A 72,089-nucleotide genomic window follows, 5' to 3' on the forward strand; every position below is an offset into this window, starting at 1 on the left:
TTCAGGTTATTTTTGTAGTTCTTTGTTCCTTTCTACTTCTTTTGATCTCTTTTCCTGTTATTTGATGACTTTCTTTAGTGTTATGCTTGGTTCCTTTCTCTCTATTTTTTGTGAATCTTTTATAAGTTTTTAGTTTGTGATTATCATGAGGTTTATATATAACATCCTATGTATATAGCTCTATGCATTAAATTGATGGTTGCTCAAGTTTGAACACTTATGTTTTGCTATATGTGATATATCTTTTTACTTCGTGTATTCCTTGACAAATATTTATAGATATATTGATTTTACTACTATTTTAACCTTCATACTAGCTTTATAAGTAATTGACTCACCACCTGTACTGTATGTTTGATTTTATCAGTGATTTTTTTTTTAATTTCAGAGAGTGTGAGTGGGGAAGAGGAGCAGAGGGAGAGAGACAGAATCTCAAGCAGGCCCCACACCTAGTGTGGATCTACACACAGGGCTCCATCTCCTAAGTGCAAGATCAAGATCTGAGCCAAAATCAAGAATCAGACACTTAATTGACTGAGCAACCCAGGTGCCCTGATTTTTTTTTTTATATTTATAATTTTATTCCTTCTAGTTATGGACTTTTCTCTTCCACTTCAAGAAGTCCTTTTATCATTTCTTGTCAGGTCATTTTAGTGGTGATAAAGTCCTTTAATTTTTGTTTGCCCAGGAAATTCTTCCTCTCTTTATCTCTCCTTCAATTCTTAATGATATCTTGGTTATTCCTGGATATGTTTTTTTTTTCTTTTTATCAATTTGATTTTATCATTTACTTCTTTTTTGTTGTTGTTGTTTTTGTTTGTTTGCTTGCTTGCTTTTCTAATATCACTCCTTACTGGCCTGTAAATTTTCTCCTGAAAAATCAGCTGTTAGCTTTTTGGGATTTCCCTTGCATGTAACTGTTTGCTTTTCTTTCGCTGCTTTTAAGATTATCTTTAATTTTTGCCATTTTAATGATTATATGTCCTGTTGGGGTCCTCCTTGGGCTCATCTGGTTTGGGGTTTGCTATGCTTCCTGAACCTGGATGTCTCTTTCCTTCCCCAGGTTAGAGATGTTTCCAACTATTGTTTCTTCAGTAGAGGTTCTCTTCTCTCCCTTCTCCTCCTAGGATCCCTGTGATGCAAATTTGTGTGTTTAGTGTTGTCCCAGAGGTCCCTTAACCTATTGTCATTTTTTAATCCTTTTGTTGTTGTTGTTCAGCTTGGGTGCTTTCCACGACTCTCTTCTAGACTGGGATCTTGTCTTCTGCCTCCTATAATCTGGTGTTGCTTACCTCTACTATATTTTTCATTTCAGATAGTGTACTCCTCTGCTATGACTCATTCTTTTTTCTATTTTCTATCTTTGTTGAAGTTCTGAGTTCATCCACTCTTCCCTCAGGCCTGCTGAGCATGTTTATGACCATTACTTTGAACTTTTTATCAGGTTTTTAACTCCATTTTGTTTAACTCTTTTTCTGAGGGCTTGTCGTATTCTGTGATTTGCAGCATATTTCTATGTCTCCACATCCTGCCTTTCTGTGTTTATTTCTGCGTATTACATCAGCTATATCTCTTGGTCTTAAAAGTATGTATGCCTTATGTAGAAGGTATCCTTTGGTGCCAAACAGTACAACACCCCCACCCCTTGTCACAAGAACCACACACTCCAAGGCATGTCCCTTGTCTGGACGGCCTGTGCATTGTTATTATGGCTGGACTCATCTGCTGTGGGTGACCTTGTTGGTGAGGCCAGCCCCTAGCCCAAATGGCTGTGGCACACAGTTGTGGCTATTTCAGGTGCATTACTGGGTGGAGTGGACCCTCAGCCTGAATTTCAGCAATGAATGTCTGGGATTACTGTGAATGTACTGTGGTCAGGGGTAGGTTCCCCCCTCCTCGAGGCAGGAATCGCTCTGGATGGACACCAGTCCCAATTGATGCTGCCTGGTGAATGTGGCAAGATGGTAGTCACTCTTTGGGGATGCCAGTCCCTACTCAGTCTGCCTGCCAGGTGTGGCAGTGTGTGAGGCAGTTTAGAGGGCTACCCACCAACATGAGCTTATTGGATGGGGCAGATCCACTGGGGAATGCCAGGGCAGGGCAACTAGTGCTAGCAAGGTAGATGGAAAGCATCATAACTGGCCCATGCAAGCATTCAGACAGCTAGGGCAGAAGAGGGGCAAACAAAAAAAATGGTGCACAGAAGCACTTCCATTTCCAGAGGGATCTCCAGCAGATTACTGCCTTTCTAGCAGCTCTCCTAAAATTGGTCAATAAATCTCCTTCTTGTATAACCCAGGTTCTTTTCAAACTGCTTCTTCTCTGCTGTACTTTGGACAGAGTAATATAGCAAGCTGGCCCTTTAAGAGACGAGGCTCATTTTTCCTTAACCCTTTGGTTCTACTGGAGTTCAGCCCCACTGATTTTTAAAGCTCCCAGGGGTGAGCCCCTGGTTTTCAAAGCCATGCGTTATGAGGGATCATGATCTAGTGCAGGGCTGGGTTGTTCGATGTGGGGCTTGATTTCCTCTCTCCCCCATGCCTATGATATCTGTCCCACTTGAGGGTCACAGTGCTGAGGGTCTGGTTCCTAACTGTACTCCTGTTGCTCCTACCCTTCTTGAGGTGGCCTCTTTTTTTATGTCCTTAGGTGTGAAATATTTGCTCTGCTAGTTTTTAGGTCATTTTCAGAGCAAATTGCGGTGCATGTAGTTGTTGCTTTAGTGTGTCTGTGGGAGGAGGTGAGCTGAGGGTCCTCCCACTCTGCCATCCTCCCTGAGAGTCCTGAAATGGAAATTTTAGATGCTGAAAACATAGCTGCTGCATACACAGAGCCAGTCCAATGGTACGAGCTACATATAAATTAATGAATTTCTATAAGTCCTAGAAAGGGACTTTTATATTCTAATAATTAAAGACGTAGGTGAAGCTAATATACAAACTTTTTAATAATAATCAGTTGCTTATCAAAGCCTCTTTTCTGTTAGGTATTCAATTCTGAGAATTAGACATACTGGTATCACTTGTGTTTCGATGAATTACATAGAACCCTTTCTCAAATTGTAAAGGAGGTTTGAGAATGGGCTCTGAGTTTCTCAATAGACAATGAGAAAAGAATGAGTATTCATTTCCCTATATATACTTCCAAGCAAAACACACTGGATGCCAACCTTATTTTAGGCGTTGTGCTTACACTGGTGCTATAAAAAAATTAAGACAAGAAATTCTTCCCTGGACATGGTAATTAAAGACAGAAATTTAGCTCCTTTTAAAAGCAAATGTTAAGGGCACCTGGGTGACTCCCTTGGTTGAGCATCCAACTGTTGGTTTTGGCTCAGGTCATGATTCCAGGGTCGTGGGATTGAGCCCCGTGTCAGGCTCTGCACTGAGCATGGAGCCTGCTTGAGATTCTCTCTTTCTCTCTGCCCCTCTCCCCTGCACTCACTCTCTCTCTCTCCCTGTCTCTCTCCCTGAAATAAATAAAATGAAAAATAAATTAAGTGCTTAAACTTTTTCTAGCATATAAACCTTTGCCAGAAAAGTAACTGTGGATTGGTAGAGTCAGACACACTATCGTCTTTACTTACCAGATTTGTTCCAGTGACAATTAATGGTTTTCCGATTACTGGGGACAGAGAACATTTTTTCTAAAATGTGTGTTATTTTTAGGGTGTTGATACTTAAGCACAATTGTCAATATAACAAATTAGAGAAAGGGGGAGGGGGACGGTCAACAAGAGGAAAATAGCATTGTTTGTATACCCATTACATTCCATGAATTATGTTTACTTCATGTATTTTTCTTAACAGGTCTTCTGAGATAGCAGTTATTACCCTATTCCTGATAAGAAACTCATAACATTTAGAGATTGACAAATTTAATGAAAGTCATTCAGCTACTATATGGACAAAGATTTGAACCTATGTGGGCCTCTTCCACAGTCCACCCTCTTGCCTCTACACCATGTTCTCTTCTCCAAGTAATAGAAAAAATGTAAAGAATCATTCAACAAGCCCACTGGTTTTGTTACTAATAGGATAGTAAGCAGCTTGAATTTTTTTCTTTTGAAATGATAAATTGATTACTTATGGTTTCCTTGAAATGCGATTGTTAAACAACATGGCTTCAAAGTTACTGAGGCAATAAATGAAGACCACCCAAATGAAAACAGAGGCTAATCCTCATGGGAAAGGATAGACTTGAAATGGTAGAGTAAACCTGAGTAGATGCCTTATAAAAGGCATTTTGTGTTTTTTTAGTGAGAGAACAGAACCTAGGCACAGCAACCAAGGCTGCATAGAGACTCCATACACCTCCTGTTCTTCCCATTTCCTGAGGATCCATGAATAACAACCCATAAAAAAAAAAAAAAAAAAAAAAAAAAAAAAAAAAAAAAAGAAAACAGAGGCTATTTATTCAGAGCCTGTTAGAGCAATGTAATCATCCACTATCACTTGCATTTGGCAGAGATTCCAAGGCAGACAGCATTGGAAGAAGAGTTTTAAAGGAAAAAAGATGGAAGTCTCCAGGTACACTCCAGTTGAAGGGTCACTGACATGAGGTAGCTGGAGGCAAGCTAACCAGAGTGGGACACCCCTTGTGTTTGGTTTGGGGAGCATATTTGGCTTTGTCTCCTTGGTTCTGAGTTGGAATGAGGAGTAATCTATAGAGAGGGTGGCATGCATTGACCAAGCTATGACTGTTCTACAGAGGGGGTGTTTTGACTTTTTGGGCCAATAGCTGCAGAAGCTGTAGGTCAGAGATCTGTTGTCATATGTGGTCTGGCTATTGATTTGTATATCTAGCCTCAATATTAATGACATGAAAGTATTTCTTAGAATTCAAGGTATTTAATGCTATGATTAGACTGTATAAATCTGAAAGTATGCACAACAGAATTCATGGCTTCCTATATTTTCCCTACCTGTTTACACTCACCTACTTATGGCAAACTGTCTAAACTCTCCTCTCTTAGCAAAGTTCCCACCTCTAGTTCTCTTACGTCATCACTCATGTACTGAGCACACTGACTCATTTGCAGAGAAAAAGTAAAAGGCACATTTAGCAAAGGATACCCATGGGGCACCTGGGTAGCTCAGTTCGTTGAGTGTCTGAGCTCTTGATTTCAGCTTAGGCCAAGATCTCATGATCGTGAGATCCAGCCCTGTGTCAGGTTCCATGCATGGAACCTGCTTTAGACTCCTTCTCTCCCTCTGTCCCTTTCCTGCTCATGCACATACAGTCTCTCAAAAATAAATAAACTCTTTAAAAAGCCAGAAAAAAAAAAGGATATCCATCGTTTCCCAATACTTGCTTTACTCATCTTCCTGCAAATGCACCTGTGTTCCATCTCCCTTCCTGTTACTCCTAATGAATTGTCTACACTCACATGTAATGCCAGTCTTGCTACTCACATACTGGATTTCATGCCCTTCACCCACTCAAGGGTATCTCTCCAGCATGTCTCCCTTTCCTCAGATTAAACATTTTTCCATTTCCTCTGTATTATTTCCAGGAGCATATTTAACATGTCATAAATTATACCATCTTAAAACAGTCTTCTTTAGACCTTATATAATCCTTCAATAGCCCTGTTTTTTTTTAATTTTTTTAATGTTTGTTTATTTTTGAGAGAAAGAAAGAGTATGAGCAGGGGAGGGGCAGAGAGAGAGGGAGACACAGAATCTGAAGCAGGACTAGGCTCTGAGCTGTAGGTGCAGAGCCCGACACAGGGCTCGAACCTACGAGCCGTGGGATCATGACTTGAGCCAAAGTCAGATGCCCAACCGACTGAGCTACCCAGGTGCCCCTCAATAGCCGCATTTCTAAGGAACATATAGCAAAATGCCACAAAGAAAAAAATTCCATTCCCTCTATCTCACCATTATTATTTTCACGAATCCAAATCTGTTTGATTTTTACTACTATGTGCTCTTTTTCTGAAATTACGTGGTTAAAAGGCCACTTGTGTTTTTGACCTATAGATCAATAGGATGGTATGGAAATTTTCAAGTTTTTTGTAGAATGTAAGCAGGAAAAGGTATACAACAAAATACACTAAAATATAGATTATGAAGATTTCCTCTTTCCATTTATTAATTCTAGTTTTTATTCAAATATATACTTGGGGCCTAGAAGTATGTATCATTACAAAATATTCAACAAGGTATACCTTTTTGACATTCTAGTAGATTTTGGAGTTCAGTTTTTAAATACGCTTTCTCTAAAATATGAGGAATATTTCCAATAGGGTTTCTAGGTGGGAAGCAGTGAAGCATGACAAAACACCCAAAAAATGTCGAGAAGGTAGCAATTTATTAGATTCCTCAGGGCTTGACATCTTATTATGATTCATTTGCCATGTAAATGGGCTTTAAAAAGATTAAGCTTTATGTGATAATCATTCACTCAAACATTGTAAGAAATTTTTCTTTGAAATCCCTAATCATACTTGCCCAAAGAGATTTACTACTTTTTTGTCTTATATTTGAAATAACTTAAAACTTTATTCAATTAAAAGAGGATTATTAGGATAATTGACAAACAGAATTCTGTACAGAAAGATTAAAAAGGTCACTTCTTGACTCAGGATGTAGTATTCCTAGGATGTAGTATTCCAGGATAACTCAGGATTTGATATTCCAGTTGAATGGACAGGACAAGGAGTTGAGAAAAATGTGTTGAGGCATTCATCAATACATATTTTTAAATTAATCTTATTATTTATAGCTATTTTATATTTATAGAAAAATTGATTTGAAAATGCAAAGATTTTCATATACACCTCTCTTGACCCTCTACAGTTTACTATATTATTTACATTTTGTATTAGTGTGGTACATTTATTAAAATCAATGAATATATCTACATTATTATTAAAGTCCATCGTTTACATTAGTTCCATTAGTTCTATAGACTTGTGCTGTTCTATAGACTTGAACAAGTATATAATGTGTCCGTCATTATCCTATCGTACAAAATAGTTTTGGTGTCTCAAAAAATCTCGTTTTCTACCTATTCATGGCCCCTCCTTCCCTGGCAACCACTGAACCTTTTACTGAATTTTTTTAGAATGCCATATTATTGGAATCATACAGTGTGCAGTCTTTTCAGATTGGCTCCTTTGGTTTATGAATATATTTTTAAAGTTTCTCCATGTCTTTTTGTTGCTCGATACCTCATTCATTTTTATTGCTATGTAATATTCCATTCTCTGGATGTACAATAGTTAATCCATTTACCTACTGAAGGACACCTTGGTTGCTTCCAAATTTTGCTATTGGTGAGAAGAAAAAACCCATGAACATTTATGTGCAAGTTTTTGGGCAGACATCCGTTTTTAACCTCATTTGGGTAAACACCAAGGAGTGTCCTAGATGGATGGTACATTGAGTATATTTAGTTTAGAAACTAAGAAAGCCTACCAAACTGTATTCCAAAATGGCTGTACCATTTTCCATTTCCACGAGCAGTGAGTAAGAATTCCTCTTGCTCTACATCCTTGTTAGCATTTGGTATTGTTGGTGTTTTGAATTTTAACCACTCTACTATACGTGTAATAGTATCTGATTGTTGTTTTAATTTGTAATTCCTTCATGACACACGACGTTGCGCAACTTTTCATATGTTTATTTGCCATCTGTAGATCTTTTTCCCCCTGAAGAACACATTTTAATGAACCCTATTTACCAATCACTGCATTATATGGCAGGAATATTTGTTAATCTTTCACACAGGAAAATATATACTGAATTTACTATATCGTTGTTGCTCAAAAAAGTCAATTCACTTTCTAAGGAAAGTGGCAGGTTAGCCAAAGGCAGAAGCCATCTCATTCAGAGGGAAATTCACCATGGAGCCCCTATTCTTAAATTACACAGAAAACATAGAAGCATAAAGATGTATATTTGTATTCTGCATAGCTTTTGTATCTGAGTGTGTGTGTGTGTGTGTGTGTGTGTGTATATATGTGTGTGTGTGTGTGTGTAATATAGGTACATATACATATATATACACATATTTAATATATATAATTTCCATATCTTAACCGTCTTTATTTCTACTTCTATTTACTCTTTTTATTTGTAATTGAAATCTAGTTGATATGTAGTATTATATTTGTTTCAGGTGTTCCAGGTAGTTATTTGCCTTTTATATACATTATGAAATGCTCACCCCAATAAGTATAGTTACAATCTGTCACCAAAGTTATTACAGTATTGTTGACAATTTTCTCTATGCTGTACTTTGCATCACTTTGACTTATTTATATTGTAACTGACAGTTTGTACCTCTTAAACCCATCCCTTCTATCACCTATGTCCCCCAAGCCCTCCCTGCTGGCAACCACCAGTTTGTTCTTTGTATGTATCAGCCTGTCTCTGTTTCGTATTGTTTGAGGGCTGGTTGGTTGATTTGTTTCTTTTGTTTTTTAGATTCCACACATAAGCAAAATTATTTGGTATTTTTTTTAATCTGGCTTATTTCACATAGCATGATACCCCCTGGGTCCATCTATGTTGTCCACAATGGCAAATTTCATTCTTTTTTTATAGGAGACTAATATTCCATTGCGTATATATTCCTTATCTTTTCTATCCATTCATCTGCTGATAGACATTTTGATTGCCTTCATATCTTGGATATTGTAAACAATGCTGTAGTAAACATAGGAGTGTGAATATTCTTCTAAATTAGCTGTGTATGTTTCCTTTGGGCAAATGCCCACAAGCAGAATTACTGGGTCATGTGGAATTTCTATTTTTAATTTTTTGAGACCCTCCATACTGTATGCCATAGTGGCTGCACCAATTTACATACCCACCATAACACAAATGGGTTCCTTCCATTTTTACCACATCCTCACCAATGCTTGTTTTTATTTCTTCTCTTTTTGACACAAGCCATTCGGACAGGTGTCAAGTGACATCTCACTGGGGTTTTGATTTGCATTTCCCTAATGATTACTGATGTTGACTATCTTTTCAGGTGTTTGTGGCCATTTCTATGTTTCCTTTGAAAAAAAAATATTCAGGTACTCTGTCCATTTTTTACTGGATTATTTGGGGATTTTTTTTGCTGTAGAGTTGTAGCAGTTCTTTATATACCTTCTTCCATTCAGTAGACTGCCTTTTCATTTTGTTGATAGTTTACTTCGTGCAAAAGCTTTTCAGTTTGAGGTAGTCCCAATTATTAATTTTTGCTTTGTTTCTTTTGCCTGTAAGGCAAGATCCAGAGAAGTACTGTGAAAAAGATGTAGAAGTTTACTACTTATGTTTTCTTTTAGGTATTTTATGTGTTCACATGTAACATTTAGGACATGTGATCCATTTTGAGTATGATTTGATCATATTATCAAACATTTGATCCATTTTGAATATGATTAAGAAAACGGTCCAGTTTTCTGGATACCATTTATTGAAGAGAATGTCTTTTCCTGATTTTCTACCTTTGTCCCCTGTGCCGTGGATAGAATGACCAGAGATGTAAGATTATTTTGGTGCTATTTTCCAATGATCTATGTGTATTTTTGTTCCAGTACCATCCTATTTTGATACCTAGAGAGCCTACTATTATAGTTCCAAGTCTGGGATTGTGACACCTCCAGCTTTAGGAACAAAGCTTGCTTTGTTTAGGAACAAACCAGATTGCTTTGGGTAGCCTGGACAGCTTAACATTATTAATTCTTCCATTCCTTGAGCATGACTATCTTTCCATTTATTTGTGTCATCTTCAATCCCTTTCATCAGCATTTTATAGATTTCAGGGTACAGTTCTTTGGTCAAATTTATTCTTAGGTATTTTATTCCTTTTGACACAACTATAAATGGGATTGTTTTCTGTATACTGATTTGCATAGCTTTTCTGAATTAGTTCATTTGTCCTAATAGTTTTTTGGCAGGTCTGTTTATTTTCTATATATATTATCATCTGCAGATAGTGACAATTTCACTTGTTCCTTACCACTGTGAAAACATTTTTTTTCTTGTCTGATTGCTGTGTCTAGGACTTCCAGTCCTTAAATGAATAAAAGTGGTGAAAGTGGACATCTTTGTTTTGTTCCTGATCTTGGAGGAGAAATCTTTAGCATTTCACCATTGAGTATGATGTCCCCTGTGTGTTTGTCATATATGGTCTTTATTATGTTAAGGGATGTTCCCTCTAAAGCCACTCTATGGAAAGTTTTTATCATGAACAGTGAATTTTGTCAAATGCTTTTTTTTCTATTGACAAGTTCATATTATGTTTATTATGCATTTTGTTAACGTGGTGTACACATTGATTTGCAAATAATGAACCATTCTTGCAACCTTGGAATAAATCCCATGTGATTGTGGTAAACGATCCTTTTAATGTATTGTTAAACTTGACTTGCTGATATTGTGTTGAGGATTTTTGCATCTTAATCGTCAAGGAGATTAGCCTGTAATATTTTTGTGGTAGAGTTGTCTAGTTTTGGTATCAGGGTCATGCTAGCCTTACAGGATGAAACGGTAAGCATTACTTTGAGCCTGAGAAGTATAGGTATTAACTATTCATTAAATATTTGGTAAATCACCTGTGAAGCCATTTGATTCTAGACATTTGTTTGTTGGAAATGTTTTCATTGCCAGGTCAATTTTATTACTAGCAATCAAATTTTTAAGATTTTCTATTTCTTCCTGATTCTCTTTTGGAGCATTTTAGTTTTCTATAAATTGATACATTTCTTCTCACGTGTCTAAATTGCATTTTTTTCCCATAGTACTCTTGTAATCCTTTTGATTAACTTCTCTTTCATTCCTAAGTTTATTTTGTTTTCCTATCCAAGTTTTAATTTAAATTCCACTTAGTTAACATTTGGTGTAATATTAGTTTCAGGTATAGAATTTAGTGATTTATCACTTATATATAACACCTGGTTCTCATCACAAGTACCCTCCTTACTAACCATCACCTGTTTCACCCATTCTCTCTGCCCACCTCCCTTCTGGTAACCATTAGTTTGTTCCCTAGAGTTAAGAATCTGTTTACTGGTCTTCCTTTCTCTTCTTTTACCAACCCTATGTACACTTGTTCTATTTTTAAATTCCACATATGCATGGAATCATGGGGTATTTATCTTTCTTTGACTTATTTCACTTAGCGTAATAACTCTGTAGCTCCATCCACATCATTTTTATCTCATTTTTTTTGTTAATTTTTGGATGATTATTCGTTTGGGGATGAATCCTGAGAGTGCTGGAAGGCACCCCCCTAGAGATAGTGTTAGTATCAGGATGAGTGAGGTGATTAGGGGTGTTTTACTCCATGTTCGTGATAGGGATAATGTTGTTGTAGCAGAGCTGTGTATGAGTAGTATGAAGGTGGCTAATGTTGCTGTTATATAACCTATATGGACGATTGAGGAGTATGCTAGGATTTTTCACAGTTGTGTTGGGTTGAGTCCCCTTCATCCCCCTAATTGACTGACATGATAGCTATTGTTAGGAGTAGATTGGGATTGCTGGTGGGCAAAATTTGGTAGAGGACAGATGATGGTGCAATTTTTTGTCATGTTAATACAATTAGGCCTGAGGATAGGGAGATTCCTTGTTCAACTTCAGGAATTCAGAAGTGAAATGGGGCCAAGCCCAGTTTTATTGCTAAAGCAGCGGTTATTATAATCGATGCTATGGGGTTGAGACTTTTTTGATATCCTTCATTGTCCTGAATATAGGTTAACGATAATTCCTATCACTGGGAGTATGGATGTGGTTGCTTGTGTTGGGAAGTATTTTGTGGATACTTCTATGGCTCATTAATTTTTTTATAAGAACGGGGATAATGGCTAGTATATTTATTTCAAAGCCAATTCAGATTATTAGTGAGAGCTTGTTACTACAATTATGGTTGAGTTTCTGTGGAACTCTGTGTCTGTTTTTGTGCCAGTACCATACTGTCTTGATGACTACAGCTTTGTAACGTAACTTGATGTCTGGACTTGTGATGCCTCCAGCTTTGCTTTTCTTCTCCAAGATTGCTTTGGTTATTTGTGGTCTTTTGTGATTCCATACAAATTTTAGGATTGTATGGTCTCTGTACAAAATGCTGGTGGTTTTTGACAGGAATTGCACTAACTGTGTAGACTGCTTTGGGTATTTTAAACATTTTAACAGTATTTGTTCTTCCAATTTGTGACCACGGAATATTTTCCATTTCTTTGTGTTGTCTTCAATTTCTTTTATCAGCGTTTTAAAAAGTATAGACATTTACTTCTTTGGTTAGGTTTATTCCTGGGTATCTTAAGATTTTTGGTGCAACTGTAAATGGGATCAATTCCTTTATTTTTCTGTCTGCTGCTCCATTATTTGTGTATAGAAATGCAAAAGAGTTCTGTAGGTTGATGTGGCATTCTGTGATTTTACTGAATTCATGTATCAGTTGTATAAATTTTTCTGGTGGTGTCTTTTGGTTTTCCATATAGGGTATCACGTCATTTACAAATACTCAAAGTTTCACTTCTTCCTTGCCAGTTTAGATTCCTTTTATTACTTTGTATTGTCTGATGGCTATGGCTAGGACTTCCAATACAAAGTTAAATAAAAACAGTGAAAATGGACATCCCTGTCTTGTTCCTGACCATACAGGAGAACCTCTCAGGGTTGCCCCATTTATGATGATATTTGCTGTGGGTTTTTTGTATATGGCTTTTATGATGTTGAGGATTTTTTTTTTATCAAGAAAGGATGCTGTATTTTGTCTAATACTTTTTCTGCATCTATTGACAGGATCATATGGTTTCTATCCTTTCTTTTATTCATGTGGTGTATCACAATGATTGATTTGGTAATAATGAAACGCCCTTGGATTTATTCCAGCCCAGGAATAAATCTCACTGGATCATGGTGAATGATTCTTTTAATGTACTGTTGCATTCGGTTTGGTACTATCTTTTTGAGGATATCTGCATCTGTTTTCATGAGGGATATTGACCTGTAATTCTCCTTTTCAGTGGAGTTTTTGTCTAGTTTTCATATCATGATAATTCAGGCCTCATAGAATGTGTTTGGAACATTTCCTTCCATTTCTATTTTTTTGGAATAATTCAAGAAGAGTAAGTATTAACTGATTTAAGTGTTTGGTAGAATTCATCATTGAAGCCATCTGGCCCTGCACTTTGGTTTGTTGAGAAAGTTCTGATTATTTATTCAATTTCTTTGCTGGTTATCAATATGTTCAAATTTTCTCTTTCTTACTGCTTCAGTTGTGATCATTTATGTTTCTGGATATTTATCCATTTCTCCCAGGTTGTCCAATTTGTTGTCATATAGTTTTTCATAACATTCTTTTAGAATTGTTTATATTTTTGTGGTGTTGGTTATTTCTCATCTCTCCTTCATGTTTTTATCTATTTGGGTCCTTTATCTTTTCTTTTTCAAATTCTGCCTAGGAGGTTATCAGTTTTATTAATTTTTTCCAAGAAACAGCTCCTGGTTTCATTGATCTGTTCTATTGTTTTTTTAGTTTCTCTATCATTTATTTTTGCTCTAATCTTTATTATTTCCCTTCTTGCTGGCTTTAGGCTTCATTTGTTGTTTCTTTTATAGTTCCTTTAGGTGTTTAGGACAGGTTGTTAGAGATTTTTTTTTTTTTTTTTTTTTACTTCTTGAGGTAGTTCTGTATTGCTATATACTTTCCTCTTAAAACTACTTTTGCTGCAACCCAAAGGTTTGGGACTGTGGTGTTTTCATTTGCTTCCATATATATTTTTACTTCTTTTTTGATTTCTTGGTTGACCCATTCATTGTTTAGTAGTACATTGTTTGACCGCCATGTATTTATAGTCCTTCCAGATTTCTTCTTGTGGTTGGCTTCAGTTTCATAGCATTGTGATCTCATGCATGGTATGATTTCAATCTTTTTGAACGTTTTGATGATTTGTGACCTAGTATGTGATCGATTCTGGAGAATGTCCCATGTACATTTTAAAAGAATGTGTATTCTGCTTCATGATGAAAGTTCTGAATATGTCTGCCATGCCCATCTGGTCCAGGAAGTCATTCAAAACTATTGTTTCCTTGTTGATTTTCTGCTTAGTGCTTACATTAATGGACACATCATCTATGTTAAATTCCCCTAGAATATTGTATTATTATCAATAAGTTTCTTTGTGTTTGTTATTGTTTTATATATTTGGCTGCCCACATGTTGGATTCATAAATATTTACAACTGTTAGAACTTCTTGTTGGATGGTTCCCTTTATTATTATATATTGCCCATCGTCATCTCTTGTTACATATTTTGGTTTAAAATCTAGGTTGTCTGTGGCCCCTGGGTAGCTCAGTTGATTGTATGACTCTTGGTTTTGACCCAGGACATGATCTCAGGGCCATGAGATCAAGCCCTGTGTCGGGCTCTGTGCTGGGTATAGAGCCTGCTTAAGAGTCTTTCTTTCTTTCTCCCTCTGTCCCTCCCTCTCTCTCCCTCCCTCTATAACTTGTGTTCTTTTTCTCTCTCAAATAGAGAATAGAATCTATTTTATCTGATATAAGTATTATGACTCTGGCTTTGTTTTGATGTCCATTTGCAGGATAAATGTTTCTTATCCCCTCACTTTCTATCTGAAAGTGCCCTGAAGTCTAAAATCATTCTCTTAAAGGCAGCATATCAGTAGATCTTGGGTTTTTGTTTTGTTTTGAGTTTTGTTTTTTTTTTAAATCGATTCTGACATCCTAAGTCTTCATGAGAGGGTTTAGTCCATTTACATTCTGAGTAATTATGTGTGTGTGTGTGTGTGTGTGTGTGTATGTATGTGTGTAACAAAAGTGCCATTGTGTTACTTGTTTTGTCACAATTTCTGGAGATTTTCCCTGATCCTTTCTTGCCTTTGTCCCTTTGGTCTTTCCTTTTCATTCAAAGAGTTCCTTTTAATATTATTTCTTGCAGGGTTGGTTTAGTGGTCATGTACTCCTTTAGTTTTTGTTTGGGAAACTCTTAATCTCTACTTCTTTTCTGATTACTAGCCTTGCTGGATAGTGTATTCTTGGCTGCAGATTTTGTACCATTCAGCATGTTGAATATATCATGCCACTACCTTCTGACTTGCCAAGTTTCTGTGGAGGGATCTATAGCTAGCCTTATTGTTCTTCCCTTTTAAGTTAGAGACTGCTTTTAAGATTTTTTTCTTTCTCACTACATTTTGCAAATCTAATTACAATAAGTCTTGGTGTTGTCCTGCTTTTGTTGATTTTGATGGGAGTTCTCTGTTTCCCCTGGATTTGTGTCTGTTTCCTTCTCTAGATTAGGAAAGCTTTTAACTTTGATTTCTTCAAATAAATTTTCTGCCCCCTTCTCTCTCTTCTTCTTCTTCTGGGACTCCTATAATACAAATGTTATTATGTTTGGTGAAGTCATTGAGTTCCTGAAGGCTATTTTTGTGTTCCATAATTCTTCTTTGTCTCTTTTGTTCACCTATGTAATCTTCTATTTCATTTATGCATTCCTCTGTTTTAACCATACTTATGTACACTGCATCCAGTCTGTTTCAAATCTCACTTACTTTATTTTTCACTTCTGAATTTTTAAAATCTTTTACCTATGCCATAAGGGCCTCCCTTAAGACTTCCATTCTCTTCTCAAACCCAGTGAGTGTCCTTACAATTATGGCTTTAACTCTCCATCAGGCATATTACTTATCTCTCTTTCAATTAGATCTCTGGCTGTAACCTTATCTTGTTTCATGCACCATGAATGCCACAGTATTAGCACTTTGACTAAGTCTCTGTCTTCTTTTCTGTGTTAGAAAAGCCTGTTATGTTTCCTGCTCCTAAGAGTAAGGGCTTCATTTCTGATATTATTTTAATCTTTTCTCTTTTTTTCCTAATCAATTTTGCAATATTTTATTAATTGTGTAAGTATTTTAAAGTCTCAGCTATTAGTTTCATTGATCTTCTGAAATTTCTATAGGCTTTATTTCTACTAGGATATTTCTTATTTTAGATTGTGTATTTGAAAATTTTCTTATTTCCTGAGGCAAGCCCAAATCCCCATAAACTTCCCTCTTAGAACTCTGATCATGTCAAAGAGTTGGAACTGATGTTTCCATTTTCATTTGTGTTAAGGTATTGAGTTCCTCTTAGATTCTTTCATTGATGCATTGGTTTCTTGATGCATGTTGTTTAGCTTCCATGTATTAGTATCTTTTTTTTTCTTAAAATTGATTTCTAGTTTCATACTATTATAGCTTGAAATTATACAGATATGATTTCAAACTTCTGAAATTTACTGAGACTTCTTTTGTGGCCTGGATTGTGTCTACATCACAGGGAAATGTTTCCTGTGGTTTGCTGTTTTGGGATGGAACATTTGGTATATAGGTGTTAAAGTACATCTGTCCTAATGTGTGGCTCAAAGCTACTTTTTTTTTCCTTATTGATTTTCTTTCTCGATGGTCTATGCATTGATGTGAGGTGTTCAAGTCCTTTACTATTGTTGTATTATTGCAATGTTTCCCTTTATGACTGTTAATATGTGATTTATATATTTAGAAGCTATTATAGTGGGTTCACAGGTATTTACCATTGTATGTTCTGGTTGCATTGATAACTTTATCATTATGGAATGCCCTTCTTTGTGTCCTATTAGAGTCTATTTAAAATCTAGTCTGATATAAGTAATGCTAGCCAATCTTTTGTTTTGTTTTCCTTCCATTTGCATGGAATACTTCTTCCATTACTTTACTTTTAGTCTGTATGTCTTTAGGTCTGTAGCAAATCTCTTGTAGACAGCACATAGATGAGCCTTGTTCTTTCATCCATTCATTAATCTTATGTCTTTTCATTGGAGCACATAGTCCACTTACATTTAAAATAATTATTGATAGGTATTACTCATTCCCATTTTGTTGATCGACTGTTTTCATAGTTCTCTTTTCCTTTCTTCTTCTACTGATCTACTTCCCTTGAGATAGTCTCTTTGGCATCATGTTTAGATTCCTTTATTTTTTGTGTATCTATTTTAGATTTTTGGTTTGTGGTATCCATGACGTTCATATGTAACATCCTATGTATATAGTAGTGTTTATTAAGTGGATGGTAGCTTAAGTAAGAACACATTTTAAAAGCAAATTTTTATTTGGAAATCAATGTTTTATGATGTGATGTTATTTTTTTACATCTTTTAAATTGTGTATCCCTTGACTAATTTTTATAGATGTAATTGGTTTTACTACTGTCGTCTTTTAAACTTCATAGTAGCTTTAAAAATGATTGATCTACTACCTTTACTGTGTGTATGCTTTTACAAGTGAATTTTTTTCCTTTCATAATTTTTCTTCTAATTATGGTTTTTTCTTTTCCGCTTAAAAGATCCCCTTTAATATTTTTTGTAACATCAATTTAGTGGTAATTGACTCCTTTAACTTTTGTTTGTCTGGGACACTCTTTATTTCTCCTTTAATCTTGGATGATAACCTTGAGCCATAGGGTATTCTGGATTGTAGGGATTTTCTCCCCCTTAGCTATTTGCAAGCCAGAAAGGAGAAGCATGATATATTCAATGTTTCTCCTGAAAATCCTGCTGATAGTCTTATGGATTTTCCTTCTATGTAATTCTTTCCTTTTCTCTTGCTACTTGTAACATTTTCTCTTTAATTTTTGCTATTATAATTACAGAATTATTTAGCTTCGTATTGTTTGGATCTGCTTCCTGGATGTCTGTTCATTTGCCCAGATTAGGGAGATTTTTTAGCTATTATTTATTCAAATAAGCTTTATGCTCCTTTCTCTCTCTCTCTTCTTCTGGGAACCCCTATATAGCGCCAACAAACGTTAGGATGCTTGATGTTGGGTACAGAGGTCTTTTAACCTATTCTTTCTTCTTGCTGTTCACTCTGGTTTCTCTCCACTATTCTTTCAGATTGCTGATCCGTTCTTCTGCATCCTCTAGTCGACTGTTCATCCAGTCTTCTCTCAAGTCTCGTGAGTATGTACATGACCATTTTTGAGCTTTTTAACAGATAGATTAGGAAAGAACCAAAAGAAACAGAAATAACCAGAGTTTTGTCTTGTTCTTGTTCCTGTGTATTAAGTCTCCTAGTCTTGGAAGTATTGACGTTAGGTGGAAGTATAATGTAGTGCCCAGCAGTGCAATCCCTCATGGTTATCAGAATCAGGTGTTCTAGGGGCATCCCCCCCTGTGAGGTGTATGCACCCTCCTATTATGGCTGGACTGTGACTGTTTGCAGGTGCACTGGCCAGCAGGGCTTGCCCCCAGTTAAGTGCCTGAGAGGCCTGGCTACAGGGGCTTTGGGAGCACTTGTGGCTGAGGAAAGACCTCAGCCTGGCTGTTTGCAGTGACTCGGTGCAAAGACTTTAGGTGTGTTGATCGGAATATCCTCCCCACACACACACTTTCTCAAAGCAGAAGTTGCTTGAGAAAGGCAGCAATAACTGGGGGGTTTCAGGACCCAACTATGTCTGCCTGGCAGGTGTGTTGGGTGGGGCAGGTTCATAGGGGAGTACTAGGGCAGGGCATGCCTGTTAGCAAAATAAATGAAGAGTGTCACAATTAGTTCCTACAAGTGTCCAACCACCTAGGCTGGAGGGCAAGAGCAATGGGAGAGAGAAAATATCCCTCTCCCTCCAGCACATAATAAATCCCCATGATCTTTCAAATCTTTTCTTTGGTGCTGGGTCACAGACTAAGTGATATAGCATGCTAGTTCTTTACGAGCCAAGAATCATTTTACTATAACATTCTGGCTCTCTTGGACTCAAACCTTTCTAATTTTCAAAAGTCCTAGAGATGAGACATACTAATTAAAAAAAAAAAACATTTTAGGGGTCATCTTCCTACTGCAGGGTCCCATGGCTGGGGGTACTCAATGTGGGATTTGACCAGCTTGCTTTTCAGGGACGACGTCCCTGCCTGTGATATCCTTTCCATATTTGGACTGGCCACACTATACCCATTCTGGTTCCTAATCATGTGTCTCCCCTTCCTATCCTTTTGATGTGGTCTTCTCTTTATGTCCCTAGTCCTTAGACTTAAGGGTTATTTGGGAGTGAGTTTATTACATGTAGTTGTATCCTTCTTGGGTCCTAGGAGGACATGAGCTCAGCATCCTCCTACTTGGCCATCTTCCCCATTCTCTTCATTATCCTTTGGAATCATAATATATGGTTATCAGTTTGCAAATAAGTCACAATGGATATTCAAACTGTGTAATGGGGAGTACATTACTGACAGGGATTCCTTCACGATATAATTATGTGTGTGTGTGTATTTTTCCTGGGCTATGCTTTAACAAATAACAGTGTGACTGTGTAAGATAGCAAAGTACATAACATGGACCATGCAGTTCTGTAGCGCACAGTATCTTCAGCGTGGGCACCACTAGACCATAGTGTCACATTTTGGTACTACTGAAATGTATTTACAAAAGGAGAATACCTTAAGAATGTTTCCAGTTTTAAAGATTCTGTTTAGCTCACCAATCAATTGGTAAGTTCATTCATGAATACCACTCTTGTTCATACATATATTTTCAAATTCTACCCTAACTCCTCATATTTCTAAGCTAAAAAAAAAAAAAAATTTTAGCCACATGCTCCTCAAGCCTAGTTAGAGTACTGGAAGGAAATATTTTATTTCCTAGGGAGGAAAAAGCAAAGGCAGGGGGAACCTTGGATAGGAAGGGTGAGATAGTGTTAACTGTCCAGTGTTTCATTAAGAATTAAGCTACTTGGAGAGAGTGGGGAAAGATGGCCGAGTAGGAGGATCCTGACCTCCCCTCCTCCCATGGAAGCACCAAAGCAACAACTACATGTATTGCAACTCATTCTGAAATTGACCTGAAGACTGGCACAACAGATCTTCCACAGCTACAGGTATAAGGGAAAGGCCACAGAGAGGAGCACAGGATGGGCTGAGACACAGTTGGGAACCACACTCCTGGAGCAGGAATGTACACACAGGAGAGAGATCACAGGTGTGGAGGAATAAGAGGGATCAAGCCTCACACCTGGGAACCCACACAAAGAAGATGAGCCTCTCCCCCTGCCCCCCCACACCTGATATGTGGCTTTCAAAATCAGCTGGGCTTACCTCCAGGAACATCAGAGGGGTATAGAACACTGACTAGCTGCTCATAAGGAGCCAGTGCTTTATCATTCGGTCCAAGACTCAGCTCCAATGCAGCAGTTGGTAACGCACCTGAGTTACACAAGACAGAGATTTATTGACTAATTTTAGAATGTGTGCCGGAGAGACATGTATCAGCAGTTTACCCTGAGGTTGGAAGAGCTGGCAGGTACTATTTGTATTGCCCTTTTTCAGCGTAGCTACTGGGAAACTTACTAGGGCCTGTTCTGACATTCTCCGTTTACCTTGCTAGCACTCTTTGCCCCATTCAGGCAGGGGCCCCTGCAAAACAACTGCCAACTTACCACACATCCCATATGTCTCAGTTAGGACTATTGTCCTCTCGGGGTGACCAGCCCAATGCTTCACTCAGTGGCCAGCACCAGAGCCCCTAGAGAATCATTCCTGCTCCAGGGATGGGGAAGATAGTCCTATCCACCAACATGGCCCCAGTAGTGAAATTCATGCCTCTCAGGCAGCTGTACCAGGTGCAAGTCTTGCCTGCCAGTGCACACAGGGTGGTCTGGTGAGTCACTGCTGACAGCCAGGTTGAGGGATGAGCCTGCCTACCAGCATGCACACAGCCACTGGGGACATCTAGAGCATTTGGTTCTGGTGACCCGAGGGGATTGCTAACCAGGCACCACAAGACAGCTACCTAAGGCCACACAGAGACCCAATGAGGAGTAGAAGAATATGTTGCAAATGAAAGAACAAAACTTCAGAAAAAGAGCTTACAGAAATAGATATAAGCAATCTACCTGATAAAGAGTTCAAAGTAATGGCCATAAAGCTACTAAAACGTGAGAGAAGACTGAATGAGAACTTCAACAAAGAGAAAATAGAAAAAGTATCAGATCTGAAAGACACCATAACTGAAATAAATATACAATATACTACAAGGAATCAACAGCAGATAAGAGGACACAGAAGAATACAGCTGGAAGACAGGGTCCTAGAAAGCAACTACCCTGAACAAAAAGAAAGCCAAATTAAAAATAAAAGAAATGGGTTAAGGGACAAATTCTAGCATATTAAAATTCACATATTAAGGGTCCTAGAAGGGAAAGGGGCAGAAGACACATGTGAAGGAAGGATATCTGAATACTTCCCCACCTGGGGAAAAATCAGACGTCCAGGAAGCACAAAGAGCCCAAAACAAGATGAACCTAAGTGGCACACAACAACACATAGTAATTACAATGTTGAAAATTTAGTCTTAAAAGCAGCAAGAGAAAAGGAAACAGTTACATTCATTTCAGCTAAAACTTTATAGGCCACTGGGAATAGCATGACATATTCAAAGTGCTGAAAGAAAAACAAAAAACTTACTACCAAACTTCAATTCATTCAGAATTGAAGGAGAAACAGTTTCCCAGACAAAAGTTTATGAGATGTTAAAGAGACTTCTTTGAGTGGAAAAGAAAATGCCATAGCTAGAAGTAAATTTCACTGGGTAAAGCAAACATGGAGTAATTGTATATCAGTCACTTATATCTACAAAAGTAGTCAAATGAAACAATACACAGAGGTAAAGTATGACATGTACAGAAAACATGGATGAGGAAGTGAAAGTACAGTGTTTTAGAATGTATTTGAACTTCAGCAACCATCAAGTTAATATAGACAGACTGCTAAATACATAGGATTTTATATGAAACTCATGGCAACCACAAACCCAACACCTACAGTAGATACACAGCAATCGTGTAAATCATATCACAAGGGAAAACAACACGAGAAGAAAAAAGGGAGCAGGCCCATAAAAATAACAGAAAAATCCCCATGTAAAAATGGCAATAAATACATAAATATCAACAATTATTTTAAATGTACATGGATTACATGCTCTAAAAGATATAGAATGACTGAATATATTAAAAAAACAAAACCAATGATGCTGCCTATAAGGGACTTAATTCAGACCTAAAAACACATACAGACTGAAAGTGAAGGTATGGGACAACATATTTCATGCCAGTGTTGTAGGGCGGGAGAAGGTTGGGGTAGCAATATTCATACCAGACAAAATCTACTTCAAAATAAAGACTGTCAAAAGAGACAAAGAGGGCATGACATAATGATAAAAGGTTCAATCCAACAACAGGATATAACAGTGGTAAATATCTATGCATCCAACATTGGAGCACCTAAATACATAAAGCAAATATTAACAAATTTAGAGGGAAGAATTTTTTAGTATATATACAATAAGAGCAAAGTAGCAGAAAGAGAATTTACAAAACCAACCACATTTAAAATTGCATCAAAAAGAAGTCAATACCTGGGAATAAATTTAATCAAAGAGGTAAAAAAAAAAAAAACTGGTACTCTGAAAACAGTAAGACTTTGAGGAAAGAAATTGAAGACAACACAAATAAATGGAAAGATAAACCATGCGCCTGGATTTTAAGAATGATGTTACAATGTCCATACTATCAAAAGCAATTGACAGATTCAATGCTGTCCCTACCAAAACTAATAGCATTTTTCACAGAACTGTAACAAATAATTCTACAACTTGTATTGAACCACAACAGATGCCAAATAGCCAAAGCAATCTTGAGAAGGAACAATAGCCCTGGAGATTCTCACAATCCCAGATTTCAAACTCTATTACAAAGCTACATTAATAAAAACAGTATGGTATTGGCACAAAAATAAACACAAAGATTAATGAAACAGAAAAGAGAGCCCAGAAATAAACCCATGTTTATATGGTAAATTAATCTACGACAAAGGAGGCAAGAATATACAATGAGAAATAGTCACTTCAATAAATGGTGCTGGGAAAATGGAATAGCTACATTCCAAAGAATGAAATTGGGTCACTTTCCTGCACCATACACAAAAATTAATTCAAATTATACTAAAGACCTAAATGTAAGACCCTAAACTGTGAAACTCCTAAAGGAAAGTGTAGGCAGCTAAGTCTTGAACATTGGCTTTTGCATATCTTTTTGGATATAACTCCCCAACCAAGAGAAACCTAAGCAAAAATAAGCAATCAGGACACACACTAAAAATGTTTTGCACAGGGGCGCCTGGGTGGCGCAGTCGGTTAAGCGTCCGACTTCAGCCAGGTCACGATCTCGCGGTCCGTGAGTTCGAGCCCCGCGTCGGGCTCTGGGCTGATGGCTCAGAGCCTGGAGCCTGTTTCCGATTCTGTGTCTCCCTCTCTTTCTGCCCCTCCCCCATTCATGCTCTGTCTCTCTCTGTCCCAAAAATAAATAAACATTGAAAAAAAAAATGTTTTGCACAGTGAAGGAAACCATAACCCAAACAAAAAGACAACCTACTGAATGGGATGTGATATTTGCAAATGATACATTCAATAAGGGGTTAATATCCAAAATATATAAGGAATTTACACATCTCAATGCCAGAACAAAACAAAAACACATAGAATCTGATTATAAAATGCATACAAAGGACCTGGATGGACTTTTTTCTAAAGACAACATACAGATGGTCGACAAACACCTGCAAAGATATGTAAAATTTCACACCAGCCAGATTTGCTAAGGGAAGATCAGGCATAGCAAGTGTTGGTGGGCAAGAGAGGAGAGAGAAATAAATAACTCAGTATTTATTGAGTAAATATTTATGAGAAATACCGAGTATTACTGAGTAATACTGAGTATTACTCAGGTACCTGAGTAATAAATCTCTCATGTACTGATGGTAGGAATGTAAATTGGTGTAGCCACTATGAAAAACATACCTTGTGACCAAGGAATTCTACTGGCAGGTACCTGCTCAAAGAAAACAAAAACTCCAATATGCGTACCCTATGTTCTTTGTAGCATTATTTACAACAGCCAAGATATTGAAGCAACCTAAGTGTGTACTGACAGGTGAATGGATAAAGAAAATGTGGTATATAAACACAATGGAATAATATTGAGCCATAAAAAAGAATGGTTATCTTGCCACTTACAACATAGTTGGACCAAGAAGGCATTTTGCTAAGAGAAAGAAATCAGAAACACAGCTATTTTATGAACAATAAAAATGAATGAGATCATAAATACACATAACAAACTTGCCAAAGGGGAGGTTTGTGGGGAAACAGATGAAGTAGGGGAAGGGAATTAAGAGGTACAAACTTCCAGTTATAAAATAAATAAGTCATGGGGATGAAAAGTACAAAACAGGGAATATACTCAAAAATATTTTAATAACTTTGTATAGTGACAGTAACTACACTTACTGTGGTACACATTTTATAATGTATATAATTGTAGACTTACTATGTTGTACATGGAAGCCAATATATATCAACTACACTTCAATCAAAAATAAAATTTAGGGACACCTGGGTGGCTCAGTCGGTTGAGTCTGACTTCAGCTCAAGTCATGATCTCATCCGTGAGTTTGAGCCCCGTGTCAGGCTCTGTGCTGACAGCTCAGAGCCTGGAGCATGCTTTGCATTCTGTGTCCCTCTGTCTCTGCCTCTCAAAAAAATTTAAAAATCAAATTAAAAAAAGAATTAATTTGGATGGAACTACAGTGAACCAGTCAGTGACAACAGCAGAAAAAAGAGTGCTATAATTTTTGGGGTCATTAATCTAGCAGTAACTGATCATCTAGCTTCTGCAAATCAAGTGATTATGTGAAAACTCCTACAAGTGGGGGCTTTGTGTTACTCTTCAAAGTAACTGGGTCATTCTGTTTCCAAGTCTGATCACATTATAATTTCTGTGGCAGGGATCAATGATGTACCAAATAAGACTGGTAGTTAGAAATGGAATTAGACATGGTCTATAGTACAAAGTACTAGAAGCAAACATTCTATAGCTCCCATTTCAAGGCAGACGTCTTGAAAATGTTACAATATTTGGGTTTAAAAAATATATTAGAAAGATTCATACTACGATCGTGTTATTTCCAATATATTTCCAATATATCAAACATGAAAAACTTTGAGGTGATGAAATCACATATATACTTGTCCGCTTCTAATAGCCATTCGTAAAATGGAGGAAATAGGAAAATATATTTTAAAATTCTTTTTGCATATTATTTAAATTGCAGGCCTGACTTTCTAAACTGACCAGCTGCTAATCTGATGTGGAAGTCTTCTTTGTGCAATGAGTCCACTGTTTCCAAGGCTTTTAGAAATGCTTGGTTTGCCACTAAACTAGCTTCAATACGATATTCCCCGGAGCTATGTTCATCAGCGGAATATTCCAAGTCTTCCCAGAACACGCGACCCAGCATCCATGCATATGTACATACAAGCATTTGCATACTACTCACTGTTTATGGATTTCAGAAGACATACCAAGTTGGAGACACAGGACAGTTGGCACTATTAATTACATCGTCATTAGGAATACCATCGTCCTTATTAAACAAGGATGTTCTCAATGGTGATTAAACTTTCTGTCCAGCTGTTTCACAGAGATGATAGTGATGCTGCTACTATCTAAATCTTACTTACCGTGTGCCGAAGCTGTTGTAAGCATTTTCACATGCCGTATATCAGCTTCTCTCACTAGTTCTATGGGGTTGCTACTATTTTACAGCAGACAAAACTGCAGTATAGTGATGTTGAATACAACGTAAGTGTACATAGCTATAAGTAAAGACCTTTGTTTCATGAAGTGTATTCAATAAATATGTGTAAAATAGAGGGATAATGACCACAGAAAGAAAGTCTGAGGCATGTACAATTGAACTGCACATTTGTCACCCCCAGTACTCAAAGAATATCATTCAAACTATTTCGGATCGTCCTAAAATTTTTCAGAGCAATTCGAGGTTCTGTTCAATTCCATTAAAAAGTGAATTTTGTTTTGTTGTGCTTTAGTTTCATCTCAATACTGGAAATACTCCGACATATTTTATATTGCCCTCAACCCTCTAATTGCATGTTTTGCTTCAGCTAGATAGTTTAAAAAAAAAATACTGAGGAGAAAATGAAGAAGCCTAGCCTCACAAACTTATTTTAAAAAGAGCACTGGGGCAGGGGCTGAATAAAGCTGTAAATGAAAAATAAGAAGTCAAATATCCCTCTAACCACATCAGATAAAATGCTTAAAAATGTTTCAGAATGGGATACTTTCAATCCAAATGTAAGGAAAATAGAAAAGTATGGAAAACCAAATATGTTAACCAGTTGAATAAATTAGGCTCAACAAACCATGAGAAAGTACATTGGAAGAAATAATCTTGTTTAGAGGAGCAAATAGATTGGATAATATTATTTTGGAAAAAAAAAAAAAAAAACTAAAAACATGCCTTAATGTTGACTAAGTACCTAGATCCATTTCCTAGGATTTTGAGGAAAATAAAGTCATTATGTTTACTCCCACTTTTAACATTATAGCAAAATTTGTATCAAAATCTAAAAGTCAACTTTGATTAAAACATAATATTATTAGTTAATATATTAACTTATTAACTTATTAATAAGTTAATTATTAACTTATTAACTTAACATAATATTAGTAAGTGAAAAGTAAGAAGACAAGGTCTACACTGCTTTGGCATGGATATGATGCTTAGAAAGTAGCTGGAGGGTCAGGATTTAGCAACCGTGTGCTAAATCCATAAAACCAGGTCTGAGTTTTTTAATTGAATATCTGTGAGGAAAGTATACTACCTTACTAAAGAGACAAATACACAGGGAAAAGTATTCGAGGATAAATTTCATAGTTAAAAGTAAGTGGGACTGTTCCAAAAAGGAAAAAAGTGATAGAGAAAAGATTAAATCAGAGGAACCCTACTGATAAGAATGAAGAATATGTGGGATTCTTTAATGAGTTGGTCAACACAGTAACAAATGCCTTGCCTGATAATCCAACCATCAATAAGCCTAAGGTCCTTACTATAATTAAATGTGCAGTAAACTGTTACATCTGACTACAACCATATACTTTAGGCTCCAAAATGCCAGACCCCATATAATTGCTTCTTCACTGAGAGGAAAGGTAAAGGTAAAATCTTTATGAATGTATTCAGGAAACAGAAGCAAATGTGTACTAATTCTAAACCCTCACAACACAAAAGGTACAAAACAACCTTGTATTAAAAATTCAAATGGACCTTAGAGGTCCAAGATGGCAGCCACACAACCTACAACTACATATGGAGGAATGCCTCTTGAGGAAGAACTAAGGGGTGATTGAATGCTTCTGCACAACAGAAAGTAGAGGGAAGCTACATAGAAAGGCAGGGTGACAGAGAAACAGTAACCCATCACTGTTGCTGCAAAATGCTGAACAGAGGGAGATCAGTGAGGGGCCCATGTGTAGATTTCTTGCCCTTAAAAAAAAAAAAAGTGATTTGAAGGACAGTTACACTTTAAGTGAAGGGAATCCATTTACTAACCCTAGAACTTTCCCACATGGGGGAGAATTACTGGATCTTTCTCCCAGCATCACAGGCACTGGCAAGTGCCGTAGTTTATGTTCCCCCTCCAACATGATAGCACAGACAGAACAGTCTAGGTGCTCTAGCCAGCCTTCTAGGGCAGCCACAGTGATCCCTGGGCTCCTAGCCCATACTAGCTCCAGCTGGCCCACCAAGGGAACTATAGTGTGGCCTTCATAAGAAGAACCCAAACCTGTTTCCAGTCTAATTCCAGCCACCTTAACAGGTGGCCTGCACACACCTGAGAAGCATGTGGCCAGTGCCCACTCAAATGCCAACCGTCTCACCACAGCACCCACTGTATGGAGTACCCCAGCCTATGCCTGCTCTACCTCCAATTATCTTGCCAGCATGGTCCAGGCATGGACTACCGTTGTCCATACCCACTCCAGTCACCCTGCCAAGGTGAATGCAACACCCCATCAGGCATCTGTTCCAGTTGTCCCTCTAGGCTGGCCCCCATATGGAGTGTCCCAGGACTTCCAGCACATGCCAGCTCCAGCTGTAGCTATTCCTGTGTAAGGAACACTGCAGGCATTGCCCGCTTCAGGTTTAGACTTTCTGCCATTGTGGCTCTGGTGCAAAGCATCCTGGGGATACCGGGTCTGGGGCCCTTACAGCTCCAGCTATCCTTTTGGGGTGGCCATAGTGCAGAACAACCCAGGAACCAGATCCTACACCTGCTCTAACCAGCCAGCCAAAGCCACAAGGTACGTACAATTTATACACAGTACGTTCCTACACAAGGCATCTCGTTTAAGACAGGAAAAGTAGCTGTTCCACCTAATTCATAGAAACAAATATAGAAAAGAACACAGAGTGAGAAAGCATAAAACTGTGTTCCAAATGAAAGAACAAAACCTTAGAACCACCTGAAACGGAGATAAGCCATCTATCTACTTGGTAAAAAGTACAAAGTAATGATCACAAAGGTGCTCCAGGGACTTGAGAGAAAGGTGGATGTACTCAGGGACAATATCAACAAAGAGAAAGTATGAAAAAAAGAAATCAAATTTGAATAAATGAAAATTAGAATAGAAAGAATCAACAGCAGATTGGACCATGCAGAAGAACTGATCAGTGATTTACAAGACAGGGTGGTAGAAAGCACCCAAGCTGAACAGCAGAAAGAAAGAAGAATTTAAAAATTAGGATGGCTTAAGGAAATTCTGTGATGAAGTCAAGAACAATAACTTTCACATTATGGCCCTCACAGAAGAAGGAGAGACAGAGGAGGTAAAACACTTACTTGAAAAAATGATTGCTTAAAGTATCCCTAACATGGGAAAATAAGCAAATATCCAGGCCTATGAAATACAGAAAGCCTTTTCCAAGATTAACACCAAAGAGGTACACAACAAGACATATAATAATTAAAATGGCAAAAATAAAAGAGAATCTAAAAGTGGAAAGACAAAAAAACAAAAGTTACATACCAGAGAAACCCAATAAGGCTATGACTGATTGTTCAGTAGAAACGATGCTGACCAGAAGGGTGGGACATGATATATTCAAAGGGCTGAAAGAAAAAACAAAAACAAAAATATAACCAAAAATATTGTGCACAGCAAGATTATCATTCAGAATTGAAGAAGGAATAAAGAATTTTATTTTTTTTCAAGGTTTTTTTTTTTTTTTTTTTTTTTTTTGGGACAGAGAGAGACAGAGCATGAATGGGGGAGGGGCAGAGAGAGAGGGAGACACAGAATCGGAAACAGGCTCCAGGCTCCGAGCCATCAGCCCAGAGCCCGACGCTGGGCTCGAACTCACGGACCGGACCACGAGATCATGACCTGGCTGAAGTCGGACGCTTAACCGACTGCACCACCCAGGGGCCCCAAGAATTTTAAAGAAAAACGTGATTTAAAGGAGTTCATCACCATTAAACCAGCCTTACCAGAAACATTAAAGGGACTTCTCTATATGGAAAAGAAAAGGTCATCAGAAGAAAATTATGAAAAGAAAAAAAATTCATTGGTAAAAGCAAACATACAATAAAAGTAGTAGATTAATCACTTACAAAGGTAGTATAACATTAAAAGACACTAATAGTAAAATCAAGTCTATCTAAAAATAAATCAAGTCTTTGTCACAAAATGACGTAAAATGTGACAGTTATATTTAAAAATACGGAGGGGGATAATAAAAATGTAGCTCTTTTAGAAGGTGTTCATACTGCTATATACATAGGATTTTATATATGGACCTCACAGTTCACAAAACGAAAACTATGATTCATTCACAAAGGGTAAAGAGAAAGGATTCCAAACATGACACTAAAGAAAATCATCATATCTATCCCAAGGGAAGAGAAAAAAGAAGAAACAGAGAACTACAAAAAAACAACCGGGAAAACAATGAAGAAAATGGCAGTAAGTACCTATCTATCAATAACCACTTTAATGTAAATGAAATAAATGATCCAATCAAAAGACAGAGTATTTAAATGGATAAGACAAAACCAAAACAAATAAAAACAAAAATGAAGTACATTCTTCCCACAATAGATTCACTTCAGAACTAAAGACACATACACTCTGAAAGTAAAGGTATGGAAAAATATATTCCACCTAAAAGAAAGAAGGAAAATAAGGCTGGATTAGCAATAGACATTATGTATGTATGGATGTATGTATATACTTATTTATTTCATGTTTGCTTATTTGAGAGAGAGAGAGCGTGAGCAGAGGAGGGGCAGAGAGAGGGAGACACAGAATCCAAAGCAGGCTCCAGGATCTGAGCTGCCAGCACAGAACCAGACGTGGCGCTTGAACCCACAAACCCTGAGATCATGAACCGAGCTGAAGTCAACTGACTGAGCCACCCAAGCACCCCAGCAATAGACTTTAAAATCAAAACTGTAACAAGAGACAGAGAAGGGTATTACAGAATGAAAAAAGGCGGAGTCCAACAAGAGGAAGTAACAATTGTAAATATCTGTGCTTCCAACACAGGAGGATCTAAATATAGAAAGTAAATATTAACAGATAATAAAGGAAAAAACCGATAATAATATAATAATAGCAGGGATTTTAACACCCCACTTGTATCAATGGATAAATCATCCAGATAGAAAATCAACAGGGAAACAATGGCTTTAAATGACACCTTAGACCAGATGGACTAAAAAGATATATGCAGAACATTCTATCCAAAATCAACATAATAAACATTCTTTTCAGGTACATATGGAACATTCTCCAGGATGTATCACATTAGGCCACAAAAAAAGTTTCAAACATTTTTAAATGGTTGAACTAATAAAGCTTATTCTCTGGCCACAAGGTTATGAAACTAGAAATAAATTTCAAGAAGAAAAAAATCAACAAAATACAAACGGAGGCAAATAAAAAAAAAAATGTTACTCAAAACCTAGAGGCTAAGGAGCAAAATCAGAGAGAAAATTTAAAAATATCTAGAGACTGACAAAAAAAGAAAGAAACAGAATGTTTAAAATTTGGGGGAATGCAGCAAAAGCTATTCTAAATGGGAAATTTATAGCAAAATAAGCCTACCTCAAAAATAAGGAAAAATCTCAAAAATAACACAATCTAAACTTTGCCTAGAGGAATTAATAATACGAACAAAGTCCAAAGTTAGAAGGAAGGAAATCATTATGATCATGTAAACTATTAAGAAAACAATAGGGGAGCACCTGTGTGGCTCAGTCAGTTGACTGCCCAACTCTTGATTTGGGCTCAGGTCATAGCAACAGTCATGAGATTGAGCCCTGCATAGGGCTCCGTGGTGAACATGGAGCCTGCTTGGGATTCTCTCTCTCCCTCTCTCTCTCTGCCTCCTTTTCTTTTCCTCTCAAAATAAACAAACATTAAAAAAAAAAAAGAAAATAGGAAAAAATCAAAACTGAGAGTTGGTTCTTTGAAAACAAAAACAAAATTGATAAATGTTTATCCAGAGTTATCAAAAAAAAAAAAAAAAAAAAAAAAAACAAGGAGGACTCAAATAAAAGTAGAAATAAAAGTTAAAACTGACACCCAGAAACAGAAATACAAATAGTAAAAGAGACTCGGTAAAAATTATAAATCAGGGGCACCTGGGTGGCTCAGTAAGTGTCCAACTTTAGCTCAGGTCATGATCTCAGGGTTTGTGAGTCTGATCCCCACATTGGGCTCTGTGCTGACAGCTCACAACCTAGAGCTTGCTTGGCATTCTGTGTCTCCTTCTTTCTCTGCCCCTCCCCTGCTCGTCCTCTCTCTGTCTCTCAAAATCAAATAATCATTAAAAATTTTAAATCAACAAATTGGAAAACCTAGCAGAAATTGATAAATTCCTAGAAACATATCTTTAAAAACTGAATCAGGAGAAAATAGAAAACCTAAAAGACCAATTACTAGTAATGAAATAAAATCAGTGATCAAAAGCTCCCAATGAACACAAGTCCAGGACCAGATGGCTTCACATATTAATCTTATCAAAATTTAAAGAAGAGCTAATATATATCCTTGCCAGAATATTCCAAAAATTTGAGGAAGAAACTTTTCCCAATTTCTATTATGAGCCTGCATTACCCTGAAACCATAACCAGACAAAGACACTATAAAAAAAGTTAAAATTAGGGGCACCTGGGTGGCAGTCGGTTCAGCGTCTGACTTCGGCTCAGGTCATGATCTCAGGGCTCGTGGGTTCGAGCCCCACATCAGGCTCTGTGCTGACAGCTCAGAGCCTGGAGCCTCTTCAGATTCTGTGCCTCCCTCTCTCTCTGACCCTGACCCACTTGCATTCTGTCTCTCTCTCAAAAATAAATAAACATTAAAAAAAAAAAAAGTTAAAATTACAGGAGCCCCTGGGTGACTCAGTTCGTTAAGTTCCAGACTTTGGCTCAGGTTCTTTGAAAACATAAACAAAATTGATAAATGTTTATCCAGAATTATCAAAACAAAAAACAAAAACAAACAAAAAAAGGAAGACTCAAATAAAGTTAAAACTGACACCCAGAAACACAAATACAAATATTAAAAGAGACTCTGTAAAAATTTTAAATCAGGGGCACCTGGGTGGCTCAGTCATTTAAGTGTCCAGCTTTGGCTCAGGTCATGATCTCATGGTTTGTGAGTTTGAGCCCTGTACTGGGCTCTGTGCTGACAGCTTAGAGCCTGGAGTCTGCTTCAGGTTCTGTGTCTCCCCCTCTCACTGCTCCTCCCCTGCTCACAGTTTGTCTCTCTCTCTCAAAAATAAATAAAACATTAAAAAAATTAAAATTACAGACTAATATCCCTGATGAACATAGTTACAAAAATCCTCCACAAAATATTAGCAAGCCAAATCCAACAATACATTAAGAGGATCGTTCACCACCATCACCTGGGTTTTATTCAGGGGATTCAAGGATGGTTCAATATCTGTAAATCAATTAACATATATATCACATTAATAAAAAAAAAAACAAAAATCACATGATTATCTCAACAAATGGAAAAAAGGCATATGACAAAATTAAACATCGATTTGTGATAAAAAAAAATCTCAACAGAGTGGGATTAGAGGGAACATAGCTCAACATAATAAGGGCCATACATGAAAAACCCACAGCTAAGATTGTATTCAATGGTGAAAAGCTATAGATTTTTCTTTAAGATTAGGAACAAGGCAAAGTTGTCCACTCTTACTACTTTTATTCTGCATAGTACTAGAAGTCCTGGACATAGCAGTAAGACCAGAAATGAAATAAAAGTGTCCAAATTGATAAGGAAGAAGTTATACTGTCACTCTTTGTAGTGACATATTCCATATAGAAAATCCTGAAGACTCTATCAGAAAACTAAACATATAAATAATTTCAGTTTAAGTATAGGAATCAATAATCAATATACAGCATCTGGTACGTTTTTACACACTAAAAACAAAGTAGCAAAAAGAGAAAATAAGAAAACAGTTCCATTTACAATTGCATCATAAAAAAAATAAAATACCTAGGAATAAATTTAACAAAGGAGATGAAAGTCCTGTACTCTGAAAATTATAAAACCTGGATAAATCAAATCAGAGATGGCACAAATAAATAAAAAAATATATACCACTAATAAGAATATTATTAAAAAACCTATTCCACCGAAACCATTCAGTACAGTCCCTAACATGATACCAATAGTATTTTTCACAGACCTAAACAAAAAAATCCTAAAATTTATAGGGAAGGACGAAACACCCTGAATAGCTAAAGCAATCTTGAGATAAAACAACAACAACAACAACAACAAAACCAAACCAAACAATAAAACTAGAGAGCTATCACAATCTCAGAACTCAAACTATTTTATAAAGGTATAGCAATCAAAACAGTATGGTACTATACAAAGTAGACATGTGGATGAGTGGAACAGAATAGAGAACCCAGAAATAATCCCATGCTTATATGGTCACTTAATCTTCAATAAAGGAGGCAGGAATCTACTATAGGAAAAGGCAGTCTTTAATAAATGGCTATGGGAAAACTGGACAGCTACATACAAAAGAATGAAACTGGAACATATTCTTACACTACAGACAAAAATAAACCCAAATGTATTAAAGATCTGTATTAAGACCTAAAACCATAAAACTCCTAGAAGAAAATATAAACAGTAATCTCTTGAACATTGATCTGAATCTGTCTCTTCAGGCAAGGGAAACAAAAGCAAAAATAAACTATTAGGACTACATCAAACCAAAAAGTTTTGCAAAGCAAAGGTAACCATCAACAAAATGAAAAGGCAGCCTACTGAATGGAAGATGTTTGAAGATGATTTAGCTGATAGGATGTTAATTTCCAAAATATATAAAGTCCTCCTACAACTCAAAAAAAGAAAAGATTAAAAAATGGGCAGAGGACGAGAATATATGTATTTCCAAAGACTTACAGATGGGTAACAGACATGTGAAAAGATGCTCAACATCGCTAATCATCAGAGAAATGCAAATCAAAACTGCAATTGAGTATCACTCTTTTGGCTAGTGTCAAAAAGACAATAAATGATAAGTGTTGGCAAGGATGTGGGGAAAAGGGGACCCTCATGAACTGTTGGCAGGAATATTAAACTAGGGCAGCCGGTATGGAAAACTGTATGGAGGATCCTCAAAAAAGTAAAAATAGAAATACCATATGACCCCGTAATTTCACTCCTGGTTATCTGCCATAAGAAAATGGAAATGCCAATTAAAAAAATGAAAATACTAATTCAAAATATATATGGATCTATGCAGTCCTATGTTTACTGCAGCATTACTTACTATTTGCAATAGCCACAATATGAAAGCAACCTAAGTGTCCAAATGGATAAAGAAAATGTGGTATACCAAATGAAATATCACTTATTCATAGAAATAGATATAATTTTGCCAGTTCCAGCATCACAGACTGACTTAGAGGATATTATGCTAAGTGAAATAAATGAGACAGAAAAAGTCAGAGACAGTAGGATTTCACTTATTTGTACACTTAAAAAGCAAAACCCACAACAAAAATAGAAATAGGCTGATAATTATAGACAATAAAGTAGTGGTTTCCAGAAGGGGAGTCTGTGGGGGGATAAGTGAAATACATAGAAGAGATTAAAAGGTACAAACTTGCAGTTATGAAATAAATAATTCATGAGCATCTAAAGTATAGCATGGGAAATGCAGTCAACAATATTATAATAATTTTATATGGTGACAGATGGTAACTAGATTTACAGTGATCATTTTATAATGGATATAATTGTTGAATCACTATGTTTTTGAAATATTGTACATCAACTATATTTGAATTAAAAATTTAAAAATACAAATAGAAAAGGAGAAGCAGTCTTTATATTAAAGAGAAAGGATAACCCTAAAACTTATCTTTTCAGCTGGAAAAGTGCTATCTATTCAGAGAACTTGATAGAAGATCATGAGATCTTTATGAGCAAAGGTTTAATGTTTTCATTCCCAATACATTTACACTGGTGTACACAATGTTTACTATAGAATAGACTCTCAATAAATATATATTTCAAATAAAATCTTATCATGTTACATCTACTATGGAACTTCCCTTTTGGAAATATTTAACCAGAATTCTATAAATCCTTTACATTCAATTTCTGACTTACAATGCAAAGGATAGAGGAACACTTTCAGTGGCATCAAAAGAAACAATGTGAGAAATCTAGAATGTAAGACATTTTATTAGACAACTGGTGGGGTTTCTTCAAAACTCCATGAAAGTCATAAAAAGGTATTTTTAAAATTAAAAGAAACACAAATTAATTATAACATTAATATGTTATGATCAAGAGGTTTTGCATGAAACTGAATATGATGTAAATGTTAGATGGTGTCAGGGAATTACTGGTAGGTATGATAAAGGTATTAAGTGGTACTTAACATAATGTCCTTATTTCCTATTGATCCCATACTGAAGTACATAAGTATGTACTTAAGTATGTACTTAAGTATGAATGCTATGATTTTTGTACCTCACTATAAAATTATTCTAGCAAGTAGATGAAACAAATATGCCAAATGTTAACAGCTGCTAAGCCAGTGTTGGGTATATTGTTACTCATTATATAATTATTTTCATATGTTTGAAAATATTATAATAAAAAATAAAGTTATAAAAGAAAAAAAGACAATTATTGGTGGAGTAGCAAAGACTTTTTCCCCAATCTACATCAATATATGAATTGACATTTTTATTTAATACAAGTCTCAAAATTCCTTATTTGGGGAATAAAAACTTTCTAAGAATTCTATCCCTTTGATACATTAATTTCAGGTTTGATTTGATACATTCTATAATAGCATTTTTATTTCCTTTGTGCATTCAATACCTTCCTCTTCAATAATGTCTTCTAAGAAAGATGAAAAAAAGGAAGAAAGAAAGAAGGGAGAAATGGAGGGAAGAAATAAAAGAAGGAAGGAGAGAATGAAAAAAGGAAGGCAGGCAGACAGGCTGGCAAGCTGTATTACACTCGAATGGATGCAACTAAACTTTCTCATCAGTTAAAATCTCCCACAAGGTCCTTGCTTGTGGGGTTATAGGAAAACATAGAAAGTGACTCCTAAAGGCAGGTGTCTCTTATGAATGGCATGCATTTTTTGAGCATTATCTGCAATTTCAGAGATAACCCAGTGATATATCAGTATTAAGAAATTCATGACATGAATGGATAAAGAAATTGTGGTTTATATACACCATGGAATACTACGTGGCAATGAGAAGGAATGAAATCTGGCCTTTTGTAGCAAGGTGGATGGAACTGGAGAGTGTTATGCTAAGGGAAATAAGTCATACAGAGAAAGACAGATACCATATGTTTTCACTCTTATGTGGATCCTGAGAAACTTGACAGAAGACCACGGAGGAAGGGAAGGGAAAAAAGTAAAGTTAGAGAGGGAGGGAGCCAAAACATAAGAGACTCTTAAGGGCTGAGAACAAACTAAGGGTAGATGGGGGTTGGGAGAGAGGGGAAAGTGGGTGATGGGCATTGAAGAAGGCACCTGTTGGGATGAGCACTGGTTGTTGTATGGAAACCAATGTGACAATATATTACATGTTAAAAAAAAAAGAAATTCATCACAGTATTTCTTATGACAAATTTCATGGAATTCTGTTTTTTCTTTGGTTTTTATTTTTGTTTTTCCTGTGGCTATCAATGTCGTTTTTGCCATTGGTCACTAATAGTTATTGCTACTCTTGAAACCAATACTACATGGTATGGTAACTAACTTGAAGTTAAATAAATATAAAAAAACAGTTATGGTTTTTTAAAGTTTTCTGTTGGTCCAAAAAGCTGAGGAAATTAAGAGTTAAACCAAACAGGCAAATTTATGTGCGAAACTTTTCAAATCCTTAAATATAGCACAATATTAGTGCTTTCCTAATTTAGTCTGGAATAAAACTTTAAAAAATTATCTTGAGAAAGATGTGTTCTACCTAACATCCTGAGAAAAGCTGCTTCCAATTTTTCCCCCAGACCAGGGAATATAAAATGAAGACTATTAAAGTTTGAGTCCCTCTGTAAACCAGAGCCTGAGACAATCTTCTTTAAATAGGTAAATATATTATGGGAATTTATCCCAGGGAATATGAATGAAAAACTAGTTATTATGAAACTGGTAAGGCATTTGAAATAACCAATTCAAGGATGCAATGAGTTGCTCACTGCCATGGGCAACTTGGAGTTTATGCTTCTTGGCATTCTTCCATGAACCATGGAGAAAAAAAATGCTGAATTGTCCAGCTGGGAGACTGTAGTTCCCTATTAATTAAGAATTTTCTGATAAGTCGTTAATTAGCTCATACTTGCAAGTTCATGCCTGAGTTAGAATGGATGCCTAGATCCACATGGGTTCTGCACACCATGCAGCTTTGGCAAGATGTTGGCCCGGAATATGTGAAGCAGAAGTCAAGACAGATCACGCTGCAGTGGGTCAGCAAAAATGGACACTGGCCTGGGGCTGGATACTGAAATCATTGATGGAACGACAGAGAGGAGTCCATAAAGAGAAGAGAGGTACTAAGATATCTTTCTGACTGTGTCAGAGAACTAAATGTGAACAGAGTAGGACACGTATTAGAAGAAATACATCAAGTAAACCATTAACAAGTAGGACAAAGTGTCCTTGAGGAAAGGTGAATATATAGGAACAGGTGACTGAACCTGAACAGAAGACATGAAGTCTTCTGAAAAGAAAGTAACTCTTCTCTTGTGGAATTCTCACCACTTCTTGTCCCTGTGGGGGTATCTGTTGTTGCGCATCAGCCTTCTAATAAAGGACTGGCATTCTAATTATCATACTCTTGTAGCACCATGGCAGCAACCCTTCATAAAACCAAGCAATCTTAGCTGACAATTGCACGAACTAGTGCTGAAGTTTATAGCAACAGTACTACTAGATTCACAGAGTATACTTTCTTGGTGTATTGTCATCAAACAGCTATGTCAGCTCAGTCCTTCTAGTTGATTTCTGTCATCGTTTTGTATTACTTCTATTGGCATCCAAGACTTTAGATCTAATAGTCACTCATCTTGTTTCACACTGCCAGCACACAGGCTCCTGCTAATACTATTATCTTGCTTGCCTATCTTCGTTTGTGTACTAAGCCTTCGCTCTTTGCAGCCACATATCCAGGATCCTGGCTTCTCATTATATCAAGGTGAATCTCTTGGAACTGGGAGTAAGACTCCTTTAAATGTGCTTAAAGCATTGTGATTCCTGATAGTGACACTTTATTGTACAGTTATGATAGATGAACAATCAGGTTGCATTACCCATTCTGGAAGTCCCAGCCTAAATTAATTCTCATGAGAAATGTGTAAGAATGTTTCAGTCCCCATTTACATTCCTAGACACATCTTTTGAAGGATAGGAGACAAACTGACCCAACTAGATTCCCTTTTTTTTCCATCCTTTACCTTCATGGGGAGGAAAAAAATTTCATTCTACCCTTCTAGGTTCTTTGGGTGGTCCAATAATCAAACTACCCTAACACAGATTCACAGGAGAAAAAGAAATTTAATGACACATGCAGGGGCCCCAAAAGAAAGTCAGACCCAAGAAGAAGCTATATTCTATATAGAAGAAGCTATATAATACCCAAGAAGAAGCCAAGTGAGGCTTATATGCCATTTTGAGGTAAGGAATGGGATAGAGCCCAGCCTTCAAATGGGAAGAGGGTAATTCACATACAATAACAAGAGCAGATGTTTGGCAATTAAATGTTTTTCTTTCCATACAGATAGGCCATTCAGATGAAAAAAAAAGTTATCTCTTGGTACTAGCTCTCTTTCTGGATGAGGCTCTCTATCTAAATTATTTTAAGTAGTTTAAGGGTGAAAGTGTTTTTTCTTGAGTCTTCTGGGTTTGAATTGCCTTCAGTTCAAAATAGTCCACATGCCAAAGTGGCAGATTTTGGGGTGACTTACTCTAAATGCTTTCACTTTTCCATCTTTATTTCAAGGTTACAGAGTATCTCTATAATTTGCAAAAAAGAAAATAAAAAGAATAAAATGTATAGGTATGAACTCCCAATTAATTGCTGATGAAAGCATGTTACCCCCCATATGAATTTTATACAGCAAGTTAAAAGTCTGAATTTGTAAATTGAGTTCATTCAAGCTTAAACTGGATTTGAGCTTCAAAAGCTCATAGCATTTGGTTTTGCTTATAAACAGTGCTTGACACTTCCCAAATTCAATTAGTTTCGATTCTTGCAAAGTCACATTATAAGCAAAACTTGAGTCTATAAGCCTATTTTAAAGTAGCCTAAGTATATTTTGGTGTGTGAGATTATATTTTTGCTTTATTTCTTAAATTGTTACTTCATTTCCGGGAATAGATTAGTCCATTTTTTTTATCATGAGTATTGCACTATTGGATATTTGGGGGACTGAAGGCTTTTTGTTTGATCCTTTTCAGTTTTTGCACTCTTTAATGACTTCCTTTCAGTGCTGAAATCAGGGAAACTATGATTCAGTTTTTCTTGCCTTGTGTAAGCTAGCAATGCCTTAAGTAGGTTTTTACTTGCTGTCCAGAAACTCTATGGAGAGATTTTTTTCATTTACTTCTTTTCTCTTTAAGACTAGCAAGTATTTAGAATAGAGTAAGCAAACATTATATACACTTAAAGCCATGATTAGAGATATCCATTGTTTGTGAAATGTTATTTTGAAATGTTTTTTTCCTAAATCACATGGTGTCTTTAAGAGCCTGATTACAAGACAAAATAAGAGAGCAAAAAGAGGAACTATCTCCTATAGATCTTTTTTATTATAATGATAAGATAGGTTTACAGATGAAGATTTAGAAAAGAGAGGTCAACACAAAACAATCTTCTATACTCTCAACACTCAAAGATAAATTTTAACAGTTTTATGCACACCCTCACTGACTCTTCTCTACGCATATGAGATTAAAAATATAAGACTATATGGGGTTCTTGGGTGGCTCAGTCAGTAAGTGTACCACTCTTGATTTCAGCTGAGGTCATGATCTCATGGTTCATGACTTCAATCCCCACATCAAACTGTGTGCTGACCTTGTGGAGCCTGCTTGGGGATTCTCTCCTCTCTCTGCCCCTCTCTCACTCTCTCTTTCTCAAATAAACATTACATATATACATATATATGTAAAATATAATGTACATATATATGAAATATAAGAATCACTCGAAAAGTGACCAGCAATGTCAATACTCATCATTGTTGTTATAGCTACATTTAGGCCACTTGATAGTGTGTTAGATCAGCCATTCATATATTCATCCAATATATCATTTGACTATCTACTATGCTTTAGGCACTATTCCTGGAGATGAGGAAAAAGCAATAGAAAAAGCAGGTAACAATCCTTATTCTTTTGGAATTTACATTCCAGTGGAAGCAGATATGCTAGGGTGTGTGTGTGTGTGTGTGTGTGTGTGTGTGTGTGAGATAAAGAGACAGGTAAGTAGTACAGTAAGTGCTATGTGCTATGAAGTGTTAAGTGCTATGAAGAATGTAAAGCAACGTAAAAGAACAAGGAGGCAACAATAGATGGTGGGAAAATGGTGTAATTTAAAATAAGTCAGTTAGGAAAGCATCACTTGTATGAAGGGAATATTTGAACAGGCTTTAAAAAGGTAAGGGAGACAATTATGGGCAAATTTTGGAACAGAACATTCCTGGAAGCAAGTGAATGCCAAGCATGGAGATGAAGTTAAGTGTGATAAGGTAAGGGTTGCTGCTCTTGCCTTTCTTTCTTATTCTGTTTCTGCCATCCTGGCTTTCTTGCTCTTCTTAGGCATTTTCCCACAATCTATTGTGGTGGAAATTCACTAGCAAAAACAAACATACGTTACAGGTAGTAGATAAATCACTTATAAAGCTACTAGGAAGATTAAAAGACAATGGTAGGGGCGCCTGGGTGGCGCAGTCGGTTAAGCGTCCGACTTCAGCCAGGTCACGATCTCGCGGTCCGGGAGTTCAAGCCCCGCGTCAGGCTCTGGGCTGATGGCTCAGAGCCTGGAGCCTGTTTCCGATTCTGTGTCTCCCTCTCTCTCTGCCCCTCCCCCGTTCATGCTCTGTCTCTCTCTGTCCCAAAAATAAATAAACGTTGAAAAAAAAAAATTTAAAAAAAAAATAAAAGACAATGGTAGTTAAATCATTATATTGATGAAAACTAGTGAAGGGATACACAAAGTGAAAAGATGGAAAATATGACATCATATATATGAAGTGGGGAGGGAGGAGGAAAAATGTAGTGCTTTTAGAATGTGTTTAAACTTAGGCTACCATTGACTTATTATAGACTGCTATATGCATAGAATGTTATATATGAACATCATAGTAACCACAAACCAAAAACCTATTGCAGTATAAAAAAGATAAAAAGAAAGGAATCCATGTATAACACTAAAGAAAATCATCAAATTACAAAGGAAAAGAGCAGATAAAAAAAGAAACGGATAACTACAAATACAACCAGAAAACAATGACAAAATGACAATAGGTACATACCTATGAGCAATTACTTTAAATATAAATTGAATACTCCATTCAAAAGACATAAGGTGACTGAAGGGATTAAAAAAGAAAAGACCCATCAATATGCTGCCTATAAGAAACTCACTTTAGATTTAAAGACACATACAGACTGAAAGCAAAGAGATGGAAAAAGATATTCCAAGCAAATGAAGAGAAAAATAATCTGGGAGAACAATACATATATCAGGCAAAATACACTTTAAAACAAAGACTGAAAGGAGCACTTGGGTGGCTCAGTTGGTTAAGCGTCCAACTTGGCTCAGCTCATGATCTCACTGTTTGTGGGCTCAAGCCCCACATCAGGCTCCATGCTCTGTCTCTCTCAAAAATAAATGTTAAAAATTAAAAAACAAAACAAAACACAGACCGAAAAAATACAAGGAAGGATATTACATAATGATAAAAAGATCAATTCAACAAGAGAATATAATAATTGTAAATACCTATGCACTCAACAGAGAAGCACCTAAATATAAAAAGCAAATACTAACATATATAAAGGGAAAAATTAACAGTACTATAATAACAGTAAGGGACTTTACCACTCCAGCTATACCAATGGATATTTCATCCAGATACAAAAGCAGTATGAAAAAGGGTTAGAATGACACATTAGAACAGAGGGATTTAACATATATTCACACAACATTCCATCCAAAAACAGCTTAATATACTCCTTTGCAAGTACACATGGGTCATTTTCCAAGATACATCATGTATTAGGCCACAAAATAAGTTTCAACAAATTTAAGAAGACTGAAATCATATCAGGCATCTTTTCTAACCACAACAATATAAACTCAAAATCATTACATGAAAATAAAAATGGAAAAAAAAAAAAACAGGACAAAACAAAATAGAAACATGTGGAACCTAAACTATGTGCCACTAAACAACCAATGCTTCATAGAAGAAATCAAGAAGGAAACGAAAATTACCTGGAGAAAAATACAAATGGAAAAAAATGGTTCAAAAAGTGATGCAGCAGGAGTTCCTGGGTGGCTCAATCAGTTAAGCATTGGACTTCAGCTCGGGTCATGATCTCAAGGTTTATGAGTTTGAGCCCAGCATTGGACTCTGTCCTGACAGCTCAGAGCCTGAGCCTCCTTTGGATTCTATGTCCCGCCCTCTCTCTGCCCCTTCCCCACTCACTCTCTGTCTCCATCTTGGTCTCTCAAAAATAAATAAACATTTTTAAAAAAAAGTGATGCAGCAAAAGTAGTTCTAAAAGGAAACTTCATACTGATCAAGTCCTCCCTTAGCAAACTAGAAAAATCTCCAACAATCTAACCTGAAATCTAGAGAAATGAAAACAATGACAAAGTTTAAAGTTATTAGAACACACATTAATAAAGATCAGAGTTGAAATAGAGACCAAAAAAAATTTTTTTTCATGGAAAAAAATCAATGAAACTAAGAGCTTGTTTTTTGAAGACATAAACAAAATTGATAAACTTTTGTCTACAGCTCATCACAGGAAGAAAAAAAGGGCTAAAATCAAATTCAGAAAAGAAAATTCCAAATGGCATACAGAAATAAAAATATTTTAAAGACTACAATGAAAAATTACAGACAAAAAAATATTTTAAAAACTGCAATAAATATTACAATGAAAAATTAATAAATTCCTAGAACATACAATCTTCTAATACTGTATCAGGAAAAAATAGAAAATCTGAACAGACTGCTTACTAGTAATGAAATTAAATCATTATTTTAAAAAATCTAATAAACTAAAATCCATTATCAGAATGTTTCACAAGTGATTCATACCAAGCATTTAAAAAGTTAATACCTATCGTTCTCAAACTCTTCCAAAAATAGAAGAGGAAGGATGTAATTTGGATGTTTCCAAATTAATTCTATAAGGCATTACCCAGATACTAATACCAAATATACTACTATAGAAAAGCAATTATAGGTCAATACCCCTGATGAACAAGATGTAAAAATTCTCAACAAAATATTAGTAAACCAACTCAAATACATTAAAGGAATCCATCACCACAATCAAGTAGGATGTAAATGATTATGAGGGGATAGTTCAATATTTGAAAAATAATCATGATATAGAAAATTAACAAAATGAAAGGTAACAATCATATGATCATCTCAATAAATAAAAAACTTTTGACAAAATTCAACACCCATTCATGATAAAAAAAAAAAACAAAACTCTCAACAAAGACGGTATGGAGGTAATATACCTCAACATAATAAAGGCCTTATATGATGAATCTAGCTGACATCCTACTCAATGGTAGAAAGCTGAAAGCTTTTTCTCTAAGCTTAGAACAAAAGTAGTAGGTCCACCTTTATCACTTTTATTCAACATAGTACTCGAATTCCTAGCTGCAACAATCAAACAAGAGAAAGAAATAAGTCATCCAAATTGAAAATGAAGAAATAAAACTGTCAATGTTTGCAGTTGACATGACACTATACATAGAAAAACCTATAGACCCCAACAAATAACCCTTAGAACTAATGAATGAATTCAGTAAAATCCCAGGATACAAAATCAGTAAACAAAAGTGTGTTGTATCTCTTTTTTTTTTTTTTTTAATTTTTTTTTTTCAACGTTTATTTATTTTTGGGACAGAGAGAGACAGAGCATGAACGGGGGAGGGGCAGAGAGAGAGGGAGACACAGAATCGGAAACAGGCTCCAGGCTCTGAGCCATCAGCCCAGAGCCTGACGCGGGGCTCGAACTAACGGACCGCGAGATCGTGACCTGGCTGAAGTCGGACGCTTAACCGACTGCGCCACCCAGGCGCCCCTATTTCTATACACCAATAACAAAGTAGCAGAAAGAAAAATTAAGAAAACAATCCCACATACAATTTTATTTAGAAGAAAATACCTAGGAATAAATTGAATGTAGAAGAAAGAAATTGGAGAGGACACAAATAAATGAAAAGATATTCAAAGTTCATGGATTGGAAAAATTAATATTGTTAAAATGCCTATATCACCCACAGCAATGTTCAGAATCAGTGCTATCGATGGGGCGCCTGGGTGGCGCAGTCGGTTAAGCGTCCGACTTCAGCCAGGTCACGATCTCGCGGTCCGTGAGTTCGAGCCCCGCGTCGGGCTCTGGGCTGATGGCTCAGAGCCTGGAGCCTGTTTCCGATTCTGTGTCTCCCTCTCTCTCTGCCCCTCCCCCGTTCATGCTCTGTCTCTCTCTGTCCCAAAAATAAAATAAACGTTGAAAAAAAAAAAAATTTAAAAAAAAAAAAAAAAAAAAAAGAATCAGTGCTATCGCAATCAAAATATCAAGAATATTTTTCACAGAACTAAAACGAATAATACTAAAATTTATATGGAACCATAAAAGACCCCAAATAACCCACAGAATATTGAAAAAGAAGAATAACCTGGAGGTATCATGATCCCAGTTTCCAACCTATACTATAAAGCTATAGTAATCAAAACTGTGGCACTGCCATAAAAACAGATACGCAGATCAATAAAACACAATAGGGAGCCCAGTAATAAACCCATGCATATAGGAGCAATTGCACTATGACAGAAAAGACAATAGTATACAATGGAAAAAAGTCTCTTCAATTGGGAAAACTATACCAATTCATGCAAAGAATGAATGTGGACCACTTTTCCTACACCAGATTCAAAAATACACTTAAAATAGTTAAGGAACTAAATGTACGACATGAAGCCATCAAAGTCCTAAAAGAAAATATAGACAAACTTATGGACATCACCCTTAGTGATATATTTCCAGATCTGTCTCCTCAGTCAAGGAAAACAAAGCTTTAACAAACAGATGGGATCACATCAAACTAAAAAGCTTATGCACAATTAACAAAATCATCAACAAAATGTCAAGGCAACCAAGTGAATGGAAGGTATTTGAAAATGGTATGTCCAATAAAAAAAGTTAATATGCAATAAATATAAAAAGTTAGACAACTCAACAGAAAACAAAACAAATAATCTGATTGGAAAGGGGCAAAGAACCTGAATGGACATTTTGCTAAAGAAGACCTACAGATGGCCAACAATCACATGAAAATTTGTTCTACATCACTAATCACCATGGAAATGCAAACTGAAACCACAGTGAGATATCACTTCATACTAGTCACAATGGCTAGTATCAAATACGTATGAAATAATAAGAGTTTCCAAGGATATAGATAAAAGGGAACCCTCATGTCTTATTGGTAAAAATATAAATTGGAGTAGCCACTATAGAAAATAGTAAGAAAGTTTCTCAAAAATTAAAAATACTATATGATCTAGTAAATATTTTTCTGTGTATTTACCCAAAGAAAATGAAATCTCTCACTTGAAAGGACATAAGCACCTCTAGGTTTATTGTAGCATTATTTACAATAGCCAACAAACAGAGCAAACTAAGTGTTCATTAATAGACTAAAAGATAAGATGTAGTATATATACAATGGAAAATTACTCTGCCATAAAAAAGAATGCTATCTTGTCATCTGTGACAACATAGATGGACATGGAAGGTATTATGGCAAGTGAAATACATCAGATAGAGAAAGACTAATACCACATGATTTCACTTATATGTTTTATCTAAAAATAAATAAAACAAACTATCAAACAAAACACACATGCACATACATATGCACACACAGGGAAAAACAAACAAACCAACAAACAGAAATAAACCCATAAATACAGAGAACAAAAATAGGCAGCTGCCCCCAGGGTGAGGGGATAGGTGAAGTAGGTGAAGGAGATTAGGAGGTATAAACTTCCAGTTTTAAAATAAGTCATAGGGATGAAAGTACATAATAGAGAATATAGTCAAGAATACTGTAACAACTTTGGTTGTAACAGTTTGTAATTACACTTAGCGTGGGGAGCATTTTATAATGTAGGAATTGTAGAATCACTATGTTGTACACCTACAAATAATGTCAACTACACTTCAATTAAAAATTACTTTAAAATTGTATCACAGATTATATAATGACCTAAATTATGACCACAGAATTATGACCACAGGAAAGAAGTAGCATTGGAGAGAGTCGGGAGATAAAATCTTCAAGGTCTGAGGGGGTATAGCTTGGGGTCAGTAGATGACTGAGAGATAGTGGGCCACATAATATGACATTCAGAGCAGAAGGTTTTTGGGAGAAGGGAGGAAGGCTAATATGGATATGGTAATGAGCAAACAGGGAGGATCCCTCTTTTACTTTGGATCCAACGTATGAGAGATGTGGAAAAAAAAAAAAAAAGAGCCAGCATTTGAGAACCTTCGAAGAAAACAGTTCATTTAGGAAAAGGGCAGGTTTTTATTAGGGTCAGAAGAGAGAAGAACAGTAAAATATAGAGGAGTTCACTAATTATTGATTTTGGCTTTTAAAGAGCACAGTGGAAGGATTAAAGAAGTTAGAGAATGGAGGGAGATGGGATTCAAAAAAATAAAAAGGGTGGTATTAAAAGCCTGAAATATGTTAGAATCCAGAGCATAATGAAATAACTGGAAATCTTGAGCTTCTGGCAATCACTGACATAACCATTATCCTGATGGTACAATTACCGTTAGTCCTACTGGTCTCAAGGCAGTGTTGTCTTGCCAGTTAAGAATTAAGGGTAATGAGAGCAGCGATCTCTTTGACATTGGCCTGAGGAACATTTTTCTAGGTATGTCTCCTCAAGCAAAGGAAAAAACAAACAAACATAAACTATTAGGACTACACCAAAATAAAAAGCTTTTCTTTTTTTTTTAATTTTTTTTTTAATGTTTATTTATTTTTGAGACAGAGAGAGACAGAGCATGAACAGGGGAGGGTCTGAGAGAGAGGGAGACACAGAATCGGAAACAGGGTCCGGGCTCCGAGCTGTCAGCACAGAGCCCGATGCGGGTCTCAAACCCACGGACCGCGAGATCATGACCTGGGCCGAAGTCGGACGCTCAACCGACTGAGCCACGCAGGCGCCCCAATAAAAAGCTTTTCAACAGTGAAGGAAACCATCAACAAACAAAAAGTCAATCTCCTGAACCAAAGTATAGAAGGAACTCATACAACTCAACACCGAAACAGAACAGAACAAAACAACACCCACAAGTAATCCAATTGAAAAATGAGCTGAGCGCCTGACTAGGCGTTTGTCCAATGAAGACATAAAGATGGGCAACCAACACATGAAAAGATGCTCAACATCATTAATCATCAGGGAAATATATGTGAAAACCACAATGGGCTGTCACCTTATACATGTCAGAATGGCTAGTAACAGACATGGAGAGATAACCAGTGTTGGCAAAGATATGGGTAAAAAAAAAAACCAAACAAAACACTAATTCAGAGAGATATATGCAACATTATTTATAATAACCAAGATATGGAAGCAACCCAAGACTCCAGCAATAAATGAATGGATAAAGAAGAGGCAATACACACACACACACACACACACACACACACACACACACACCATGGAATATTATTCAGCCATAAAAAAAGAATGAGATCTTACCATTTGCAACAGCATGGATGGACCTTATACTAAGTGAGTTGTGCAGAAAAAAACAAATACCCTATGATTGCACTTATATCTGGAATTGAAAAAACAAAACAAGGCAAAAACAGAGCTATAACTTAAGAGAACAAAGTGGTGGTTACCAGATGGAACGGGGGTGCGGGTAGGAGCCAAATGGGTGAATGGGAGTGGGAATTACAGGCTTCTAGCTATGAAATGTATAAGTCATAGGTATGAATGATACAACACAGGGGAGAGAGTCAAAGGTATTATAATAGCAGTGTATGGAGACATATGGTAGCTACACTTGTGTTGAACACAACATAACATAAAATTGTTGAAACACTACATTGGGTCACCTGAAACCAAGGTAACATTGTATCAAGTACAATTCAGTGAAAAAATTAAGTGTAGTGGGTGAAGGGATAATTGCTTTTGGTTAGCTCTATGTCAAGAGCCATTACTGAAGTCATCAAATATGCTATGACCTCACTGTAATGGATGAAGTGTATTCTATTGTATAGACACAAAATAATTCACAAAGTTAACTCAATAAGCACTATTAAGTGCCTACAAGGTGCCAGTCGCAAGTGCTAGGGAGGTAGCCCAGAAATTCCACTACGGATTTTGCCTTGATTGAACTGGAAATACAACAGGGAAATACACAGGATGAGAAAGGGAATGAGCAATCCTAAATTACTATCAATGCTCAGGAGCAGTGGGCATGGGACAGAGGGTGGTGAGAAGTGAATGAAGCTGAATTACTAGGCAGAGATAAAAGTGTTGGATTGAATGAGAAAATAAACAGCACCTCTGGAGAACTAAAAGGACATAAAGCTTGAGACGACAGTGGATGGTGACTGGACAGTGGCATAAAGCCGAAGCAATGAGCAAATGCAGAACACACAGCCTTGTACATCTTGGTACAAGATTTTTGTTTCCTTTCATTTTGCAACTACTAGACAGTTGTATAGTTGCCACTTTTTTGCTATTATGCATGACCTGTTTGTTGTTTATGACCATGACTGTGTCTTAAATTTTTTTTTAATGTTTATTTATTTTTGAAGGAGAGAGAGACAGAGTGTGAGTGCGGGAGGGGCAGAGAGAGACACACACATAGATCTGAAGCAGGCTCCAGGCTCTGAGCTGTCAGCACAGAGCCCGACGCGGGGCTCAAACTCACAAACCCAAGATCATGACCTGAACCAAAGTCGGACGCTCAACCGACTGAGCCTTCCGGGCACCCCAACAATGACTGTGTCTGAATCTTTCCCTTTGGATGCTCTCTCTAGAATTGTTCAGTGGGAAGAAAAACAACATGAATATTTTAATCTAATTTTAAAATAATGTTTAATTAGTAAAGCCTCTTCCCCTCTGCTTTTCCCAAAACTTTGTATGACCATTTTTAAATTCTTTATGATAGATGAATCTTGAGGTCTCATTTTATTTCTTTACTTGTGATACTGAGCATTTTTCACTTAAACTTGGCTATATCTATTTCCTCTTCCCCTACCAGCCTAGTACATGCCTTTTGCTTATTTTTATTAGAATTGTTTTTCTTTACTTGATTTTGAGAGTTTATTCTTATTGGTATAATTAGTTTTTCACCTTACAATAATATTTTTCTGGTTTATCTCTGTCTTGACTTTTATATGATGTTGTTGCTATACAAAGATGTATTCTTGTTTTTTTACATTTATAATTTTTATGGTCAAATTTTTTTTGAGGGAGGGAGGGAAGAAGGGAGAGAGAGAGAGAGAGAGAGAGAGAGAGAGAGAGAGAATCTTCAGCAGGCTCTATGACCAGTGCAGAGCCTGACGCAGGGCTCATTCTCACAACCATGAGATCATGACCTGAGCCAAAACCAAGAGTAGGATGCTTAGCCCGATAAGCCACTCAGGCGCCCCTCCAGTAAAAAATTTTAATAGTCGTTTCATTTATGATTAAATATCTCATGTTATACTTAGAGAAAGGCTTTTCCCATTGTGAGATCTGTGGGGGTTTTTACTAGAATATCTGTGATTTGTCTTTATTTTTTGTTCTTTGTAATTTTTATACAACTAGAATATGGAGTCTGAGGAAGAATGACTCAAAGATGTCCCTAGGATTTAAACCTACAGATTAAGAAACTAAACATGCCATTACTTAAAAGAAAAAAGTACAGGAAGGGTGCCAAGGAGTAGCTCATGGTAGAAACAGTTTTGTTTTGGGGGCTGGAATATTACTTACCTTCCAGAATTCTCAATTAACAGCTCCTTAAAAAAGAAAAGGTTAAGTGATCCTAATTGCCTTATAAGATTATGACACTCAAAAAAAACCAAGAGCTTTAGAAAGAAGCCCAGGTATCAGTCACATACGTTCACAGCACAAGTAGCCTACAGGATTATCCAAGCAGATTCCTGGTACAAGTCACTGTAAATTATCAAGAAAATAATTTCTCTCCTGCCCTCCATTAAAAGTGTGCTAGGGATATGCCCCTGAAAATGGCTATGATACATCATAGCTGGCTGGAATCTAAGTTATATTTAAGGTAAGTGGTTCTGAAAGGAGATAAAATGAAAATTCATAAAGCCTTTCACAAAAGGTATCACGTTGGTAATTATAGTTATTAGTTCACATCCAAATCTTCTAGGTGGACGTTTGTAGCTCTCTACTGTCTGCACATCTGCAAGTATAATAGGCTTCATTTCCATATTGTAGTCCTCATTTGAATATCATTTCCTGTTTACTCAGAGCCAAGAAGTGAGTGCTTTTGGGCAACATATGGACAAGTTGTGTCCAGATAATAATGGAAAGACAGCATCTCATCACCATGATCAATAGAAATTGGAAACTATGGGGAAAAAGTTGCTGTTCTTGATTAAATATTAGCATTAATATTTTAGTAATAGTAACTATGAAATGTCCTTTCTCTCCTTGAATTCATTAAGCCACCAGAGAAGCTTTATAGACTCATTATCTTATTCACGTCGGGCTTTTCATCTATGAATCTCAAAGACTAAAAATTAGATTTAATAACTTTTGAGGTCATGGGACTTTTCACATCTACAGTATTATCCAGAACATCTACTTTATCGACTTGACTTTGACTGGCAATGTGATCTCTGAACTTCAAAAATTTAAATTCCACAAAGGTCCTTTTTTTGTTCAAGTACAGTACAAGTACAAAGACTGCACAAATCATAAAGAGATACCTCAATATATCATCACAAATTTGAGCACAACTGTGAAAGCCCAACCAATGCAATAAATAGAAGACATCAGCACTTCAGAGCATCACTTTTTTTAACATTAAAAAAAAGATGGCTTTTTTTTCCTCCTCCTTTCCCGCCTTTTCTTCTGCCTTCCATTATTTTTTATCTAAATGGAACTACCATTTTTATAGTTAATGAATCAGACTCTACACTCATTAACCTCAGTGAAAAGCATTCTGAAATATTTGAGTACCTAGGTACTATTTGTTTACATTTTCTATCAAATCTTAACCTCTGGTTCCAAGTACTGGGCAAGTGAACTGATGTCTTAGGACATAAAAAATTCTCCGTCTCCAAATATGTTCACATAGATGTATCCCTAATCATCAGACAGTTTTTCTTGTAGCTTGTGATTAACTCTCCATAATTTCCAATAAATAATACTAATACTATATATAACAGCACAAAAATATTTAATTTGCATTGCACCACTAGAATTTTGAACTTTTGAGTTCAGTGTGAATTCCAAGACCCTAACTCTTACATAAGGGTCAATTCCTGAGTTCTTTGACAGACCCTGAGTGGAGTTTGTCTTCATATCTGACTACTTGGCTGCCTCATTTATCTTTTCTAATACTTTACTTAATAAATACTTATTCTTGGGGTGCCTGGGTGGCTCAGTTAGTTAGGCGTCATGATCTCACAGTCCTTGGGTTCAAGCCCTGCCTCAGCCTTTGTGCTGCTGGCTCGGAGCATGGAGCCTGCTTCAGATTCTGTGTCTCCCTCTCTCTCTGAGCCCCTCCCCTGCTTGTGCTCTCTCTCTCTCAAAAAATGAATAACATTAAAATAAATACTTAATCTTACTTATAAAAATATTTTATAGTGCTAATTAATTCTTAAGTCCCCAATTGGTGGACAACAATTTTAGTCTAAGCTGTCTGGTACATGGGCAGTTACACAACTAAATGCATTTGTGTGTGTGATTAATACCTGTATTTGATTTATGCAAGTAGCTTTTCTATTATTTTTAATTTTAAGAATTTTCTAATTGATAAAAGTTACAGTTGTAGCTAAGGCTCCACTCCTTACCATTTGCCCCTTTTTGCCAGGTGGTACTCACTTCCCCCAAGTTGCTCTCTAAAGTTTCCATATATATTTTTATATTTTTTGAGTTAATGTTTATACTCATAAATAAGATATTCATTCTATAATGTCGTATCCTTTTACAACTTGATTCTTTATTTTACATTATGGCAGTTATTTCTGTGTAATAAAGCCATTTTTATATCTATGTAACATTTCACCAGTGAATAAACCAGAGTTATCCATTCACCTATTAGTAAAAATTAAGCTGCTTCTATGTCTTTGCTAATATAACCATGCTACAATGAACACTGTTATTCCTGGAGGTTTAAATTAAGCTGAGTAAAACTATGAAGTGCAGTCTTTAACTTTACTAAGAATTTCAAATTATTGTCCAGAGAAGTTACACTAATTTTACTTGAAATGACAATATGCAAGTGTTCTCATTTCTCAAAACGTTGTCAATATTTTGCATTGTAAAACACTCTGTTGTTCAACGACGATGGGGTAATGGTGTGTTTCCATAGCACTGAATCGGAGACAGTCCTACAACTTGTAGTTACAAAAAAGGGGGGAGGGTAAGATGCGAAGGGGAACTTCTACATGGCTTAAACATCCAAGTTCAAAACTGTGGCTTTAATTAAAAAAAAAAGAAAAAGTAGGATTATTAGGCCATCATCCATGAATGCAGAAGGTTCCTATTTTTGCATTTATGATACAACATACTACTTTAAGTGCTCTGGAAATCCTAATGAGTGTGAATAGATATTTATTTTTCTAGTATGAATATTTATGACTGGAAACTTACAGCATTACCAACTAGTGGGAGAAAGTGGACTATCTTTTAAGCAAAGCTGCTGTTATTTCATAAAGAAAGTTACACATATCAGAAAAATATTTTGGCCCCAACTGAAATATGTGTATGTGTGGGTTTTTTTTAATATTTCATCCCCTTTCCTCGGTATTTTGACAGAGATATTCAACTTCTTATTTAATTCCTTCACAGATAATCGACATCCCAATTATTTTCTTCTTTCTCCTCAAGAACTTCATTTTCTCAATCACGTTGCCCTTCTCCTATCTTTTCCCTTCTCTTACATGAGGTTTTCCACTAACATTTCATCTAAGCTCAAAACTCTTTTTGATTATTACCTTATGTTTTCCACCATTGCCTTCATACGCTTAACTCTACTGCTAAGGTACTTGAAAGAGTAGATTGCCTCTTTAACACTCATTCATTGCACAGGCTGCTTACGGAAATGTGATGACTGCCAGAAGGCTCCAGTGACCAGGGTCTCACGGTGTTTCCCTTTATTAACTTCTAAGGATCCATTTCAACCCCCGTCTTAGTAAAGTGTTTACAGTATGTGACACTATTCATTTATCACTCTTTTAAATAAAACATCAGTTATTGGTTGTATTCCTGATAACATACGTTATACAATTTATTTTAGAATGTTAATTCACAAAGTCATTCTTAATCACCTAGAATACAACCATGTGGGACTAATACAATTAATGTTCTTTTTTTTTTTTTTTTGCTTTCAGTTCTATTACTATAATTATCTATAGATATACTGATGTGCACTGCCTTTGCACTCAGTGTATTGAAATTATCGTTAAGGGGACTTTGAAAGTTTACTTTCAAAAGCAACATTACTGGGGCACCTGGGTAGCCCAGTGGGTTGAGCGTCTGACTTTAGCTCAGGTCATGATCTTGCGGTCAGTGGCGTCAAGTCCCGCATCAGGTTCTGTGCTGACAGTTCCGATTCTGTCTCCCTCTCTCTCTGCCCCTGGCCCATTCATTCTCTCTCTCTCTCTCAAAAGTAAATAAACATTAACAAAGAAAAGGTAACATTATTGAGAGCAAGGGAAGCTGGCAGAGTAGGAGGATCCGGAGCTCACCACTTCCCACAGACACACCAAGGCAACAACTACATGTAACACAACTCATTCTGAAAATGACCTGACAGCTGGCCTAACAGATCTTCCACAACTAGAGGCATAAAGAGAAGGCCCTCATGGAGAAGGGAAGAAGTGGCAGAGACACATCTGGGAACCAAACACCCAGTATAGTGACCCACAAGCACGAGGGATAACACGGGCTTAAAGGGGCCAGGCGATCAAGCCCTGCTTCAGGCACTACCACGGGGACCCGCACCAGGAGGATGAGACCTTACATTTTCTGGCTTTGAATATTGGTGGGTCTTTGCTCCAGGAGCTTTGAACGTTAGTGGGGCTTCACTCCTGGAGAGCCAGGAGGCGATAAGAAACCAAGTCCCCACTCTTAAAGGGCAAGCACACTGCATCATTAGGTCTGAGACCCAGAATAGAAGAGGCAGCTTTCAAACGAGGGTATACATGAAAATTTATGGACTAATTTTAGAACGCATTCCAGAAGAGCAGGGATGTGCAGGAGTTTCCTCACAAATGGAAGTATTGGCAGTTACCGTGTTTTCTTGCCCGCCTTCTGCTTAGCTGGCCACATGCTGCTGAGAGTTCATTCTGACACTCTCCATCTATCTGCCTATCCAGCTCTGATGCTCCCCTGTAGACCAGTACCACCCAATTTGTTTGCACTGGAAGGTGCTGCTGGAAAGCGGTTCCTGCCCTATCACACACAGGGGGGAGCCTCAGTTGGCACTAGTGTCCCCCGAGAGTGACTACCATATCGCCAAACCTAGCAGGCACCTAGCAGGGGCTAGAGCCCTGCAAAGTAAGGGAGGAGTTAGCCCCATGCACTAACACACCAACGTGTTGCTACCAGAGGACGTCTCAGCAAGCGGAATCAGGAGCAAGCACCACCCACCAGTGTGCCTGCTCCAGTCAGGGCACAGGCACAACAGGTGGGTGCCGGGAGCCCACACAGACAACACCCCTGGAGCACTTTTGTTGTTGGCCATCACAAGAGGCCTTTTACATAAGGCACCAGAAGACAGAGCTGACCTACCTAATACGCAGTCACAAACAGAGAGAGTCAGACAAAGCAATGAGATAAAGGAGTATGTTCTAAATGAAAGAATAGGACAGAAACACAGGCTAAATGGAGATCAACAACCTGCTTCATATAGCTTTCCAACTAATGGTCATAACCATTCTCACCAGTCCTGAGACAAGAATGGATGAGCTCACTGAGAATATCAGCAGAGATAGAAAAAAAAAATAACCAATAATTACTCAGAGCAGAAGCATACAATAACTGAAATGGAAAATACAATAGAGGGAATCAACAGCAGATTACAGGATGCCAGATAATGAGTCAGCAATCTGGAAGACAGGGTAGTGGAAAGCAGTTAAGGTGAAGAGAAAAGAAGAAAAAAAAAAAAAGATTTAAAAACTGAAGATAGGGAAAAGTAAAAAATTTAAAAAAAAATTAAAAAAATAAAAATGAAGATAGGTTAAGCGACCTCTCCACCCACATCAAGCATAATACCATTCACACTGTGGAGATCCCCAAAGAAGATAGAGTGAAGGGGGCAGAAAACTGATTTGAAAGGAACTAGTAACTGAAGACTTCCCTAACCTGGAAAAGGAAGCAGACATCCAGGTCCAGGAAGCACAGAACACCCTCATAAAGACGAACCCAAGGAGGTTCACACCCAAACACATAATCATTTAAATGGCAAAAAGAAAAGGCAATAACTAGAACTAAAATAACTATGAAATGAAAATTGTTCACTGGTGAGAACAAACCAACAATAAAGGTGGTATATCATTTGCTTATAAACCTGGTACAAAGGTTAAAAGTAGTAAAATTACTCATATCTATAAAAATTAGTCAAGGGACACAAAAAATAAAAAGGTAAAGTGTGACATCATATACATAAACTGTGGAGGGAAGAATAAAAACTAAGTGCTTTTAGAATGAGTTCAAACTTAAGCAATTATCAACTTAATGTAGGCTGTTGTATAATTAGGATGTTATGTATGAAATTCATGGTAAACAAACTGAAAACTTCAGTAGGGCACAAAAATAAAGGAAAGGAATCCAAGCATAATATTAAAGAAAGTCATCAAATCACAAAGGAGAAATCAAGAAGAAAGAGACAAGAAGAACTACAAATATAACAGTAAAACAATTAACAAAATGGCAGTAAGTATATACCTATCAGTAATTATTTTAAATTTGTTTCAATGTTTTCTTTTAATTTTTTTTTAACGTTTATTATTGAGAGACAGAGAGACACAGAGCATGAGCAGGGGAGGGGCTGAGAGATGGAGAGACACAGAATCTGAAGTAGGCTCCAGGCTCCAAGCTGTCAGCACAGAGCCCGATGAAGGGCTCAAACTCACAGACTGTGAGATCATGACCTGAGCTGAGGTCGGATGCTCAACCAACTGAGCCACCCAGGCGCCCCTCAATGTTTATTTTTGAGAGAGACAGAGAGAGAGCGTGCGGGGGTGGGGGGGGAGAGGGGGAGAAAGAGAATCCCAAGTAGGCTCCACACTGTCAGGTCGCAGCCTGACGCGGGGCTTGAACCCATGAACTGTGAGATCATGACCTAAGCTGATATCAACAGTCAGATACTTAATCAACTGAGCCACCCAGGCACCCCTTGTTTTTAACTTACCAAAATTATTTTAAATTTAATGAGGAAGGATTTATAACATTACAATAGTAAGTTTTTCAACTTTGAGATATATAGATATATAGATATATATATGTTTCATTTTCTTCTTTTTTTTGTTTTCAGTTTCTGCTAGTTTGTTTTTGGTATCACATTTACTTTTCCTTTTCTTTGAAATATGTGTAATGTAGTTTTGCTATTGTGAAGAAATCTTTCAGTAAATGTCCAATGGGTTGTTACAATTTTAATAAAGCCTATGGAATGTCTGTATTTATAGTGTTTCTACTACATTAAACAATTAAAATTTTTAAGGTATTGATTCTCCAATTATATTGAAATAATATTTGAAATAATACACTTTTCCTCACTTTTATACCTCTGTAGCTGTTCATGGCTTATTGCTTTCTGTACACCTTCTAAGGCAATATTAAATAGTAATATCATTAGCAGGTATACTCAACTTATTACTGATATTAATGGAAATGCTGAGTTTAGAGTCATTGTATGTGAGGATGACTGGGATAAAGATCATTTGTTATGTTAAGGAAATAACCATTATTCCTAACATTAAAACTCTTAAAATAATCAACAATAATTCAAGTGTTTTTAAGCATTTATTAATAAAATGACTATAGTAATGTAACTAGTAATAAATTTATATTAAAATATCCTTGGGGCACCTGGGTGGCTCAGTCAGTTAAGCGTCTGACTTCGGGCTCAGGACATGACATCACTTACAGTCATAAGTTCAAGCCCCACATCGGGCTCTGTGCTGACAGCTCAGAGGCTGCTTCGGATTCTGTGTCTCCCTCTGTCTCTGCCTCTCTCTCTCTCTCTCTCACTCTCTCTCTCTCTCTCAAAAATAAACAAACATTACAAAAAATAAAAAAAAAAAATCTTAAACCAACATTGAATGGATAGGTTAAAATTTGCATCCTGGATTTCCACATACTCCAAGGAAATAGCGGCCCCTGTATATCTCTCAAGTATACCCTGAAAAGAAGGAAAAAAATATGAAGATGGTGCTATCAGAATAACCTGAAGATACAGGATTCCTAAATATCAAAAAAATAATAATAATTAAAAAGAGGAAAAACACTACAGCCCAGAGCATGATCTTTTTATGTCACTTCTCTACCTCATGTGAGCCACAAGCCTTAAATGACGAAAAGCGGATCCTTTCAGAGCAAAAAGAGAAATCCCTAGCCAGATTAAATGGGAAATAAAAGAGAAGATACATATTAGCAACATCAGGGGTGCCTGAGTGGCTCAGTACATTGAGCATCCAACTCTTGATTTCAGCTCAGGTCATGATCTCAGGGTCATTAGATCGGTACCTACATTGGGCTCCATGGCTGAGTGTGGAGCCTGTGTAATATTCTCTTTCCTTCTCTCTCTGCCTCCCCCAACCCCACTTGCTCTCTCTTAGAAAAAAAAAATAGTAATAACATCACTAGGGTTTCTGGTCATGGTCCTCACTATGCAAGAAGGGGAGAAAACTATGCATCAGGAGAAGGTAAGGGAGAACCTGTGGGGATGCACTGATTTAGTATCAGTACCAAGTCACAGCTAAATCTCTTAGCTTTGGCCTTTGGAAGGGCCTAGAAGCAATGACAGCCCAGTATGAATGAGCCCACCTTGCACCGAGATCTCGGTTTCAAAACAAGTATTTCAAAGGCTGTTGCAGAGTTTTATCATTACTCACAAGCAGGTCACATAGAAAAAGAATAACATAACTGAGACAAGACTGTAACATATTATTTGGGTTAAGTCCAGAAATCAACTCACAGTCTTTAGTGTTTCCTCCACCAAGTGCTTAGTAGTAGATTCCCGACCACAGCCACTGATATCCGCTGTATTAGAGCTTAAAAAAAAAAAAAAATCACAAAACTGTCTACAGTCAAATCTCTTATTCAAATTCCAAGATTCTGGAGTTGTAATTCAGTCCCAGAATGAATAAAAACCATATTGTTTGTAACTTTGGAGTGAGACCGCACATGTTCTCTTGTTTTTAAAATGAACGTTCCTCTCGTTCATTTAGTCGATGAATGGTGATAAATTTACATGTATGTCATTTTGCCCTTGAATTTATCACTAGTGTCTATTTAAATTGGTCTTTTCCTAGGAGGCAAGAACCATGTTAAATTGATCCATCTACGACTCAACACAACAGATAATTTAATGAATTTTGCCTTAATGATAATGATGGCTTAAAAACACTACAAAATTGGAAGTTTCCAGATTTGCCTCCTCTTACGTCTGATGGTCATTGCATTGATTGTGATGAACAGATGGTGTGTGGAGATTCATAAGCTATTTCACACAGAGATGATACTCTTTCGCAGCTTACCTCAGCCTCAAATATCACATAACCTTATGGTTTTTGTGTTTTTTTTTTTTTGAATGATAAATATTGCCAGGCCTTCCAAAGAATGCTGCTAGCTTTTAAAAATCTTATCAACAAAATATAACAGCGATCAGGAACAAAATGTTAAAAGGATAACGGTCATATAAATTCCGGTGAGCATGTGTCCAAGTGTTGTTTGAGTCATTAACAATGAACCAACAGAATGACCATAAAGGTTTAAGAGGGCAAAAAAAAAAAAAAAAAAGATATAAAATAATAAGTGAAAAAGTTTTGGAAAAACATAGCTTGGATTTTAAAAATGATTACTAAAATCATAACCTTGGGGATTATCTTCTCTGTAAAGACAGAAATCAATGACATCAACCCTGTCTGAAAAACAACTTGCCTGTTATCTATTTTCCTCAAGTTAATCTCTAACTTTGCAGAATCTGGGTGCTGATTAGTAGTCAACAGTAAGTCCGGTAAGTCACATTCTCTTAGAAATTCAGATGACCTAGATTGATAATTCAGTGCTTTAGTATGACACTGAAGGAACAGAAAACCATTCCGTGCCTTGTTTCCAGGTTTTAGTTAACTTTAAACAAAATATTATATTTATTTTGAATATAAATATAACATCAATAAATGATTGTGTAATACACAACAAACTGCTTCCCTAAATTCTCCTAAAAGTAAACTATTTTCCAGGAGTTTAATTTAAACTACTATGCCAACCTGTATACTAACCAAAGAATGTTAGTTACCACTTTTTTGGGTTTGCTATGTAATCTTCGTCTAGTCAAAGAAGTCAAACAGTAAAACTGAAATTGAGCATACTATACGGTACCATTAATGCTCATTCAGTAGTGTAACATATGATAGCTCTATGGTAAGTATGAAGGTATCTCTAGGTTGTTTCCAATTTATTATCCTCAGAAGACTTGCTGAAAAATTAGAATTTATACTTGCTCCACACTTTAGAAAATACTCTAGACATGGTATTTTTGCAGTAAGTACAAATTCCCTGTAGCAGAATTACTTAATTTTTACAATTAGTTTTCATCTTGAGAAAATAAATCTTCTCAAATTGCCTTTGATGGTCCTGAAATAGTATCCCCACACTAGTTTTTGGATACTGTTTGCACTTTTGTTCTGTTTTCCCGACCACATTTGAATGTCTATGGTTTTTCTCAATGATGTAAACTCATTTGTTATGATAGGAGCTTCGCGTATGGGTCACTGGCATGATTTGGTTCATTTATTTTCTTGATGGCTGAGATTCGTGTTTATGTTTCTTTGGAAAAAGAACACATGATTCCAAAAGTGTTACAAGGAGGAATGTGTTACATGTTCAGTTTAGGATACTAATCTTGAGTGAGTTCCTTTAAATTGCTGTCATAATAAATTGCCTGTTGCTTTCCAAAGCTAATCAGAGCTAAACAGTGCTGCTATTAAGCCGAATTTCCAGTTTCAGACATGTCGGGGCATTTGAAATGATGCATTGCTTTTCTGTTTAGTCAGGTGATTAAAAGATGCATTTATAGCCGTATGATATATTTAATAAATGAAGAAATAATGTTTAAAGCCTTAAATTATTTTTCACTAGCTCGGAGAAAACGAAGAAGCTTTAGCGCAGGTTACTATTAGATTAACATTTTAGTTAAAAGATCTCTATCTTAGTTATTAGCTTCGTTAACCCAGCGCCATTTCATTCTTTTTTGGTGACCTACTAAAACTATTTCCAATCAAACATTTTTAAATGCACAGTTCCTGTTACAGACTCTAGCCAGAAATCCTTTTTAACACAACAGTGTTAATATGAAAATTTTCTGGAATCCCATCTACTGTTTTCGGCAATTGGGCTATTATTGTTGACTAACATTACAAAACATTATATACATGAGTTGTATGCTTCCAAAGAATGTTTACAAGGCTGGAATTTAGGGCCACAAATAAATCTTTCATTATTTTTTTTATATTTAAAAAAAATTTTTAATGTTTATTTATTTTTGAGAGAGAGAGAGAGAGAGAGAGAGAGAGAGCGAGCGAGCGCCTGAGCCGAGCAGGGGCAGAGAGAGAGGGAGACACAGAATCAGAGGCAGGCTCCAGGCTCCGAGCTGTCAGCAAAGAACCTAGGTGGGGCTCCACCTCATGAACTGTGAGATCATGACCTGAGCTGAAGTTGGACACTTAACCGAATGAGCCACCCAGGTGCCCCCATTCATTATTATTAATGTCAGAAATAGCACACATGGCTTCTGAATCCGCCTTTCAGCAAAGCCTGAAATTAACAATAGACGGAATATATTTTAAAATTCAAACACTTGGAAACGTAAACACAGAAAATGCTAGAGGTGGGTGATCTAGTATATAAGCTACTACCGTACGTGTGACTGCATGTAAATCAATTAAAACGAAATAAAATGAAAAATTCCATTCCTCCGTTATACTAGCCACGTTTGAAGTATTCAGTAGGCACACGTGTCTACTACCTATATCATTGCAGAGTGAAAGTACACAACATTCATCATTGCAGAATGTCTTATTGGTCCTGAGCTACAGCTGCCAATATCAGCTTCTCTGTTCGACTGACTTTGATATGTGTTAACTTTTATTCCAATTTTATCTATACCAAGTCAGTGTTTGAACAGAGGCATGAACTATCTTTATAAGGTACAGATACTCATTTTTATCCGTTGAGAAACCTTATAATACAACCTTTTCGCATGCTTTTTTTTCCTGGCAGGAACTAAAAGGGATATATTAAAATTTGCCATAAATTGGCTTCCTGTTAATTCACACTTGCATTTTTAAGTCTTTCCTTAAATGTTATATTGCCAATTTATTTCATGCATAAAACCGGGAAGCTGTAATAGCTTCAGAATGACTTGTGACTTTTGTTGATCACCAAACTCATCTTTGTCCTATTTCTCTGTAGCCAGCAAAAACCAGGGGGCGCCTGGGTAGCTTGGTTAAGCTTCAGACTTTGGTTTAGGTCATGATCACGTAGCTCATGAGTTTGAGCCCCGCATCCGGCTCTGAGATGATAGGCTGCTTCGGATTCTGTATCTCCCTTTCTGTCTGCCCTCCCCCACTCACACGCTGTCTCTCTGTCTCTCTCTCTCTCTCTCTGTGTGTGTGTCTCTCTCTCTCCAAAATAAATAAACATTAAAATTTTTTAAATAAAATTAAAAAAAAATCCACTATGAGTATCATGCTCCTCCTTAGCTGTAAAAAATGTTATAAAGAAAAAAAAAAAAAAAAAAAGGAAAAAAATTAGAAACAAGTTTTCATTTCCCTTTATTTCCTACTGTGACTTGGAAGTTAGAATCCAGTTTTTAATTCCGCTAATTTGTAGATAAATGTGTGCCTAATGTCACAAGCAACCATGCCAGCTTCAGATCTTTCTGCTTCCACACCTGTTCCAGTATTTAAATGAAACTGTGTAATTCAGTATTTCCCAAACCTGTACTGAGTTTCCTATTTGCTTTTTTGTTTGTTTGTTTTCAGCCTTCCTCCTCTCCAGAATTCCCACCTTACCACGTTCCACTGTTCCTATTATTCCAGGTAGTAATATTCCTAACAATCCTTGAGTCCTTCTTATTTAGGTAATTCATTGATTTATTCTCCTTCTAGTCCATAAGCTTCTTGAAAGTAGAAATTTGTAAGTTACTGGTCTATGTTATTATCATGGAACAAAGTATATATTAGGTGTCTAATACACATTTGGGAGATTTAAGTGACTATTATCAAAGTGTCAGTCTACAATGAAAGACAGCCATTACCTTTCAAAACAGGAAACTTACAGAAAAGTAGCAGAATGGTAAATGTTTTACTCAACAAAAACTTCAAACAGAGTAATATACAAGGAATACATGGAAAAATGTAAGTTTCCATATCTGGTAATTAACCTCAAGCTGATAAATGTTCTCCTTTTGCCATCCTTGTTCCAGATCTTTTCTTTTGAAATAAACCATACAGATCTAGTTGGACTGCCCTTTACAAACTTCCCCAGTCCCATTTCCCTCTGTCCTTCCCCTTCAAGAGCTACTGTCCTGGATTTGGTATGTCTCCTCATTTGTGTTTTAACGTTGGTAGTATCATGTTTTTAAGATGCACTATTATACTCAAAACTCTTTTAGAGGTGCCTTGTCCATATATGCATACAATCATCTATGTTAATTCTCTTCAAGATTTTAGTTTTAAACGAATGGCTTTGCTTACTGTTTAGAACCCTGGAGCATCAAAGAGTATTTCTTAAACAAGCAGATAATTATTTTTGCTGTATTTTGTTTCTGAACTCTTTTAAGATTAAGTTAAAGGGAAAAACTGTATTCCTTTGTGAGGAATTTTTTTTTTTAATTCCTTTTCACTAGCTTCCCAGATAAATAAACAGTGGCTGCCAATTTCACTTTCAGGATAATTGATCCAAATTATCTAGGCCAAAGCTCTTTGAAAAATGCAAACGGCAGTCAATCCTTAGAAATATAATTGATTAAAGGTCTAAAAGGGTGCATGTTGATTTAAAAGCCATATATTTGACCAGACCTGGATTGCACCCTTTAAGGATGCACAGAGTATCCCTTTAGAAAACTCATGACTGTATCAGTGCATGTGGAGGGCATTTACCTAGAGTGTTTGAATGGCAGACACTGAGTTAGGTGTTGGTGATGGAATAAGACAATTCAAACACTTGTGAGAGGTACCTGTCCTTGTGTAATTACATCTAGAAGAATCTTTCACAAACTATAAATCTTTATTGGATTTGTGAGAAAAAAAAATCGATGAAACCTGAAATAACTGAAGAATGTATATTGGGAGGGAGTGATTTGCACAACTTATGGCAAAAAGAGTGTTTCTGGCAATGGAACACCCTAAATGGAGTGGTTGCTGAGTATTGGAAGTAAGTATGGATTTGAACAAAAAGGGGGAAGATACTGGAATCCAGTGTGAATTCTGTGTGGTTTGTTACTGCCTGAGTTTGATGATTCCTTTTTTTCTGGCTATGGCCCTGATAAGCAACACTGATGAATTCTTGATACATTTATAACCTCTTTCACATTTTGAGAAAGAGACTTGAGAAACTATGGGGGTGTTCTAGTGTCAGCTGACAAAACTTAGCTGAATCGAAACTAGGTGGAAATAGTCTTTTAGGCATAGGTTTCTTACAACCATTTCACCAGATGTGTTAGAAGAACATTCACAAATTTATCAGGAAGAGAAATGAGGCGTAGAGAAATAAAGTGGTTCAGTTCTCAGCAAGCAAACAGCGCTTCAGGGACAGTGTTGAAGAGAATCCTAAGGTTGGAAGAAACATTCAGAGGTCATCAATTGCTGTTCTCATTTGTCTGCCAAATGCATTATTCAGCGCCCACCACACGAGAAATTTCTATGTCCTTTCTCACTAACCTATCAAGAGTTTACAAGCCCACATTAGTTAACTCTACCAGAAACTGCTCCTGCCTGACCAACCCGCTTAACCAGAGTGCACAGCAGTCCAACAGACAAGTTTCTTAGTAATTTCCATTGCCTGCACAGAAACACACAATACTGCTCATTTTCTTTATTTCCAATATAAATTTTAAAGCCATGTTCACTACAAAGTTAGGAGGCTTTAGTAATATCTCTGTTTTAGACTTGAAGCGGTGAACGAAGATATAGCAAAGTTAATGTACATAGGATTTGTATGTTACGTGCTTAGTTTCTGTTCAGTTTGCTGTGTCCATGTATCCACCATGATCCATGGCAGGTGAGTTGGTGAGGAAAATGAATGCCATCCCAGTGGGAGTCACTGACCTTTACTGTGTTGTTCCACTCCGGATTTTTCTATTAGCACATCTCCACTCCTAAAGCCCACCTACATTTCACTCCCCATTATGGGGAAAAGATGCTGCTACTATGCATTTAAGGAAACTTTAAGAACCAAACTTTACCAAGTAGAAAAACATTGTTCATCTTGATGCATTTCTGTTCGATCAAGTTTTAAGCATAATGGCAGCATGATATTTTTACATGTTGTTGAAGTGAATAATTCATTGAGGAATCTGGGAAGGAAACACTTCTAGAATCACCCACTAAAGAGAGGACTTGTTCAACTGAGTATCAAAAAATAGGCTTAAGATTTCCTCTGTGAGTTTTCCGCCAATAAACATAAGCTTAATGTCACTAAAGATACGAAATCGGAAAAAGAGATTGACTTATATGCACACTTTGATTATACTTTGATCATCGCTACTTTGCACAAAGGTCAGCTAGATGCCATTTTTTTTTTCACCTCCAAAGTAACATCACTCCAGCAACGTCCCCATGTCTGGTGCTGGCATTTTCTTTTGCTACTGAATCATTGCACAAATAGACTCCCGCCCCTAGCTACCTCAGTTGCAGAGAGCTGCCTTACCCAAGCACGTATCTCTCCTTGTGGACACAAATCCCATGGCTGATTTTTTCTGGGTCATAAAAACCCAGATATTTAATGCAGAACACTCTTCAGACTCCCTTCATGTTCGTAGCACTCCACAAAATGGCCCAAGGCTTTTTGGAGCCTACCTCACAGTTCAAACGCATGACAGTTGAAATTCATCCTCTATCCTGCTTTCTTTTTTTCCCTCCACAGGAGTTGATCCCTAATACAGCATGCCAAAACCCATTTCCGGGTGTGCTTGTATCAAATGCCATGGGATGGTTTTCTTGTCAAGGTCACAAAAAGCTCTTCACACTGCTAAATCCAATGGACAATTTTCGGTTTTCATCTTACTTGGACTACTAATTGGCCTTGAGCTTCTCTTCACACCCTATTTTCCTCAGTGTAGTTTCCCAAAGCAATGAGAGTGATGCCTTTAAAACACAAGATAAGTCATCTCCTTCCTTTGTTCAACAGTGTCCAATGTTTGGCAGGTCAATCTAAGTAGAAGCCAGAGTCCTTATAATTTCCCTCAAGGTCCAATATGGCAACACCTTCACCTGTAACCCTTTCACTTCATCCACTATTGCTTCTCCTTTGCTCATTTTGCTTCAGCCACACTTAGCCTTGTCACTGGTTCTTCATCAAGCCAATCATGCTCCTGTCTAGCGGCATATCCTAAATGTGAACTAGCCTCCTCATTTCTGTCTAGGCTCCAACATATAGTACTTGGTGGAGATCATACCTGTGTTCATTACAGCATCCTCCCCTTCCCTTCTCATATTCCTATTTCCTGAAACCTTTGCTTTTTTTCCCGTTCCATTTTTTGCCATCTGACATGAGATGTGTTGACTTTTTTGGTTCCTCTCCTCCCCTAAGAATTTCCATAATGAAAGAAACAGTATTTGTTCACTACTATAATTACAGAACCCTAAATAATTCAACAAATTTGTCAGACTAAATAAATCATCATTGAATGAATGATGTAACTAATGAATCAACTTCTGAGAGTACATTTTCTGGGGAATAACAATAGAGTTACCTTTGGTGTGAACTATATAGTAGCCTAATATTTTACGATACACTAGAGATCCACAACATTGTTATATGGCTCATACCCACAAACCATGAGGTCGTGACCTTTGCCGAAATGGGACACTTAACCAACTGAGCCACCCAGGTGCCTCTAAAATGAATACATTTAGAACATTCACTTACTGTTTATTTTAATTTTTTTTAATGTTTACTTATTTTTGAGAGAGAGATAGAGAGCATGAAAAGGGGAGGAGCAGAGAGATAGAGAGACACAGAATCTGAAGCATGCTCCAGGCCCTGAGCCAGCAGCACAGAGCCCGATGCAGGGCTCAAACCCACAAACGTGAAATCATGACCAGAGCCGAAGTCTGACGCTTAAACAACTGAGCCACCCAGGCACCCCCACTTGCTGTTTATTTAATATCCCTCCTGGGTAAATGCCTTTCCAAAGCTGCTGTGATTGGTAGAGATATCAAGTATTCCTTAGTTTGAGAACCATTCTAAATTCCAGGGCTGTTCCAAATGCTGTCAGTACATATGGAAATGAAAGCGAATTTTTAAAACTAGAATTCTATTTTCAGAAAAGGTTAGGAGGTTCTGTCACTACAGTAATGATTCTGACACATATTCATTTGCAAGGAAGATGGACTGTGATGAGGTTTTCTTCTCAAAATATGTGATAGTTTTAAAGATATTCTTGGAATAAAACAAAGACCTTACTGCCCACATCATGGTAAGTGCAACTAAATCAAGAATCCTAAGTAAAATTTAATCAGCCAGATTCTGTGACTAATGGAATGACCTAGTGAAGGCCTCTAAGGTTCCAGACCTGCTTGCCAACCTGCATTTCCTCATCTAAATTTAGGGTGCATACACCATAACAGCAGAAGGACATTATGGCTACAATGACCCTCACGTAGGAGGGAGGTTCAATGTTAACCATCTCTGATGGGGAAAAGAAAAGAAAAGAAAAAAAGAGGAAACTAATTTAGGATCCCCAGTTAAATGCTGATCATGCTGGCAGATAAGTAAATAGCTGGCTATTTCGACCTATTCTTCATCATAAGCTTGGGGTATGTCCCTGCATTATGAACACATGATTTCTCATCCATGCAGATGTAGAGGGGAGATATAAAACTTTTTAATTTGTAATAAATGAAGCAATAAGAACAATTTATTTGAAGACAAATTATATAAAACATCTATTTTTATAGTTGGGACACCTTCTTTTCAAAGCTAAAGGAGAGCCCAAATCTATTGGCTTCCGGTAAATGGAAAAGTACTTAATACTGACACATGTAAAGTTGTTACATTTTAAATTAAAATCCGTATCTAGAAACATATAATTGAAGACCCCAAAGTTTTAGAGTTAAGTACTAACAGTACATTTGGGATTATTTATTTAACTTTGCCTTTAATTTTATTTTTCATTTTTATTTTTTTAGGGTTTATTTATTTTTGAGAGAGAGAGAGGAGAGAGAGAGAGCGAGAGCACACACAAATGAGGGAGGGGCAGAGAGAGGGAGACACAGAACTCTAAGCAGGCTCCAGGCTCTGAGCTGTCAGCACAGAGCCCGATGCCGGGCTCGAACCCATGAACTGCGAGATCATGACCTGAGCCAAAGTCTGATGCTTAACTGACTGAGCCACCCAGGTGCTCCAATTTTGACTTTAATAATATATTTTTAATTTTGAAATGAAAGCCTCAACTGTGGTCAGAGCTGTAGCCTCTTAAGAGGGCTCAATGTCCTAAGAAAGTAAAGATAAGCAGAATTCCAACATGATTGCTCATAAAAAGGAGTTTTCACTGAAGTTTATAGGTAGTTTTATAGAATTAAGAGCTATTAGTAATATTAATAGTACAAATACTAATATTCACTTTAAGTGCTATGTGCCAGCCAGTATTTTAAGACTTTTCCATATATTTTCCCCTTTTATCTTCATTACCTTCTCCTCTTCAGAGTGAGGTACTATGATGATACCCATTTACGGAGGAGGAAACTGAGACTGAGCATTCAAATACTCTGGGCGAGGGCACAGAACTAAGTGATGGGGACTGAATTCTGACCTCAAAGGCCATGTTTTTAATCACTTCGCTGTTAACAAAAACGATTAGCTAGGGGAACAAAAGGTTGAAACACAGACTCCAGCAGGAAGTCTGTCCTCACGGTGCCAGGAGAGGCAGTCATAAATAGTAAAATCCAGGCAATCTTCAGGTCATTTTCTCTCCCCAATGGCAAATAAACAGCTTGACTCGCAGTTTTGACAGAGCACGTCAGTTGATTTGGCATCGGCAGACCCAGTCTTCGTCTAGCTACCATATACTACAGGGAGGTTCTTGGCCACAGTCCTCGTCAGCATTGTTTCACAACACTGTTAATCATGTACTCCCAGCAGAGGTTCAAGCCACAACAGAGTACATTAGATCTAGTCTTCACAGCTCAGCGGGTTTACGGAAAATTTAGAGGCGAGCACTCGGCCCTCTACATCATCTTATTGTCCTATCAACAGATTTACCCTTGGGCAATTACTTTAGGAGTGTGGCTACACAAAGAAATTCCTCAACACCCTGAGAAAGTAAAGAGGTTAGCGGTAATGGTGCTTCTCTACATGAAGTTTGCATTGCCATGTTGTGTTATCAACTGTCACACGATGGTTAAGTGACAAGACTATGCTCCGTAGAAACTATTGTGCCCCCACACGTCCCCTAAATCGACGTATTTTTAAGCTCCACATTTCACATTGAGAGGGTTCCTGTTTTGCATTCACCTATCACCTCTGTGTAAATAATCACCAAATAATTTCTAATCCTGTAAACTCAGCTAGCCTGAGCAACTCAACATCCCGAAAGGAAAACACTACGTTAGCGTATTTTCTTTTTTTTTTTTAAGTTTATTTATTTTTGAGGAAGAGTGCAAATTTGCATGAACCTGAATGGGGTAGGGGTGGAGAGCGAGGGAAGGGGAGAGAGAGGGAGGGGCAGAGAGAGAGAGAATCCCAAGCAGGTTCTGCAAAATCAGCATGGAGCCGGAGGTGGGGCTCGAACTCACAAACCATGAAATCCTGACCTGAGCTGAAATCAAGATTCAGATGCTTAACTAACTTAGCCACCCAGATGCCCCCAAAGTTAACGTATTTCTAACATCCCTTGAGATATAGTTAAATGGAGAAATTTGATGCTGAATACTAATGGTGTTCAGAAATAAGTTGAATAGCAGCAACCCCTGCCAGTCTACCTGGATCTCAAAGTTAAAGGACCAGGGTTGCTGCCTAATCTAGGGACTGGCTTGACTACAAATACAAATTTGAGTCAAAGATTATATGGTGAAGAAACTAGGTCATAGGAATAGTGAAGAGAACATAAGAGAAGCTAGGGAAATAACAGTTTGAAAAGAAACTAGAAATGTCTGGAATCACAAGCATGCTAGTGAACGAACAATCCAAACTGTCCTGTGCCTTAAAGGTGCATTAGTTGTGTACTGTTGTAGCCAATTACTTCGTAGCTTTAGGACAACATGTATTTATTATCTCACAATTTCTGTGGATCGGGAAACCAGGCACAGTGGAGCTAAAAGTGCCTCTGGCTCAGGGTCCTCATGACAAGGGGTCCGTCAAGTTGTCAGCAGGGACTACAATCATCTCAAGACTTGGCTGTGTCTGAAAGATTTGATACCAAGCTCGTTCTCAAGAGCCTCTCCTTAGGTCGGCCTCATGACAGCAGAGTTGGCTTCCAGCAGGGTGAGCTGGCTGCGTCCACAGGGAAAGGGAGAGAAAGCACACGCAGGACTTGAGCTATTGTACTGACACAGCTTAATCTCAGAAAAGATATCCCATCACTTTGTCACATTCTATTCACCAGAAGCAACTCAGAAGATCCAGTTGTTAGTGAAAGGGAGGAGAATACACAAGGGAGAGGACATCAGGAAGCAAGACCACTTAGGAGCTAGTTTAAGCAGCTGCCCACCAGAAAAGGTAACAGAAAAAGCTGGAATCTTACACAATTATGAAGATCCTAGTTTTATTTACATTTTATCTAAAAAGTACTCTTCAATTAATAGGCATGCAGAATGAAATTGGCAGTAATACAATAATAGCAGGGGACTTTAACACAACACTTACATCAATGGATAGATCATCCAGACAGAAAATCAATAAGGAAACTATGGCTTTGAACAACACATTAGACCAGATGGACTTCACAGATATAAACAGAATACTCCATCTATAAATGGGAGAATACATATTCTTTGCAGAAACATATGGGACAATCTCCAGAATAGATCACGTTAGGTCATAAAACAATTCTCAGTGAATTTAGGAAGTCTGTAATCCTATCAAGCGTCTTTTCTGACCATGCCAATGTGAAACTAGAAATCAACTATAAGAAAAAAACTGGAGGGGCGCCTGGGTGGCGCAGTCGGTTAAGCGTCCGACTTCAGCCAGGTCACGATCTTGCGGTCCGTGAGTTCGAGCCCCGCGTCGGGCTCTGGGCTGATGGCTCAGAGCCTGGAGCTTGTTTCCGATTCTGTGTCTCCCTCTCTCTCTGCCCCTCCCCCGTTCATGCTCTGTCTCTCTCTGTCCCAAAAAATAAATAAACGTTGAAAAAAAAAAAAAAAAAGAAAAAAACTGGAAAACATGCAAACACATAAAGGCTAAACAGGGTACTAAACACCCAATGGATCAATGGAAAAAATCAAAAAGGAAATCAAATTAGAGAAATCAGAGTGGAAAACAAATGAAACCTGGACAAATTAAAATGGAAATTCAATAGTTCAAAATCTTTAGGACACAGAAAAAGCAGTTCTAAGAGGAAGTGTGTAGCCATAAAGCCCTACTTCCAGGCACAAGAAAAAACCTCAACTAAACAATCCAATCTTACATCTGAAGGAATTAAAAAAGAACAAAGCCAAAGGTTGGTAGAAAAAAGGAAATAATAAACGTCACAGTTGAAGTGACTAAACAATTGAAAAGATCAATGAAACGAAGCTCCTTCTTTGAAAAGA

The sequence above is a fragment of the Lynx canadensis genome, chromosome A1 (assembly GCF_007474595.2).
Source record: "Lynx canadensis isolate LIC74 chromosome A1, mLynCan4.pri.v2, whole genome shotgun sequence".
NCBI classification, from domain to species: domain Eukaryota; kingdom Metazoa; phylum Chordata; class Mammalia; order Carnivora; family Felidae; genus Lynx; species Lynx canadensis.